Genomic DNA, 70,040 nt, shown 5'->3' with positions numbered 1-70,040 from the left:
TTGCTCTTCAAGAACTGAAGAAATCTCAGGAAATGGAATATGACTTGGCAGAGCAGAAGCTTTACGCTCAGAAAGACCGCATCCTCTGTCTGTACAGGCAACTTGATACTGAAAGGGCTCAGCTTGCAGATCCCATGCCCTTGTCTGATGATTCAAATTATGGCGCAATGCTCGCTAATGTTCTACGCCATGTGGACCAAATCAAGCGTGAGGAGGAGAAATTTAAGTCCATGCTGAAAGTTGCTGGTGGATTTGCGAAAGCACCACAAAGCGTCATCAAGGAGCTGTTCGGGTTACCTGCTGATAAGTAGTTCTAATATCAGACTTGCTTGGAACTTAGCTATCGGTAGTTTACCATAGAATCAAACTTGGCTGTGCTGTTGTAGCTGTTGTAGTTGTATGGGTTGTACATCCTACCAACGGGTTACCCATAAGTCTGGTTTGGACTTAACCAGTAAGTGCTGTGGATGCGCAGGTTTTCTATGGACCTGCTTGTATTAAAAGTCGTTAAATGTGACATTCTAAATGGACCGAATCTGAACCATATAATCTGCTGTGGATTCAGGCGATAATTATGTTAGACTTGTCTAACCTGTGTTTTGTTGACCATATAATTTATCGGTGCAGAAAATGACCAACTAGTGAATATTTGTAGTTTTGCTATACGTTGTGATCGGAGGTGGTCTAGCACTCAATGACACAGGATTTATACTGGTTCGGGCAGCGTGTCCTACGTCCAGTCGGGGTCGGTCGGTAACTTTATTCCTGAGTCCAGGTGCTCGAAGTCTGTAGTGCGGTTACAAACGAGAGAGAGAAAGATGGGGTGTACAAGAGGTTCGGTTGGCTCCGACCGGAAGGGTTGCAGTCGGAGTTTGGTGGTTCTACGGTTGTGGGGTGTTTATGTCAATCTGAGGAACTCTTGTCTTGAAGAAGTCCGTCCTCTTCGTAGGAGGGAGCGCATCCCCTTTTATAGATAAAGGGGATGGCTTTACAGGTGAGAGGGAGAGAGTATGGATGTTTCTAAGCCTTGTTGCCTACGCTGATGAAAACTGGATAATGGTTGACGCCCCCCTATACTGTCGATGTCGATGTAGAATGTCAGATGTGCACGGGAGGTCGAGCTATCTTCTTCAGGAAGGATGGACGCCGGTACTTGCAAATACTTCTTGATGCCTAGTGGCATGTGAGGAGTCACGTTATGTTCACCCGGTATGGCAAATCATGGAGCCCATACTGCGATCGATGTCCAGAGACACGCGGGGGAGGGCTTACCGTATGAGAGTTTTTAGCGGCCCCTACAATATATGTGTCAGGGTGGCTGCAGAGCACTGTTTTCGTGCAGAGTATGGTCCCTGGTACAGTGGTTTTGACTTGTGAGCCATGCCTTGCCTTTCTCCGCACGTCTTCTGATTCCTTTCGAACGGGGTGTCCCCGGTCGGACGGCTCCAGTCGGCTCTCAGTGCGCTGGTCGGAGAAGAGCAGTGAGCAGGGTTCCCACGAGCCCCGGTCGCGGGGTCGGAGTAGGAAGCAGCGTTTTGGGCCAGGCCTTCCGATTGGAGAGACTGCTTGGAGACGGCTGGTGCCTGAAGCGAGTGCTCCGGTCGGAGAGGTGGGCCGAAGAAGCTGACGAGCGGGCGTTTGTTCTTTTGGGTAGACCTTCCGGTCGGCGACCGGACTACCCTTCCGGCTCGCTGTGTTTTAGATTTTTGGGCCGGCCCATGAACTATATGTTGTTTTCCTAGGCCGGGCCCGGGCGTGGAAGCCGGTCCTCGAGGGACCCCGGGTTTATGAACCCGACAGGAGCCCCCGAGCCCCCAGGCGATTTGAGCCGAATCGTCCGAGGGATTTTTTGTCTTGCTGGCGGGTGCGCGCGAGCTCACCCGCGGGTGTAGCCCCCGAGCCCCCGGGTGGTTCAGGCGGAACCGGCTGGGGGGCTTCTTTGTGTTGTGTCTGTGGGTGCGCGTGTTTTATTTTTGAGACAGAATTTTGTTTAACCATGGTGTCGTTGTGCAGCCGAGGTGTTTTTAAGCACGGGGATTGGATTGAGGCAGAACTTACTGATCCCGGCGTCGGTGTGCGCCGAGGATCGAGCGAGGAAGTTTAGTTTGAGACAAACCCTGGCGTCGGTGCGCGCCGTGAACGGAGATAGCTTAGTTTTGGATGCAACCGAGTTTGATCTTTGGCGTCGGTGCGCGCCATGGGATCGGGTAAGGTGGAGTCACGAGTAGACCCAGGCGTCAGTGCTCGCCGTGGATCGAGAGACTTAGTTTTAGTTAGTGAAGCCGTTACGTGAGTTTAGAGTCGCGGTCCCAAGAGCCATAGCCGGATGTCGCCAATCCAGTCGACGCGAGTTCGGAGTCGCGGTCCCAAGAGACGTAGTCGGATGTCGCCGATCCAGTCGACGTGAGTTCAGAGTCGCGGTCCCAAGAGCCATAGCCGGATGTCGCCGATCCAGTCGACGTGAGTTCAGAGTCGCGGTCCCTTAGCATTTGAGCCCCCGAGCCTTGTCGGGCCTTCGTGGGGGTTGATGTGAGTCATTTTGCGCTACCCCATCCGGTTCCTCACAACCGGAGGGGCTGAGTTTCGTCGCCTGTCCCGATCGCTCGGGCTCGAAGACTAGCTCGGTGAGCTCGCTAACGGGTGTGATCGAGCGGAATCCGGGTCCGTCGTTCGTGACGGGATCGGCATAGCCCTCTTGTGGCATTCCACTACTCCTTTACCTGTAGCTCGATAGATGCCTAGGTCATTTCGGAGACCGACCCAGGTGGCCTAATGGCCTCCCCTCGATGGAGATTCTATGGGCTTGGCGAGAGGTTCAGGATCGAACAAAAAGGTTGAGATGACCCGGTTTGCCAGACCGGGCGAAGGCCGCACGGTGCTCATCTACGGTTTTCTCCCCTGACTCTGTTTGGTTGCTCATGTCGAATGAGGCAAGCCGTCGCTTCGTGGCGCAACACGGAGCGTTCTGGTGCATTTCACTGCACGTGCGATGCTTAGTTCTCGAGCCCCCGGGCGGTTCATGCCCTAACCGTCTGGGGGTTTCAGGCGTATGAGATGAATGCGCGTATGGATGTATGAATGGTTTGTAATGAAATAGAGGGGGTTTTGTTAACGTTTACCTTGACGACTAGAGTGATGGGGCTTGGAGGGCTTCAGTTGAAAATGTCCGACCGGGACCCGTGCTCGTCGTTTGAGATGGAGTCGGCATGGCCTGTATGAGGCATCCCTTTGCTCCTTACTTGTCGCCTGGTGTCCCTCCTGGGTGATTCGATCGACTCAGGGAGGTCTGGTGGTCTCTTCTGGCGGAGATTCCTCGCTCTCTCTTCCTTCTTCTTTCTCACCGAGAGTGCCTGTATGCTACGGCGGTTCCTAAGTGAGAGGAAGAGTAAGTGAGGGGGAGGACTTATGGATCCTTTTGCGAACCTAGAGCGTGATGTCGGATTGGAGGTGACGCTGGATCTGGTCTACGAGGCCTCCTTCGGGATGGAGCCGTGTGTAGACTTTCTGGTGGATCTTTATCGGGTGAGCCTCATCGGAGGGGAGGTTACTCACAACTATGCCGGTGGAGGGTTCCATGCCTGCAGCTGCTCAAGTTGGCCAGTTCATAAAGTTTGATGAGATTTCTTCCAGCCATGGCGACCTTACCTCGGTAGCGGTGCCCCCACTCAGGAGCTACCTTGACTACATAAAAAGGTCAGGAGCTCCATGTTCTTCTGCTAAGCATCTATAGGTGTGACGCCCTTGAGGTACCTGTTGCGTTTTGCCAAAGTTTTGAAGGAACGAAACCGAGCGATTTCTGGCGTTCAGGTGAAGTTGTCGAGTGGCCATAGTAGTTTTTGTAACAGTAGAAAATGTAATGGTTAAGTTCATGGGGGGGCCCTATGTAAAACGTTCGTGTGTGTTTTAATGACTGTAATCGGTTTTTGTTTTTGTGATGGAGTTGCTCCATTCAGAGAAGCTTGTTCCCTTTCGTTCCTTAGTTCTCCCTTAGCATAATTTTGTTTTAAATTTCTTTCTCTCTCATACCTACATGTTTGTTCCGTGGGCTGCAACTTCATGAGCCTGGGGCGTGGCCCGCGAGGCTCGGTCAGTCGTAGCCTTAGGAAAAGGTGGGGTGCGATCAGTCGGAATGTTCTAAAGCAAAGTTACATAAGGTAAATTAAAGGAACGAACCCTTTTGTTTGGGTAGGAATGAGTTTCTCCATATGAAAGTAAAGAGAAAAAGAGGCAATACTCAATATTTGTATATTTATGGAGCCCCCGAGCGACCTAGGTTGAAAGTGTTCGGGCGGAGGCGCTCTTACAGGAGCATGTGCTTTAACCGAAGGTGTTTAGACCAATTCTAAGGGGAAAAATGACGTAGCTATTTAATGTTCCAAGTGTTGTTGAGAACATTGCCATTGTTGTCCTCCAGTCAATAGGTGCCCGATCGGATTACTTCGGTTACCGTATAGGGACCTTCCCAGGGTGGAGAGAGCTTGTGTTTTTCCTTCGTCGATTGGGTCCTTCGGAGCAGGAGATCACCGACTTCAAGAATCCTTCCTCTGATCTTCCTTTCGTGGTACCTGCGGAGGGTTTGTTGATAGCGAGTGGAGCGAATGATGGTTGTCTCACGGGCCTCTTCGAGCAGGTCGACTACGTCTTGTCGAGCCACCGCGGCTCGGTCGCGGTCGAAAGCTTTTACTCTTGGTGCACCGTGGTCGAGGTCGGAGGGCAACACAGCTTCCGCTCCATAGGCCAGGAAGAAAGGTGTGAATCCCGTGGATCAGTTTGGGGTCATTCTTAGGCTCCAGAGGATCGCTGGGACCTCTGCAACCCACCGCCCAGCGTGTTTGTTGAGTCGGTCGAAAATGCGTGACTTGAGTCCTTAGAGGACCATGCCATTGGCGCGTTCGACCTGACCGTTAGTTCGTGGATGTCCGACCGAAGCCCAATCGATTCTGATGCCATATCCATTGCTGAAGTCTTGGAACTTCTTCCTGGTGAAGTTAGTCCCGTGGTCAGTGATAATACAATTAGGAACGCCGAATCGATAGATGATGTCGAGGAAGAATTTGACCGCCTCTTCTGAGCGGAGATTGGTGATGGGCTTGGCCTCTATCCATTTGGTAAACTTGTCGACTGCTACGAGTAGGTGAGTAAACCCACCTGGGACTTTTTTGAGGGGTCCTACCATGTCGAGGCCCCTGACCGTGAATGGTCAGGTGATTGGGATGGTTTGGAGCTCTTGCGCCGGTAAATGGGTTTGTCGAGCGTAGAACTGGCATCTTTTGCACCTACGGATGACCTCCTCTGCATCTCATAGCGCGGTGGGCCAGTAAAAACCTTGGCAAAAGTTTTTTTTGGCCAGGGACCTTGGGGCCGCATGATGCCCACAGATCCCGAAATAGACCTTGAGGAGGATCTGTTTTCCCCGGCTGGTGGGAACGCACTTCATGAGCACTCCTGACGAACTCCGTTTGTAGAGTTCGTTATCGAGCACGACGAAGGTCTTGGCGCATCGAGCGATTCATCAGGCTTCAGTTCTTTCAGGTGGGAGAACCTCCTTGAGGAGGTAGGCGAGTAGTGGTACTCACCAATCGGTTTGATCGAGTGCCAATACGGCGACGTCCGTGGGTGATGTCGTTATAGAGGTACTAGGATCAGAGCCCCTGAGCACCGGCTGGTTGTCGGGGTGTGTCTGGGTCGGATCTTCTAGGATGCGGGCGGACAGCTCATGGACGTCATTGATGAAGACTCCGCTCGGGGACAGATCCCGCCTGGCGACCAGTTTTACGAGAAAATCGGCGGCGTCGTTGTCCCTTCAAGGGACGTGATGCAGTTCGATTCCCTGGAATTTGTCCTTGAGCTTACGCACCTCTTGGTAGTATGCTATCATGAGGGGACTTTTGCAAGAGGAATCCTTCATGACCTGATCAACGACTAGTTTCGAGTCACCGCGAACGTAGAGTCGCGTAGCACCGAGCTCGATGGCGATGCGTAGTCCATTGATAAGGGCCTCGTATTCCACAGCATTGTTTGAAGCCAAAAAGTGGAGGCAGATGGCGTAGCGGAGCCTACTCCTGTTTGGGGAGATCAGAACCACTCTAGCCCCCGAGTCGGGCGCCATTACGGACCCATCGAAGTACATTATCCAGTACTCGTGGGAGACATCCTAGGCCGGTAGCTGGACCTCCGTCCATTCGGCGACAAAATCCATGAGAGCCTAAGACTTAATTGCGGTGCGAGGGGTATACCTGATGTCATGGCCCATGAGTTCAAGGGCCCACTTAGAGATTCATTCCGTGGCGTCACGGTTGCGGATGATGTCTCCGAGTGGGTATGAAGTGACGACTATGACTTCGTGGTCGGTGAAGTAGTGTAGGAGCTTCCTAGTGGCCATTAGCACAGTGTATAGGAGTTTCTGCACTTGGGGGTACCGGACCTTGGGGTCGGTAAGTACTTCTCCGATGAAGTACACGGGTCGCTGTACCTTGAGCTAGCGTCCCGGTTCCTCCCTTTCGATGACTAGGGCAGCACTCACCATATGGTTACTTGCCATGACATAAAGGAGAAGGGGTTCTCCTCGTTCGAGAGCGACGAGGATCGGGGTTGACGTCAGGGATGTTTTGAGGCTTTCGAGAGCCTGCTGGGCTTCCTTAGTCTAGACGAAGGTGTCTGTCTTTTTGAGGAGCTTATAAAGTGGTAGCCCCCGTTCACCGAGCCGGGAGATGAAGCGACTAAGGGTGGCCAGGCAGCCGGTGGCCTTTGTATGCCTTTTACATTGCATATGGGGCCCATGTTGGAGATGGCTGCGATCTTTTCGGGGTTGGCTTCGATGCCGCGCTTGGATATGATGTATCCAAGCAGCTTTCCCCTTGGAACCCCGAAAACACATTTTTCAGGATTTAGTTTGATGTTGAACCTTCGGAGGTTCGCGAACGTTGCGGCCAAGTTTGCAATCAGGTCGTAAGCTCGAGCCATTTTGACCACTATGTCATCAACATAGACGGTGATTGTTGGTTTCAACCGTTCAGCCTGGTCAGGCTGATTAGGCGAGTCAATTTGGTCGGCGAAGCATTGCTGCATGCACCTTTGGTAGGTGGCGCTAGCATTCTTCAGACCGAAAGGCATGGTCACGTAGCAGTACGAACCATATAGGGTGATAAACGAGGTTGCGAGCTGATCGGAATCTTTCATCGCGATCTGGTGATAGCCTGAGTAGGCATCCAGAAAGGAGATGATCTCATAACCCAAGGTGGAGTCAATTATCTGGTCTATGCGTGATAAAGGAAAGTGATCCTTCAGACATGCTTTATTAAGTCCGGTGTAATCGACGCACATTCTCCACTTCCCGGTCTTCTTTTTGACAAGGATGGGATTGGCGAGCCAGTCGGAGTGGAAAACCTCCCTAATGAATCCGGCTGCCAGGAGCTTGGCGATCTCTTCGCCTATGGCCCTGCGCCTCTCGTCATCGAAACGACGTAGGCGTTGCTTGGCGGGCCTTGAGCCCAGGATAAGGTGTAGCGCGTGCTCGGTGACTTCCCATGGTATCCCTGGCATGTCAGAAGGCTACCATGCGAAGACATCATGATTGTCGCACAGGAAGTCGATGAGCTCGCATTCCTATTGGGCTGGGAGCTAGGTCCCGATTCGCACCGTCTTGGCTGGGTCGGTGGGGTCAACACCCACCACCTTGGTTTCCTCGAGCAGGCGGAAGGCCATCGAGAAGGTTGGTTTGTTGCAGTCTAGGACTGCTGGGGTTGACGACTCCCCGAGCTACAGGGGCTCGGATGAGTTGACGACCATGGTGGCGAGCTCGTAGTGCTCGCGGTCGCACTCGAAGGCATGTGAGAAGGCGCTACTCACTGTGATGACGCCGTTTGGTCCCGGCATCTTCAGCTTGAGGTAGGTGTAGTTGGGGATCGCCATGAATCTTGCGTAGCATGGCCGCCCCAAGATGGCGTGGTAGGACCCCAGAAAGTCTACCACTTTGAAGGTGAGGACCTCCGAGCGGAAGTTGGCCTGGCTGCCGAACGTGACAGGCAGATTGATCTGTCCAAGCGGGTATGCCTGCGCTCCCGGGATTACCCCATGGAAGGGGGAGCCCACTAGGCGGAGCTCCGATCGGGGGATGCGCATGGCATCGAGGGTGTCGACGTACAGGATGTTGAGGCCGCTGCCCCCGTCCATTAGCACCTTGGTGAGGCGCTTCGTGTGGACGATGGGGTCAATGACGAGCGGGTAGCATCCCGGTCTCACGACGTAGGAGGGATGGTCCCTCTGATCAAAGGTGATCGGGGATTCCGACTAGCTGAGAAAGGAGAGGACGGCTGTTTCAGCGGCGCACGCCTCCCTGTAGCGTACCTTATGCTAGCATTTGGACCAGATGGTGTTGGACCCGCCGAAGATCATGATGCACTCCTTAGCTTCAGGGAAACTGTCCCCGTCCTTGCCTGTCGTACCACCCCTCTTGACTATCGGCTCCTTGCCGTCTCCCTCCTTTGGCATGCCGGCCTATCGGAGGAAACGTTTAAGGAGCTCGCACTCCTTGTAGAGGTGTTTGATGGGGTAGGCGTGATTGGGGGCATGGACCATCCATGAGTTTGTTGAAGTGGCCAGGCCATCCCTATTGGGGCTGCCTAGGTGTGCGATCAGCTGCGGCGATCAATGCGGTGTCGTCCGACCGACACCGATCCTTCCTGTTCTTCTTGCCCCTCTGAGTGGAGGGGCCTTCGTCTGGATCCGCACGCTTGGGCTTGCCTTTGTCCTGGCCTCCGCTGAAGACCGCTCCGACTGCCTCCTCACCAGAGGTGTGGTTGGTGGCGACGTCGAGCAGATCGTGGGTGGTGCGGGGTTTTAGGCAGCCAAGCTTATGGATCAGGGACTCACAGTTTGTCCCGGAGAGGAAAGCGTTGATGACGTCTACGTCGACAACATCAGGGAGGGAGTTACATCATTGGGAAAACCTATGGATGTAATCCCATAGGGATTCGCTGGGCTCCTGCTGGCAGCCCTTGAGGTCCCAGGAGTTTCCTGGGCGGACATACGTCCCCTAGAAATTCCCGACAAAGACCCTCTTGAGGTCTGCCCAGTCGTGGATGCTGTCGTGTGGAAGGAATTTGAGCCATGCCCAAACATGTTCCCCCACGCAAATGGGAAGATATTGGATGATGAAAAAGTCATCATCCACTCCTCTGGCTCGACAGGCGAGCCAGAAGTCTTCGAGCCAAATGCCTGAGTTTGTCTCCTCGGTGTATTTGGTGATGTTGGTGGGAGGCCAGAAACGCTGTGGGAACGGTGCTCTCCGGATGCGTCGGCTAAAGGCCCATGGCCCCGGGCCCTCAGGGCTAGGGCTCCGATCATCCGGCTGGCGACCGCTCCTGGGGCGTGTTTCACCGCTTCCCTCGATGGTTCGGCCAGGGTCCATGTCGCCTGCTGCCGTATGGCGGACGTCGTTGCCGTGTCGGGCCTGACGCCGGTTGCTAACGATGCTATGAGTATCTTCGTGCGGTCGGTGTGGAGCAGGCGCCTGGTCGGACCGTGGCGCGGCTGCCGCTCCCCGAGCCGAGCCTGCCGGCTGCGACGGCGAGCGAACGGATCGATCCGACTGGCGCGTCCCCGTCCCCCAGTGGGGAGAGAGGGCGCGGGTCAGAGTCACAATGTGGAGCTTTCCACCTGTTGGACGGCGGCGGCCTCTACTAGAACCCGGAGGTTCTGGTAGACTGCCCGCTCCTGAGGGTCGACGGGCTCGGGAACACCGCGGAGAAGCATTGCTGCAGCAGCGAATTTTGGCCAGCCCGGGTGAATTGTGGGACATTGTTCCCCTCGCTCATGATGTCGTGCTAAACCTGACGAGCGCGACCCCGGGCGCCACCCGCCGGGCCAGGCGCATGGGGCGCAACGTGCTGTACTGACGGCACCGGTGTATTTGGCGGCTGGTTCTACCATTGTTGCCGTAATTCCTCAGCGTGTGCTTGCGCAGACGCGAGGGCCCCCACACGTGGGTCTAGAGGGGTGTGAGTTTGCACAGACTCCACAGCCATCGGCGGTTGTCCCAGAGCGTCCGCCATAGCACACTCCCAGGACGGACAGTGGCGGGGCACCACGTCACCGATGCTGGAACCGTCGCTCTCGCCATCACCATCTGGGAGTTCGTGGGAAATGGCATGAACGCAGCCCGCCATTCCCACGAACTCGGACGTGAGGGGGGATGGTGCCAGCATCCTTCAAAGCCCCCGAGCGTATGCGTCCGCAGAGGACGCGAGGCCATAGGGGAACCGATCGTATAGCGTTTGTGGCGTGGGCGGTACATTCCCTCTGGGTGATTGGTGAGAGATAGTAAATAAAGAGCGAGTAGTAGTATGCATATTACTTACAATGGGGTTTGAGCAGAGAGTTTGCTTGGAATGAAGCGCAGATGCCGCGTCGTCGAAGTCGCGCGCCCCGGAGTCGATGGAGGACGTCCCTCCGACAGGTGCCGGGTCGCGAGTCCCCTCGCGGAGGTGGAGTACGCCGAGCCGGTCGGCGACGAAGTCCAGGCTCCCAAAGCGGAAGGCCTGGGATGGCTCGAAGATGGGTGGAACCCGCATCCCGGCGGACGAGAGTGTGGGGAACTCCAGCGAGCCGAAACGAATCGTATCTCCCGAGCCCGCCACGGCGGGGGCGACGGAAAAATGGGCCATCCGATGACCAAAAGAGTGTTGAACGTACATCGTCTTCCCCACGGACGGCGCCAACTGTCGGTGCAGAAAATGACCAACTAGTAAATATTTATAGTTTTGTTATACGTTGTGATCGGAGGTGGCCTAGCACTCAATGACATAGGATTTATACTAGTTTGGGCAGCGTGCCGTACGTCCAGTCGGGGTCGGTCGGTAACTTTATTCCTGAGCATAGGTGCTCGAAGTCTGTAGTGGGGTTACAAACGAGAGAGAGAAAGATGGGGTGTACAAGAGGTTCGGTTGGCTCCGATCGGAAGGGTTGTGGTCGGAGTTTGGTGGTTCTACGGTTGTGGGGTGTTTATGTCGATCTGAGGAACTCTGGTCTTGAAGAAGTCCGTCCTCTTCGTAGGAGGGAGCACATCCCCTTTTATAGATAAAGGGGATGGCTTTACAGGTGAGAGGGAGAGAGTATGGATGTTTCTAAGCCTTGTTGCCTACACTGATGAAAACTAGATAATGGTTGACGTCCCCGTATACTGTCGATGTCGCTGTAGAATGTCAGATGTGCACGGGAGGTCGAGCTATCTTCTTCAGGAAGGATGGACACCGGTACCTGCAAATACTTCTTGATGCCTAGTGGTATGTGAGGAGCCGCGCTATGTTCACCCGGTATGGCAAATCCTGGAGCCCATACTGTGATCGATGTCCAGAGACACGCGGTGGGGCTTACCATATGGGAGTTTTTAGTGGCCCCTACAATACTTTGTGTTAGGGTGACTGCAAAGCACTGTTTCGTGCAGGGTATGGTCCCTAGTACAGTGGTTTTGACTTGTGAGCCATGCCTTGTCTTTCTCCGCACATCTTCTGATTCCTTCCGAACGGGGTGCCTCCGGTCGAATGGCTCCAGTCGGCTCTCAGTGCGCCGGTCGGAGAAGAGCGGTGAGCAAGGTTCCCACGAGCCCCGGTCGCGGGGTCGGAGTCGTGGGGTCGGAGTAGGAAGCAGCGTTTTGGGCCAGGCCTTCCGATTGGAGAGACTGCTTGGAGACGGCTGGTGCCCGAAGCGAGTGCTCCGGTCGGAGAGGTGGGCCGAAGAAGCTGACGAGCGGGCGTTTGTTCTTTTGGGTAGACCTTTCGGTCGGCGACCAGACTACCCTTCTGGCCCGCTGTGTTTTAGATTTTTAGGCCGGCCCATGAACTATCTGTTGTTTTTCTAGGCCGGGTCCAGGCGTAAAAGTCGGTCCTCGAGGGACCCCGGGTTTATGAACCCGACATAATTTTTGTAAAATGTGCATTAACAGGTTGCTGCAATACTTCCTCAGAGCAAATGCCTGAGCTGGATACTTATGATTTAGGCTCTCTTCTAGAATGTATGAATTTTATAGGAATTATACAGGAATTTTATAGGAAAAACGTAGGAAACATGAAAAAAAAATCCCCCAATCCAAAGGAGCCTTAGTGATGTTCGGAATTGTTGGATTATGGAATGTGTGAATTGTTAATAGAAATTGTCAATAGAAACATTTTGGGTGTTAGCTTGAGCTAAAGGCAGCAGCTGTTGCTGCAGCTGCTCTTTTTTCCTCTATGCAAAAACGTAGGTGCAGCAGCAGAGCAGCTTGCTGCCGAACCACCCCACCAATTTCGATCGTGCAGTTTTTTGTGGTTGAGACGTCAGTGGAAACATCATGTTCGCTTGATGGTTTCAGCCAGCCCAAATCAGTTAGTCAACAGTATTTTTCTCTCACAATAAACCAGCACCGGCCAGCCCAAACCAGCTCAGAAACCGACCAGCGAATAGGCCGATTGTGATCGTGCAGTAACCCAGACGAATAGTTAACAAATTCGATTATTCCTGCTAACTGGTGGGACTGAAAAAGCTAGACGAATGGTTAACAAATTCGATTATTTCTGCTACCTGGGGACTCGACACAAGCTAGACACTTTGACAGGAACGATTTAATTCCTGAAGGACTAGGGAGAATCGCACAGGGGTGTTATTTGCTCTGCCAGAACTCTGGTTCAACACAGATGATAGGCGCACGAACAAAAACTTAACAGGAAATGATTCCATTCTGCAAGACGTGGAGGAAACCTAGACCCCCTGCACGAAACGCTGTTGTGCCATAACTTTGTGGCCCAAGAACATCTGATAATCACAAGATTTTGTTTATGATCCTAATAATAATAACAAGATTAAAATAATTCCAGCGACCGCCTACATTTCGCTGCAACCATGAAAAGGAACAAGTCATGATCAATCTCACAGGAAATGAGATGATCCTACTAGTGCTAGTTAGAAGCCATCCTAGAGAGCAATTTGATCTCCAGCCAGCCCGATTCAGGTCGGATTCGCCTGCGCACCACCGAAAAGCCGCCGCCTACCCTGCAGCCTGCGCCGCGCCATCGTCGAGCACCTGGACGCGATCAGCTCCGCGGCGGCCGGTAGCAGGCGTGTGCCCTCGAACAGCGCGCTCCTCTGGTACTCCAGCACCCACGTCTCCCGCTCCAGCCGCACCGCCGCCGCGCTCTGCCGCCGGTGGGCCCAGGAGTTGCTGTTGCTCGGCCGCACCGGCGGCCACACCCTCCCGTCGGACCACTGCACGCAAAAGAGACACGCAGGGGGGGGGGGGGGGGGGGGGGGGGGGAGTTCATCGAGCTGGTGGTGCTTAGTTACGGCAAAACAAGGGGGCAGGTTCTTGGCGGTTAGTTACCTCGGTGATCTCGCCGGAGAGGAGGGTGAGGTGCCGCGCCGAGAGCGCTCTTGGGAGGAGGCCGGAGGTGCGGAGAGGGCTCCCCCAGACGGTGACCTCCTCCGCCACGGATTTGTACATCGTGCAGCGCCAGTGGAACACCTGCTGATCATTCTGCACAGACAGATTGCAAAAAAAAAAACGTTGATGAATATCTGTACGACCTGCCCTAATCAAGAACGAATGAGGAAGGACAAGGAGGACAAGGAGGCTTTTACATGTATGTCATTAAAAAAAATTTGTAATCATACATAAGTCATTAAAAAAATTGACCGCACACAGATACCACTACTCTAAACTTCTTTGACTTACAAGCCATTCCGTTCGTGTTCTGTTTGTTTTTCGTCGTTTGATGTGGGACCGGCTAGTGAAATTATCCATATTACCCTTGGCGGTCCCACACCAAACAGCGAAGAACCCTAGGGAGAGAGAGCGCGGGGACGGCTCCGGCTCACGGCGACAGCGGCGCGCGGCGGACTAGGAGTGCCGGCGCCGGATCTGGCAGCGAGGCCGCCGGGGCACCTCCTTCCTCTCCCCGGGCACGTGGCCTCCTCCCTCCCGGCGGCGCACATGGCGGCCCTTGGAGGCGACGCGGACGGCCTCCTAGAGCCACCCGCCAGCCTCACGCCCCGCGCCCCCTGGAACGTGGCCCCCCGTCACTGGAGCGCCGCGGCCACCCTCTTAGAGCACATGCCGCCGAATCTGCCGACGAGGAACGGCGGCGCCCTGGCTCCCCTCTCCATGGCGACGAGCAGCGAGGCCACTAGGCCACCACAGCGACGAGCAGCGTTGATGGTGACGGGGCGCAACGAGGACGACTAGGAGCTCGGCAGCGCGGACGGTGACGGGATCCAGGCGGGTGAGGAGTAGCCAGGCGCCACCGAATCTGGCGACGTGGCGTGGCGGCGCCCCAACTCCCCTCTCCACACGACGACCAGCGAGGAAGGTGAGCCCGGCGTGCGAGCGGCGTAGCGCAACCCAGCCGCATAGCCTTACCTTGCGCCCGACGTCCCCGGCGCCGAGCTCGCCGCACAACGCATCCCTTGGCGGCCACTGCAGCGGCTGCAGCCTCTCTACCTTCGCACCCGCTACGGCGGGCGCCGCCGCTTCCTCCGGTGGGGTCGCAGCCGCATCGGTGGCCGCTGCGGACGCTAGGGTTCGGAGCTGGGGTGTGGGGACAGAGCCCGAGGTGGAGGTAGTGGAGAGCGGGAGGAGGCGGCGGAGGTGCAAGGCGGATGGCCTGGGCTTTAGACGAGAGAGGAGGGAGAAGGGCTAGGCGCGGAGGAGGGAGGAAGCCATTAGCAACCGGAGAAGATAGCAGATAGGGGAAGCGCAGTTTTGGACTTAACTCGACGAAGGGTAATATGGACAATTTCACTGGTCGGTCCCACATCAAACGGCGAAAAACAAATAGAACACGAACGGAATGGTTTATAAGGCAAAGAAGTTTAGAGCAGTGGCACCTGTATGCAGTCAATTTTTTTAATGGCTTGTGTAATTACAAACTTTTTTAATGTCATACATGTAAAAGCCTCGAGGAAAAGAACCGCAAGAATGGCGAACCTGGTGGAATCTCCAGACGGAGTCTCACGAGCTGCAATTGGCGACCCATTCACCGCCGATAAGCTGGCGGACCCTGCACTCCAAGATGAGCAGCTTATGTTCCAGGCGGCCAGGCGCGAGGCGCGCATCGGCCCCCACCTGCGCCACCCTGCGCCACGGCTTCCGGCGACAGCTTGGACCTGAACCCCCTGGTCGTGGCCTCTGGGATGAGCCCCGTGTCCACCCATAGCAGGAGCAAGAACCCAAGAACCATGGCCGCGTACAGCGGCTAGTCGTGCGACCAACCGCCGCCCCTCATCGTGGGGGCCCTAGCCGGCTCCCGCCTGGATTTGGCCTTGGACCGCATCGGCGGCGTCCACGGCGGCTCGATGGAATCCGACCCCCCCAGCGGTGCGGTCGTAGAATAAGAGTGCTAGTCTCTGGTCCCTGGAGGCGGTGGCAGTGGCGGCGAAGAACCTGCTCGCGGAGGCCACCTTGGGCGCGTGCACCAGGTCCTGCGTGGCGTCGATGCTAGCGAGGCATATCTCACAGGCACAGTTGGCGTCCTTGCGGCAGCTGGGGTAGTAGCAGTTGTCCCCCGCGCCCACGCTTGCCGCTCACTGCACGACGACGGACGGTGGCATCCCTGTGGAAGCAGAGGCGGAGGCGGAGGCGGAGGTAGAAGCAGACATGTTGGAGTTGGAGGAGCATGAGGAAGGCAGAGCCACGCGACACGGTGGGTGTCCCGCTGGCGGTGGCCGCTCTCCTGGGTGCCCCCGCCGCTGGATCCATCTCCCTCCTATCGTCCATGGGCTCGTCGGCTGCTGGTTGGTTGGCTTGTGGGGTGGGTTTCGTGGGTTGGGATCGGTGTTATACGGTGGCCCGACGAGTGGTTCGAAATTTGAAGCGGCGTGCCGACGCAACGGTTTCTGCGGAGCAACGGTCGACTCGGCTCGGTTTCTCATTTTTCTTATGCGTGGTGTGTCAGGCACGGTAGATCTGATCCGGGGCCAGAACTGGATGAACCCACATGTTGGATTGAATGGATCCAACGGGGCCGCCGACTTGAGCGAGCGACGCTAACGTGGCTCAGTAATTGAGCTGGGCGTTTGATCCACTTAGATCTTTATCGTGTACCAGCCCACACGCCCGCCCGCACATCTGTGTCAACTTCACGTGGGGGCCCATGTCGCTCTATTTGCCACCCATGCGCGTGCCCACATGGGGCCGTGTCTCGATCTGTTCTTATTTCCCACGCCTGCCGCTCGCGCCCCTCTAGCCTAGAAGCTGCAAAAGCAGGTGGCTAGGCAAGTAGGTCCAACTAGAATATTCAAACACTAGATCTACTTTTGTAACATCCAACTATAACATTCAAACACCAGATCTACTTTTGCAACATCCAGATGAAACCTTTACAACATACGTCTAAAACAGATGAAACATTTGGGACATATAGTTGAAACACCATTGCAACATATGCAACATATCGATCTACTTTTAAAATATTCAGATGCAACACTTTCAACATAAAAAAGAACACAGATGAAACACTTGAGACATGCGTCTAAAACACTTGCAACTTACGTGTACAGGACACAGATGAAACATTAGTATAGACGCTTGCAACATAAGTGTACAACCATTGCAACATCCCGATCTACTTTTACAACATCCGCATGAAAATAATTGAAACACTTGAAACATAGGTTTGCAACATGTTGAAAAAACATCTAGAAACACTTGAAACATAGCATCGCTGCCGGCCATGACCTACCTGGTGGTGAATTGCGGTAGATCGACGAGGAGGACAGGGAGCAGATGGATGCCGCCCTGGTGGAGGTGCTGTGGTGGTGAACTGTGAGGCCCAGCCGAGCAGGGGGCCAAGGAGGGCCACCACCTAGAGGGGCCCCACGAGGAGTGCCGTCTCCCAGGCCACCACCGATGCCATGGGCTACTCTTGCACCCTCGCCACCACCAACGACACGTACCCATCGAAGTCAGTCGCCCGGGCTACGACGGGTGGGGGGACAGACACGATAGTGTGTGTGGGTGGGGGAGGAGATGAGGCATGAGATGTAGGACAGAGCACAACCTTGGAATGGGGAGCTAGCGTCACAGGCGGGCAGGTGCATCGTGGGAGGGAGCGAGCAGCGGGGAAAGGTGGCGGCAGTGAGGCGGAGTGCGGGCATGGTGGTGATTCAAGAATGGGTGCGACCACGATGACTCGAGAGGAAGTGAGTGGAGAATTTTTTTATTGTTTTAGCAATGCGAGCGACCATGCCATTGATAATGGGTCGTTCGGGTGGGCGAGGCCCACCAGCGTGGGTATCCGGACGATTAGACGTCTTACCCACAACATTACTATTTGTTTTATGTTTACTAGATACATGCCCGTGCGTTGCACGGGGGTCACGATTTTTACTAAACCACAGTAATGGGATGTGAACACGTTAGCTCCAAGAACTTTATATTGGACACGAACACATAGATTCGGTCTTCATATCAAAATTGGATAGGACGCGAATGATTCGTACGGAAGCCGGAAAGGATGCGGACACGTGAGCTTTGAGTAGGGGATGATCATATCGGACATGGACGTGTGATCATGAACTTTTTTATCACCTGGTAGATGATGTTTAGACTTAGGTGTAGATAGAATAGAGCCTTTTTAGGTGTAGAATAGAGATACAGAAGACAAGAAGATAAGAGAAGAGATATTTAAAGAGCCAAAATTTCTTCTAATTTTTTCCGCCTTCCCCTAACTACTTGACAATCACTTTTCTTCCACCACTTATTTAGTTTGGATTTACAAAAACCATGTTAACATTACACCAGTAATGATCGCAACACGTGTGGAGACATATGGCTCACCACCTACAATTTCAACAATAGTTACATAGTCATATATTTAAGTTTGATCAATCAAAACTCTCGGCGAAAAAAACATGAGACACTCACTAAACACTTCGAGTATTTTTTATTTTTCTGATCTCCACTTTAGAACTTTAAACTAGCACAATCAAGAATTAAGAATAAAAAATTCTCTCAGTACGGATGATTATTTTTTTCTAGAATACGTAAAAGATTTGTGTATCATTGTAATTAAGAAGAAAAGTTCAACCATACAAATGACACGCTACTAACGAGCACCCTAGGAGATCGTACAGTCGTAGGCTGGACTGTCCTAGCAAACAGATTAAAGCTTTGATATTACATAAATGATTTACAACAGAGCTAAGAGCAGCGCTACCACCTACGAAGTCGGGCATCTCTGTTGCTAGGTGCGTGACCATCCACCCACATCCGAGAAGAGCGCTCTTCTGCCAGTCCTGCTGTTGGTCGCTGGGAACAGCTTGTCCAGAGCTGCAACGTAGCTCGACGTCAAGTTCCCTGCAAAAAAGGCGTCGCATGTTTGCTTGGACACGGATGAAACTGGCGCCACCGGTGGCATGATGCCCATCCTCTTCATGAGGAGTACCTCGCCCCGCTTGGCGGTCGGTATGTGTGCTAGCAACTGAGCAGCAATCCGCCAGCTCCTGAGTGGCAGTGATTGCTTTGTGGTTGCCGCCTTCTGCCTTGGTGGACTAGCGATTAAAGGCGACTTCCGCTTAAGCTGCACCTCCTAAACGAACCGTGTGATACGCCGAGCATCATCGCCTGACATGGGCATCGTGTCGCTGGGAGTGGGTGTGCCCACCATGTCTGCAATGCCGGTTTGTCCCATCCATGGTGGCGTGAGCTGTGGCAGCCCTTGCAGCGACAACATAGGTGATCCCGACACCCGCTGAGCAATCGCTGGAGAACGGGTGTCCACCATTGATGACTCAACCTCTAGAGGGGCAGCCACCTGAGTAGGCTGCACCCAGGCATTGGTGCTCCTGCTAGTTGACTCACGATGAGCAAGGCATCGAGATCCTCTAGCATTGGGTCTACCCACATGGGAGGCCCCACGCTCATGCACATCTCCAACACCAGCAGGTCTGGCTCGAGAGAGCAGTGCGCAGCAACGGACATGGTTGCATTGTTGGTAGGCGCGTCCAACGCGTTACCGTGCTCGCTCTATGCTCCAACAGTGGCCGAGGTGAAGGTTGGCGCTGCCTAGGCCGCCCCTACCATCGTCGGCACCAGCGACCGCATCTGGCAGAAATAGCGTTGTCCATCTCGACACCACTAGAGCCTCACGAGCCACCGTGGTTCGCCGGCCGAACGGAGGAGTTGCGGGCGCCACGAACAACATGTTATGGCTGATGACCCCGGGCACCTATGTCGCGCGAGCTCCTAGAGCCCATGCGCCGTGGCTACTTGTAATCATGCGCAACGCATCAAAGTCCCTTGCACCGCAGACATCGCTGAGGCAGCTTGCATGTAACACCCTCGGTGTTACACCGTTAATCATCTACTAAAATATGTCATGAGCATCATACTTGTGTGTTAATGCATGTGGTGAAGTGAGTAGATAATGCATTGCAACTAAAACGATCAATGAAAATGCGAAATGAAAGTTGCTCCATGATTCGTACAGTTAACAAGTAGGGATGTAAACTAATTTTTATTGAACAAAAATACTATAGAACATGTGTGTGATACTTAAATAAAGTTGGAAGTGAAAACTTTGTAGATGATAATGAAATACTTGCTATTGAATAAGAATATTGCTAAGTAATATTTTTAGTAGCTTAGAAATGCAATATGAAATTAAGATTAGCTCAAACGCTTAGAAAATTTCTAAGTCTGTAGACAGCTAGACGCTGCTATGTTTAGCAATTTATTTGGAGAGATTGGATTAAGGAGTGGTGTAGTGCTATGATTCGATTTAGTAGTTCCATATGCCATCTTGAGTGTAGTGAAGCCGGTTTAGGTTTAGGAGCAACGGTTTGGTCGTGATCAACGTTTTAAAATTCGTGCACATCATAGCTTTGTGATGTTTGGCGCGCGTGCGCATGGTCACCACACATGGTTGACCCGCGTCGCTGTGTGGTTGTGTCGAGCATGCGTGTGGCCATGCACCGGCTAGCCATGGCTGCTGTGGCCTCACCACGGCTTGGCCGCTCTGGCCACACCGCTAGGCCACCGGTCCGCTCTACGCTCGACCGCCCCTGCCACCGTAGCTACCGCAGGTGCTGTTGCTGCCTCCACGCTTGCGTCACGACGATGCCATTGCCACCACCATCACCTCACCATGATGTGCGCCTACAGCTACGCTGTGTTGCTAGCCCGCCTTGACGCTGCGCGCGCATGGCTGTGTTCCCGTCGCCTTGCCACTGATGGCACTACGGCACGTGGGCCACGCCGGTCGTGAGCGTGCGTGTCTGTCGGCTAGTGCCTAGACGCGGGCTACACCGGTCACGCCAACCGTGTCCCGCCAAGGCATGCCCTTGCCGAGTCGCTGGCTACCCCTCCCCCACCGCTCCCTCACTCTTTCTCTTTATTCTCGTCTCCCTATCGTCGTCGAATCGCAACGGCGCCACAGCTACAAGGGGTCACCTCTCATCAATCCCTCTTGTCTACGCCTCCGCCCTAATGTCCCCTCTCTAGCTGTCCCCACCCTGCTTTGATTGCAGCTCAGCCAAGCCTCCATTTTGGAGCTTCGCCCCGCCACCACGCCGTTAAGACCCATCACCACCCGCGCCATGGCCAGCCTCCACCACTTCACCCCGCGCAAATTCCTCTACACCACTAGGTCACCTTGGCTCTATCTCTTGCATGCGCATGCTAGTGGGAGCGCTACCGCCTCCCCACCATCGCTGACATGGCCATGTCCGTCGTGGCTCATCGCCATGCTCATCACGCGCATGCGGCCAGCCCTGCTCAGGTAGTCGCCGACCGAACCACCACTTTGGTCAGATTCGCGGTGTGCCCCTGGTGCTTATCCCCTATCTCTACCATCCTGTTAGTGTTGTAGCTTGTCGGGATGACCACGACACCATCGTGGGCGACCGCACACGGTGGCAGCTCGCTCTAGTGTGCCCTGTTACTCCGTATCGCTGCTTAGGGTAGGTGTTAGGGTCGTAGATGGGGTTCGGCTCGTTAGTTGGGTTAGTGCAAGCCTCGAGTGGCCAGCGTACCGCCTAGTGCCACCGTCTACCGTGCCGGCGAGCAAAGGGCGTCTTGGGACCTCTCCGGTGCGAAGGTAAAAATATACGAGGGCTCCGTTGCAAAGTTGCTGTCTATAGAAATAGTATGTGTAGTGTTCACACTATTGTCTGATAATGCGAGGGCGTTTTTGCAAGAGTGCCAGCGCGCGTAGGGTAGGCCGCCTTCACGCGTGGGCAGCGTTGGGTCGAAATCGGTTACTTTTTCGTGGAAAATAGAAATAGCTTTTCATTTTAATTCTGAGCTGAACTTTGGTAATTAATATAAAATAATGTAGATATCCAAAAAATTGTGAAACTAATTGTTAGGTTCCCAAAAACATTATCTACCTGTTAGTATAGTTAGTTCATACATATCTATGTGGTTGCTAAGGAGCATTAAAATAGTTGAGATGCTTAGTATTACTTCGATTAATAATTGTAGGAATTTTTGTGGTAGACTGGTGATAGCAAAAACCCTGGAATTTTTATAGTAGCTTCATTGTATTATTATGTGCTCACTACAATTTTTGTAGCCCTAGAATAGACTACTTAATATGGTAGCTAAATACCCATTAAGGCTAAAGGAATAATGGCATGATATTGGTTTATAAAAGTTAAGCACTCGTAGGGTGAGGTTGAAATCTATTTGGTAGAGATAATGATTAGCTTAGTATCTTACTCATTAGAGCTAGCTTAGTAGCTTAGTATGTGTATTCTTATTTTAAGAGTTGTTGTTGCTGAAATACTAAGTGTTGCATCATCATTGCATGCATGTAGAGAATGAGTTGGTGGAGTTCATGACCGTCGGAGAGCAGGAATACGAGAAGTATGAGGAGGAGGTTCTCGTATAGGAGGAAGCCCCATAACCACTGACGACTGACATAGCTGATGGTTCACCTACCCATGGCAAGCCCCGGTGCATAACCCTTATTTTGAATAATCACTGGATAAATATATGTGATGTTTATTTAGGTTATAGGATTTATATTGAAACTACATGCATAGATAAACCTACCTATGAGTCCTATGAGCATAGGTCGAGTTGCTACTATGCTTAGGCTATCGGTAGCATGAGTAACCTACTGTTACTCACAATAGGTGATTATTACTATTATTCCCATGATAAAATGGTGAAAGAAAATGGAGACTGGGTAGGAATATGGTACGGGTATTGGTGGGTGTAATAGGTTGTATCCTCTGGTCAATAGGGCATAGCTTGGTTACACTGTTTTCCCTATCCATGTCGGTTAAGGATTATCCATTGCTGTGGATGGTAGTCAGGTCACAGATTTATTATCCTGAGCACATACTTGCTTATGAGAGCGGGAAGGCTCGTTGCTCTCTTATCATGGGTTCTGGCTCTTTCTAGACCGACTGATTGGAGGTGGAGATGGTGGAGGTCTAAGCACCACACTGAGTCCGAGACTCAGGAGTGGGGGCTTAGAGTCCAAGTTTGGACGGGGACCTAGACCCCTTAATAGGAGAGTGGTGGGTTGGTCTTGCTTGTGCCTAGGGTACAAGCGGAGCGTGTGTTTCTGGGTACCTAGCTGGGATACATTTGTTTGTGAATCGCCATGTGATACGGTACGACTTGGCAATGGTCGAGCACTATAGTAAGAACTAGAAGATGAAAGGGGATGAATGGATCTGATTGCTCAACTCTTGCTTGAAAGTAGAATGGGTGCTTACATAGAATGGTTAGCTAATGAACTAATCATGACTGCTAATAAAACACATACATAAGGATTCACTACTAGTAATGCTTTTCGCAAAAAGGAAAACCCAGCAAACCATACAACTTATCATATCCTTTAGAGTCAAGAAATTATTCCTACTAGTTGGGTAAGTCTTGCGAGTACATTGTGTACTCAGGGTTTATTTATCCCTGTTGTAGGTGTAGCTTGAGGAGTTGCTGTTGTGTGGAGGATTCTTCTAGTGGGCACAGACAAATCTTGTATCTTATCATTAGATGTTTTATTTCAATTTTATTGTTTAAATTCTGCACTCTAAACTTGGTATTGTAATAATGTATTTATGAGAACTCTTGTTGTATGAAATGGACTAAGTATTATAAACTCATTCTCATTATTGGATTTTGGATGAAAAACGTGGATTCTTCAAGTTCTCACTTGGGGTGCGCTCGACAGAACCGCCTGGTGTAGCTTACTTTCGGGGTGCTTAGTATCTAGTGAAAGACAAGTGCCTTCGAAGGTGTGTTATTTCAGGAGGTTCTACCACAGGTGGTATCAGAGCCAATAATGAGTTATAAGTTTCATAACTCTTTTTAAAACCTAAAATTTGACCAACAAAAGTTTTACGAAAAGTAGGATGCATCATGAGAAGAGAATCTTGCTTAAACTAAACTCCCTCCACATGTATAATTGGATTAGTGAATTGATAGGATAACCTAAAAGAATGCTTTAATAAAAGTCTTATCATTTCTCTAAGTCTCTTGTTCCTAATCTGGAGGGTTGTCCCTAATGGTTGGTTCTTATATGTTTATAGATGAACCTAAGGTCTAGACTGGGGAGTACTAGTGCTGGGGCAGACTAGGGTGATAACAGTCGTGGTGAGGACAATGGCAACACCAATGGTGATAGCCACGAGACCCCACTTCTGGCTCCTCCGCCACCACCACCTCTGATGACCCATGCGGAGATGCTGGTTGCTCGGCGCGAGTCAGCCCATGCCTTGGAGATGCTTGCCTAGGTTATTGGTGGCTTCGCCCGTGGAGGCCCCGATGGCAATGACAGGAACGGGGGTGGTACTCATGCTTCCATGGGGCCCTATTCCTACCAGGACTTCTTGAAGACACACCTGCCCACATTCACACCAACTACTGATCCTTTGGATGCGGAGCATTGGCTTCGTATTCAGGAGCAGAAGTTTCAGCTGCTCACTGTGACTGAAGAGTAGAAGGTGCACTTTGCCGCACAATAGCTTCTAGGGTCTGCCAGTGCGTGGTGGGATACTTTCAATGCCATGCAGCCAGCGGACCACCGTGTGACTTGGCAAGAGTTTACCACTACTTTCCGTGAGTACTATATTCCCGCTGGTTTGCTAAACAGGAAGTTGACTAAGGTCCTGGATCTTAAGCAAGGGAGTATGACTGTGATAGATTATGTGAACAAGTTCAACCATCTTGCATAGTATGCTAGGACCCATGTAGACACTGATAAGAAGAAGAGGGACCGTTTCTATCGTGGCCTCTCTTGCATCTTGCAAATGGAGCTGTACACTAGGGGATATCAGATTTTTGGTGCTTTGATGAATGCAACCATTGCTATGGAGGGACTTCAGCGTGATTCTTAGGCAGAGTGGAAGCGCAAGTGGGTGATCACTAGATCTTCTAGTCACCCACAAGCTCAGAAGGTGCAGGTTATCAGGAGGATGTCCTATCACTCTCTGGGTGGACAGCTGTCCTGTTAGTCTCAGCAGGCTTACCAGGCACCTCCCACCCAGTATCATGCACCTACTCAGTAGGAGCAATAGTAGCCTCAGGGACAACAGGTTCTGCCTCATTAGGGATAGGGGAACAAGTCTTCTCAGCCTTCAGCCAACTCCAATCTAGTCAAGAGGATGATTATCAAGAAGAAGGTGCCCGTAAGCTGCTCTAGACAAGTCCAATTCACTGAGGCTAAGGAAATTTTGTAGAATGAACTTGTGATGGCTGGTATGTTTACCATTGATTCCCACCCAACATATGTGTTGTTTGATTTTGGTGCATCACATTCATTCATGAGCATGGGGTTTGCATAGAGGCAAAATATCTCTTATAGCTATTCCTATTGCCTATAGAATTAGTACTCTAGGTGCGTAGTTGTGCGTTAATACTCAGACGGACACAGTTAGATTAGTGCTAGCTAGTCACACTTACCGCCTCCAGTTCATGATGTTGCTTGGGCAAAGCATTGATGCAATTCTAGGCATGAAATGGCTGTGAGTTTATGGGGTAGTCTTGAACCTTAAGCAAAGAGTTGTTGAGTTACAACTTCCTTTTTCCAAGGATATGATGTCTCTCTGAAAGGACTTAGGATGCCACCTAGAGGGGGGTGAATAGGCGTTTCTAAAAATTAACACCTTTAAATGCGGAAACAATTAGAAAATGGAGTTTCCAAAATGGAAACTCCAAATTAAGAGTAATACCACCCCTCATAGGTTAGCCACAGAGTAAACAATGTATAAAGAATATATCTAGAAGCTACAACCCTACAACACAAAGTTAGAACAGAGATCAAATAATATTTAGCACTGAGCTCTAATACCGGACGTGTCCAGTATACACGATTTCTGCAGAGCAGCCCCAAACTTGCTCCTTTCGATTTCTATCTTCTAGCCAAACTGCAGGTGCCTACTAGAGATGTCAATGTACACAGAGAACCTACACAAGAGCTGGAGCAACACAAATATCAAAACAAATATGAATTGAGACACGATATTTGTTTTACCAAAGTTTGGACTCGTTCAAGTCCTACTCTCAGTTGAGGGGGCTGCGGGTGATCCAGCGAAGGTCAGCCCTAGAGGGTACCACGAAGGTCACTCTAGCCAGAGTCTTTTCTAACTCCTTTACCTCCTTCCACTAGTTGATTCCGAGGCAGCGGAATCGACCGTTATAAACTTTCTGAGGCACACCATAATCTCTCGGGTGCTCTCCGGCGATGCCTAACCGTCTAGGACCGAAGAGTCTAAGAGTAACAAATGCAAATCATGAGATTGACAATATGCACAAGTGCTCAAGTGGTTGGATAGCTCTCTTTTTGAATTTCTCTCAACCCACTAATTGATTTGGCAATTTGGATCACACACTCACTAAGAGAGGGTTTGGGAGAGTTGGCAAGGCTAAAAAACATGTATGTGTATCAGCAGAATCAGTAGCCTACACAGGTGGAGGCTTGGGGGTATTTATACCCCCATGAAAAAACTAGCCATTTTATAGCTGTTGCCATACCGGACATGTTCGGTATGACTTACACTATGCCAATGGTAACTGAGTTACAGTAACATTGTGAGGCATTAGAACTCTCGATGAATACTGGAACTTTCGACCATCGGAACTCTCGACTTATGTCGGAACTACCGACCCTCAACACATTTGAAAACTAAGGTAACTGAGTTAAAGTATGTGAGGTGTCGGAACTCCCGACTCATGCTAGAACTTCCGACCGTCGGAACTCCTGACTCACATCGGAACTCCCGACCCTCAAGGCATTTGAAAACTAGTCGTTGGATTCTGGCCGTCCACGTCCGGTATGCAACCACCATAGTGAACTCTCCAATTCAGTTAAGCACGAGACGTCAGAACTCCTGACCATTGTTGGAACTCTCGACCGTCGAAACTTCTGACTTATGTTGGAACTCCCGACGAACCAACCCGAGATCAATAATATTATCATTGCTGGGCAAATACCGGACACGTCCGGTATTGCCAGACCAGCAAAAATCAGTTAGCTCTTTTGTCTCTCAAACACTCTAAAAACTCACATGGGTTGGCTTGAGCACTTATGAAACATTATCTATCAACATGATGCATCCCTCTTAATAGTACGGTATTCCTATTAACTCAAATTTAAAAGTATAACAAATTTAAACCTTTTGAGTTGATCTCTTTCAACCGAAGCCGTGTATTCCACTCTTTATCAAGTGAGGGTGCCAACATGTTAATATTGATCTTTTCACTTGAGCATAGCCATCTTGAGCATGTGACTTGATTCCATTCATCAAATTTGAATAATCCCAGATATATCAAGTCACTTCCATCAAACACTCTAATAGTGATTTGATCCTCCACATAGACATGACCATCATAGCTTGATTAGTATCTCAACTAAATGCAAGTACTTCCTTCTTCACCCTAGCTAGGTTCTTCGGCCACCAAGCCATCGCTTGCCATTCACCCTTGCTTAGTACCTCGAAGCCTTTCCTTGCTATCTTCACCATCTCAAGCCATCAAGTCACATCTTATGTTCAATCATCCATTCATTTGTATTGTTATATTTTTCATTTCAATTTAGCAAGCTTCAAACATGAGACCATTCCATATGCAATCCCTTATGTCTCATTAATTAATTCTTACGAGCTTGCTTTCACATAGTACATGAAGATCCCACAATAAATAAGACTTTATATGAATTCCATTTGCATTGTTATCTTGTGCTTGAACTAGATTGTTTATACAACAACACATCATTTTGGCTTTTATTAAGTACCTATGAGATAATCTATTACCTGTCCACATTTAGCAAATAGGTTAGACCTTTAATTACATTGCCATTCAATCATCCAAACCCCACTAAAGGGCTAGATGTACTTTCACTCTCCTTATGCCCTCAGATCCAGCCTTACCAGTTGTTGCTCATGTTGAAGCTTCTCTTGATCTTGCTTATATTCCTGTGGTTTGTGAGTTTCTAGATGTCTTTCCTAAAGATCTACCTGGGTTGCCACCGGATAGGGATGTGGAGTTTACTATTGAGTTAGAACTTAGCACTGCTCCTATTTCACGGCATCCCTACCGCATGGCTCCTAAAGAACTAGCAGAAATGAAAAAGCAGTTAGAGGAATTATTGGAGAACGGCTTTATCCATCCTAGCTCTTCACCATGGGGTTGCCCACCTATTTTTGTGAAGAAGAAGGACGGTACTCTACGGATGTGTGTGGATTACCGCCCTCTCAATGCGGTAACCATTAAGAACGTGTATCATTTACCTCGTATTGATACTTTGTTCGATCAGTTGGCTAGTGCAAAGGTGTTTTCAAAGATTGATCTTCATTCTAGGTATCATCAAATTAAAATCTAGCCACAAGATATACCAAAAATAACTTTCTCTACTAGGTATGGGCTGTATGAATACCTAGTCATGTCCTTTAGTCTCACCAATGCTCCTACATTCTTCATGTATCTCATGAATTCAGTCTTTATACCGAAGTTGGATAAGTTTATAGTGGTGTTCATTGATGATATTTTGATATACTCTAAGAACAAAGAAGAGCATGCACAACATCTTCGGATAGTACTGACTCGATTAAGGGAACACAAGCTGTATGCCAAAATCAGCAAGTGCGAGTTTTGGTTAGATCGAGTGCAGTTTTTGGGACATGTTCTGACACCTGAGGGTATCTCTGTGGACTTAAGCAAGGTGCAAGATGTGTTAAATTAGAAGTCTCCAAAGTTAGTGCATCAGATCCGTCAGTTCCTTGGTCTTGCTGGTTATTATCGGCGCTTCATTCCTAACTTCTCCAAAATAGCCCAACCAATGACCAAGTTGCTCTAGAAAAGATATCAAGTTTGTATGGAGCCCTCCGGCCCTCCCCTTCGCTCGCGACGGCGGTGAAGAGCAGCGAGGCCTCCCTCTGTCGCCTCCTCCTCCGCGCGGCCAGCGCGTCCGCGTCACGAGTCGGCGCCTCCTCCTCCGCGCCGCCCGCACGCATCGGCGGCCCCGCTATTCTTCTTCCCCAGCTCCGAGCACCTTGCAGCGAAGGCATCGATCGTCGGCATCCCCTTCGCCCTTCCCGCCGGCCACCGCAGCGACAACATCGAGCGTCGGCGTGCGGCGTCCCCTTCCACCTCTCTCTATTTTTTAAGGCCTAGAACGAGCCCGCTATACTATTGGGCCCGTGCTCAACGGGCTAGCACGGCCCGTAAATCGACCCACGTGCCGTGCCTGGGTCGGCGAGCAGGCACGGTGTACTGTGGAGGCACGGCCCGGCGGCACGCCGGGCCATACAGGCCCATGCCCTATCGGGCCGTGCCTAGCACAGGCCCGTGCCGTGCCGGGCCGTGCCGGCCCGTTGCTCAACTTTAGATGAGATTGAGATGCATGGCTGGCTATTTACTCACTCTCGCAACTATTCTCATGTTCTCACGTAGCTTAAGTACTACTATTCGGCCTATTCGGCAGGCTAGGCTGGTTCGTTGTTGTTTGTTCGTGAAGAAATAATGCTAGCTGGTTTGTGTAAAAGAAAAATACTGTTTTAACAAAAATATACGATCGTAAAGCACTAGCCGAACAGGCTGATTGTACGTAGCAGATGAGAGTCGTGTTGGAAAGTAAGGCATTTTCATATTTATTTTAATCCATAAAAATAACGCAATAAAAAAGAGAGTGAAGTCATGAATAAAAAGATAGAAACAATTCATGACAAATGTTAACAGGATGATAAGACAAATTATAGAGCCGAAACATATGTGAAACATTGTTTTACATAGCTGAAGCATCACAGACATGATCGTTTTACATAGTTGAAGCATCACAGATATGATCACAAATATAAAAGATGTGTTCTCAAATATTAAGATCATGATGATCACAAAATTAAAAGGAACCAGAAAACCAGTACTAGCATAATCATCCAAATCAACCAAACAGAGCATGTTGAATATGAAAGCAGTATTGCCTAGGAACATCATGATATTGATAATGAAACTCAGAAGAGGATGAAGAAGATTATACCCTGCGGCGGAGCCGCTCGCACCAGGAAAAGCCATGGTGGTGCTTTGCTGTTGTAGTCGTCCCGCTCGATGCAGTGCAGAAAAGGACGCCGTGAAGAGGCACCGCTATAGGTTCACCAGCGAGTAGTCGTGCCACCACCGACACTCCCCAAAAACGTAATCGCCCGTCTTCACCCGAGCAGGTGAAGCCCACGACGGAGACGCGTTCCGGAGGCCTACTCTTCCATCTCTGGTGCTCGCCGGAGGTGGAACGGGAAGAACTTGCGCTGCTGGAAGGTGGTGTACTTCGCCAAGAGACCTTAACCGAGAGGGGAGGATTTGTTTTATAGGCAGAGGCCAGAAGATGAGAAGTCGACGGCACCGAGGGGTCACATCTCCCTTCCTGCGGTGGGAGAGACGGAGACGAAGAGCCAGAAGTCACGGGAGTTAACCTCCAATCAATTCGTCACAGGAAACGGAAACGGGAGTTAACCTCCAATCAATTCGTCACAGGAAACGGAAACGGAGTTTCAAAAATAAAGGTCTCGCTCGCCCGTCCGCTCGCTCGCCGCCGCCCGCCCGCCCGCCCGCCCGCCCGCCTCGCCACGTCCACGTCCACGCCCACGCGCACGGGCACGGGCTCGGGCCGGGCCGGGCGGCGGCGGCGGCGGCGCGCGCGCGCGCGCGTGTGGCATCCAGGTGATTCACTTTTACTTCTCAAATAGATCGATCAATGATCAAGTATTTAAGTAGAGTCGCCTCTCGATTAAATTCCCATATGGTATAAAACAATTAATGTACATGTACGGACCATAGAGTTTAATAGAGATATTAAATAAATGGGCCAAGCCCATAATATCTAACAATCCCCACCAAACTCTAGGGTACGCAGTTTGAAGTTCTCAGAACCACATTCCTTTTATATACCAGTATTTCGATGGAGACTGTTAAGTTGAACATCCATCTAGAAAGCTAGCTACACTCATCCACAACTAAACAATGGACAGAACCTTGAATTGACAGTTTTGTGCGAGATGAGTTTCACATAGCCTCTTAACTGATACTAGGCTGCCAAGTACCTTCCCTCTGTTTTGAAGCATATAAGTCACACTTCGAGGCCTTTTCATGAGCATCTAGAGATTACCCACATCTCATAGATTGTGACTAGCAATCGAGCTCATATAGGTGTGTTCCTTATAGGATGTTCTATAGGACAACATCCCCGCTATACCAAGCCGCTCGGATCACATTAAGAACTTAATCATCCTGCCTAACAGTATTGGAGAGACGGTGCATCTCCAACGAACTGAGCTATAATCTAAGGGGTCTCTCCCTCAGTCAATCAACAGCTTGTTTCGCCATCCTAATTCACGGGATCTCCGATCACATAGGATAGGTTACCACTGTTGATGGCTCTATGTGGGTCTCAAACCCAGTTCCCTCGACGCACCTTCTATCACATTGCGTGATAGACCCTTAGTGAATTGATCTGCCAGATTATTTGATGTATGGACATAGTTCAATGCAATTACTCCGGAGTTTCTCAGTTTTCTGACAGTCTTCAAATGTCTCTTCACATGCTTTGTGGACTTCATGTTATCCTTAGAACTGTTTACCTTAGTGATCACAGTTTGATTATCACAGTTCATAGAAATTGCTGGGATTGGTTTCTCAACAATCGGCAAATCCATCAGGAGATCACGAAGCCACTCTGCCTCAGCACTAGCGGTATCCAATGCGGTCAGTTCTGCTTCCATTGTAGACTTCGTTAAGATAGTCTGCTTGCAAGACTTCCAAGAAACAGCACCACCTCCAAGTAGAAACACGTATCCACTCGTGGCATACAGCTGATCCGCATCAGAAATCCAATTAGCATCACAATAACCCTCTAGTACCCTCGGATACCCGGAAAAATGAATGCTGTAACTCATTGTCCCTTTCAAATAGCGCAGCACTCTCTCAAGAGCATTCCAGTGAGTATCTCCCGGATTTGACACAAACCGGCTCAGTTTGCTTACAGCGAACGAGATATCAGGCCTGGTTGCGCTAGCTAGGTACATAAGAGAACCAATTATCTGTGAATATCTCAATTGGTCTCTTGCAATTCTGTGATTCTTCCTCAAATGAATACTTGGATCGTACGGAGTAGGAGCAGGCGTACACTCATTGTACCCAAATCGGTTCAAGACCTTTTCCACATAGTGAGACTGCATAAGAGTTACCCCACCATTTTCTTCCTCCCTTGAAAGCTTAATGTTGAGAATAACATCAGCCTCTCCCAAGTCTTTCATCTCAAAGTTACTCGACAAAAAATCTTTTACTTCTTTAATCACATTTAGATTGTTGCCAAATATTAATATATCATCCACATATAGGCATAGTATCACACCATCACCACCACCAAACCGATAATATACACATTTATCAGCTTCATTCACAACAAAGCCGGCTGATGTTAAAGTTTTATCAAACTTCTCATGCCACTGCTTGGGGGCTTGCTTTAGGCCGTACAGGGACTTCAATAACTTACAAACTTTACCCTCTTGACCATTTGCAATAAACCCATCAGGCTGATCCATGTAGATCTCTTCCTCAAGCTCTCCATTTAGGAAGGCTGTCTTAACGTCCATCTGATGAATGAGAAGACCATGTGAGGCAGCCAGGGATAGCAATACACGAATGGTCGTCAATCGAGCAACAGGTGAGTAAGTATCAAAGTAATCTTCACCTTCCTTCTGTGTATAACCCTTAGCAACAAGCCTAGCCTTGTACTTCTCAATTGTACCATCAGGCCTCAGCTTCTTTTTAAACACCCATTTGCAGCCCACAGGTTTGCAACCAAATGGACGGTCAACCACTTCCCACGTCCCATTGGACATAATGGAGTCCATCTCACTTTGCACTGCCTCCTTCCACATGTCGGAATCAGGAGAGGAGTATGCCTCAGAAACAGTTGTGGGAGTGTCATCCACGAGATATATAATAAAGTCTTCTCCAAAGGATTTTGCAACTCTTTGCCTCTTACTCCTTCAAGTGACAGTATTATCATCCTCCTCAGGATTTTGCTCAAGCTCATAGGTGTTATCATCAGCGTGTATATTCAATTCATGAAGTTCAGGAGCAGGATCATGACTAGACATGCTAGATGCACCTATTTTCATTGGAAATTCATTCTCAAAAAACGTGGCATCTCTAGACTCCATGACCATTCCAACAGCCATATCAGGAGCACTAGAATTTATTATTAAAAAACGATAGCCCACACTATGAATGGCATAGCCTAGGAAAACACAATCTACAGTTTTTGGTCCAAGCTTTCGCTTTTTGTTTATTGGCACGTTCACTTTGGCCAAACAACCCCAAACGCGAAGATAAGAAATATTTAATCTCTTTTTCTCCCATTCCTCAAATGGAGTGATTTCTTTGTTCTTTGTGGGCACTCTATTTAGGACATGATTCGCAGTTAAAATTGCCTCACCCCACCATTCCTTAGATAAACCAGCTGTCTCCAACATGGCATTCACCAAGTCAGTTAGAGTGCGGTTCTTTCTCTCAGCAATCCCATTGGATTGTGGTGAGTATGGAGGTGTCCTCTCATGAATTATACCGTGCTCCGCGCAAAACTCAGAAAATTCATTAGAGAAATATTCTCCCCCGCGATCGGACCGCAACCGTTTGATATGTTTTTCAAGTTGATTCTCAGCCTCAGCTTTAAAGGTTTTAAAATAATGTAATGCCTCATCTTTTGTTTTAATTAGGTACACATAGCAATATCGAGTGCAATCATCTATGAACGTTATGAAGTATCTATTGCCACCTTTTGTCAAAATTCCATTCATTTCACAAATATCGGAATGGATGAGTTCAAGTGGTGCCAACTCTCTCGCCGCAACTGCCTTGTGAGGCTTGCGAGGTTGTTTTGCCTCAACGCATGTATGATATTTGGAGCTTTTGGCAACGTCAAATTTAGGAATTAAATTCAAACCAGCTAAGCGGGACATGCAACCAAGATTAACATGACATAATCGAGAATGCCAAACATTCATCTCAACATTAACGTTATTAACGACATTATTCACTGCAAGAGGTAAAGTATCAACCAAAGACAAGCGGAACAAGCCTCCGCTCTCATAGCCTTTTCCAACAAAGGTTCCATACTTTGACATAACGTATTTATTCGACTCAAACACAAGTTTAAAACCTTCTCGACATAGCAGAGAGCCACTAATAAGATTTTTCCTTATTGAGGGGACATGATGCACGTTCTTCAGTTGCACGGTCTTCCCCGAAGTAAGCTTCAGATCCACCGTACCAACACCATGAACACCAGCACGCGCGCCATTCCCCATCAGCAAGGCTCCACTCCTCCCGACCTGATAAAAAGAAAACAAGGATTTATCAGCACACACATGTATATTTGCACCTGTATCAACCCACCAATCAGGTGAGGAACAAACTGTAAATGCAGATAAATTACCATACCCAGCAGCGTCTGCATCAGTCTCAATGGTGTTGACTGTCTTCGCCTTTGGTGGGGGCTTCCACTTAGCCTCAGGACACTCTCTAGAAAAGTGCCCAGTGTTCCCATAAGTGAAGCAGTTCATCTTTGCCTTGTCTAGTCCCATCTTCTTATTATTACCTTTCTTGAAGAAGGTAGTGGATTTCTGCTTAAGCTCCTGCTGGGGCTTCTTCTTTTGTGGCTTAGGACGAAACTTTTGCACCACATGTGCACTAGTAGTCGCCTCACCATTCCCGCCCTTGCTCTTTCCCTTAACATCCTTTGCTCTTGCCTTGTCCTCAACATCAAGAGTGCCAACAAGTTCAGCAATGCTAAACTGCTGCCTCTTGTGTTTCAAGGTAGTAGCAAAATCAGTCCAGGAAGGTGGCAGCTTAGCAATAATGCACCCTGCCACGAACCTGTCAGGGAGAGGACAGCCGTACAGCTCCAATTCCTTCACCAGTCCCTGTATCTCATGAGCCTGTTCGACTACAGGACGGTTATCAACCATCTTGTAGTCATGGAACTGCTCCATGATGTACAGCTCAGAACCGGCGTCGGAAAGACCGTACTGGGCCTCAAGGGCTTCCCACACAGCTCTGCCAGTCGGGAGTGATATGTAGGCATCAACCAGAGAATCATTGATGATGCTCAACAGTGCAGCCTTGCACATGGTCTCAGCATGTCCCCAAGCCTGTTCATCCTCATCGGATCTCACAGTAGCAGGCTGCTCATTGAGCACATGACCATAGCGCATGGCCGACAACCACAGAAGGGCTTTCTCACGCCACCTCTTGTAGTGAGTGCCCTCAAACGGCGTAGGCTTTAGCATGCCCGCAAAGCCAACAGATGAAAATGGCCTGAAATTACGTTTTTGGATTGTTGGAAAGTAAGGCATTTTCATATTTATTTTAATCCATAAAAATAACGCAATAAAAAAGAGAGTGAAGTCATGAATAAAAAGATAGAAACAATTCATGACAAATGTTAACAGGATGATAAGACAAATTATAGAGCCGAAACATATGTGAAACATTGTTTTACATAGCTGAAGCATCACAGACATGATCGTTTTACATAGTTGAAGCATCACAGATATGATCACAAATATAAAAGATGTGTTCTCAAATATTAAGATCATGATGATCACAAAATTAAAAGGAACCAGAAAACCAGTACTAGCATAATCATCCAAATCAACCAAACAGAGCATGTTGAATATGAAAGCAGTATTGCCTAGGAACATCATGATATTGATAATGAAACTCAGAAGAGGATGAAGAAGATTATACCCTGCGGCGGAGCCGCTCGCACCAGGAAAAGCCATGGTGGTGCTTTGCTGTTGTAGTCGTCCCGCTCGATGCAGTGCAGAAAAGGACGCCGTGAAGAGGCACCGCTACAGGTTCACCAGCGAGTAGTCGTGCCACCACCGACACTCCCCAAAAACGTAATCGCCCGTCTTCACCCGAGCAGGTGAAGCCCACGACGGAGACGCGTTCCGGAGGCCTACTCTTCCATCTCTGGTGCTCGCCGGAGGTGGAACGGGAAGAACTTGCGCTGCTGGAAGGTGGTGTACTTCGCCAAGAGACCTTAACCGAGAGGGGAGGATTTGTTTTATAGGCAGAGGCCAGAAGACGAGAAGTCGACGGCACCGAGGGGTCACATCTCCCTTCCTGCGGCGGGAGAGACGGAGACGAAGAGCCAGAAGTCACGGGAGTTAACCTCCAATCAATTCGTCACAGGAAACGGAAACGGAGTTTCAAAAATAAAGGCCTCGTCCACTCGCTCGCCGCCGCCTCGCCTCTAGCACATGTTACTGTAGCACATGTTACTGTAGCACCACGTTGTCAAATCATGGACTAATTAGGCTTAAAAGATTCGTCTCGTAAATTAGTCGCAAACTGTGCAATTAGTTTCGTAATTAGTCTATATTTAATACTCCTTGTATGTGTCTAAATATTCGATGAGACAGCGACTAAAGTTTAGGAGGAGAAACCAAACATCCCCTTAGGCCTTGTTCATACGGAATCGATTACTGGCCTCGCTGTTTCTTCGTTATTTTGTATATGTCCGGAACCATTCCCGGTCAAGAAGGACCGGAAATGTCGTAACCGAACGGACCCTTAGTCTTTTGATCGCGTCATTAAGATTCATTGTCCTCACACGCATGGTTATCGTACATGATGGCACTTTGTCAAAGCCGACCTCTAGCTAATAGCTTTTGGTCAAACAGTCAAAGTATGACGGAATTTTGTGGTCGCTGCCCTTGTTCGCAGGAAAAGGCCCGGGCCAGCTTCTGGGTGCTGAAATGTTCTCCCATGCGTGCCCTTGCTTGCTTGCTTGTCCAAAAGGGCATTTGGCGGTGGAATCTAGCTCATCAAACGTTCTACAAACTTTTGAAAAAGTTTGGCCGACATATCTTCAATTGGAATTGATCAAGCATGCATGCATGCAAATTAAAAGTCTGCTGCAGCAGCAATGAAGCATCATCGCCGGCCGGCTATACACCTGCTGTGCTGAGCTATCAGTATGTACTTCAGTAGTATGGCCTACAAATGCTATACCGTGTAGCTGGCAATGGCTCCTAGCGCTGCAAGGGAGGACAGCAGCACAGACAGCCCATGGAACATGGATCAGATCAGGTCGTCACGACTCAGGGCTCGTAGATGCGGCTAAGGTCCGATGCCCTGAAACGATGAGCATCGGACCGGCCGGCCGGCCGGCGATGGCGAGATGCGGCCACGGGCACCATTTGTCGTCTGACACTTGGCAGCTGATAATGCTATAGTATAGACAGACACAGTGCTGGTTGGTCGCAACAGTTCACCAAACCCGCTTTTATCCTTGTACTGTTGTTGTATTGTACACGACCTCCACCGTGCCCCTGTCTTCCCGTATAGGCCGGGCTAGTTGCTCGATTCAGTGTATCGGTCTAGAGACAGAAGAGAGTTATATACCGAGATAGAATCGATGGACTCATCACTCGTCTCACCGAACCCGCGACATGATCCTGCAGTGGGCGATGTCCACTCCACTCTCCAGTGACGCTGTGGGCAGCAATCGATATTCTACGAGAGGAAGAGGAGGAGAGGGACACCGTATCGGCTTCGCGTCGGATGTATATCGATCAGGTGACTTTTTTTAGATAATGATATCGATCAGGTGACATGGCGTTACATCCATATCCATGGACGCGGTGCTCATACGCTTAGCCCATCCTTGAAGCTAGCTAGCGACCGGCATCATCGCCCCTAGCGTCGTCGCCTCGTCGGGTCGGGTCCCGTCGCCGATCGGGGGCACGGCCAAGTCCAGGTGCCGGAGGATCACTCACTCACTGTGACAGCTGACAGATGCTTGGCCGAGCGGCTGCAAGAGAGCCCCCGCACCACCCGAACGGTCGTGCCTGTCTCGTGCATTCTCTCGTCTCACGTACTACGCCCGGTAATTGGCAGCATCTGCAGCTGTTGATGATCTCCGCCTGTCTCTGGCACGTCACCGCCGCCGGGCGTTCTGTCAGGATGCATTGGCTCTGAATGAATACGGCGCACAATGGCCCTGGCTGGACGTGACCAGCCGACAGAACTCTGCGATGAGCCGAGGCTGCCTAGTACACGCAGCGCGCCAACAACTTGTCCCTTGTCCGGTCCCTCACTCCCTCGTCGTGAAAGCACCTCACACATGGATGGATGGCCGTGGCCCGTGGGAAACGCCTTCCCCAGTGGATATCTCGTGTCCTGTTGTCACGTACTCGCGTCCTATGATCTGTCGGCTTGCACTGCACAGTGCAGGAACTTGTGTGCTGTGTCTACGTGTACATGCTCCGTTCCAAATTATAATTCGTTTGACTTTTTTTGACTTTAAATTTGACCACTCGTCTTATTCAAAAAATTTATGCAAACATAGTCCAATTTAAGTCATTCTTGAAAAAATTTTGTTAATAAAGCAAGCCACGACAAAAGAAGTGATATTTTGGCATAATTTTTTGAATAAGACGAGTGATCAAACTTGAGATAAAAAAATCAAGTGAACTATAGTTTGGAACGGATTTAGTATATCGGTTCGGATAGGTTTTAGTTAGGATGTAAGATTGCGGTTGTGGTTTCCGCAGAAGAGTGACAGCCAAATAACACCGAATTTTATCTGCAAAAGTTACATTCAGGTCATCGTGACCCTCTTCTCCGAAGTTTTGCAACTGAAAACATTGCAACAAATCTTATCAAAATAAATTCTCTAAAGTGTGGATTTCGTACTCAAAATACGCAGGACACGGTCTTGCCACCCAGGCGAGGTTATCTTCATCTAGACTCAGCTTCCCATGCTCTCACCCTTTGCATGGCAATCACTGTCCAGTTAGATCTTCCATGCTAGCTGCAACCTGGGAGCATTTTGATCTCCTTCATGTAAACTGTTCTTGATTTTATTAATACATCGCTAGTTATTTAAAAAAAAAAGAAACTCATGGCAACACATGAGATAATTAACCATGTCGAAACGCAAATGCAATTTTCCATATATAGAAATTTAAACTAAAGGTTCAACGTAGATTAAAAATTCAAGTCTTCCATTACATGCTAGTCAGTCACATAGCCCAACAGAAAGGCCACTGTCTGTTAGCTGCTCTAATCTTCTTCCTGGTCCTGACCTCCTGGGAAGGCTAGCTAGAAGGCGGCTTTTCTTTTTGTTCTCAAAACCGGCAACTCTTCGGCAACAGATAATAACGAAATCAAACACTCAACAAACATGATAACAAAAATACTTGATAGTTAAGCCTAGCTGCTTGTATCTTACTTTCCTGTTTTTACTATTCACTGTCTAAGTGTTTTCGGGTGGCTTAGCACCCAAGTTTGATATCTGCTTTATGCAGCAGAATATGCTAGATTAGGTAAGAGTAGGAAAAGCCTCTTTGCTATATAAGCAGTGGCAAACCATCTTGTATTCCAAGTCTTGCAATTTCTGTTTCAATCCAAGCGGCCTAGCGGCCAAGCTGCCCTCTGGGCTTACCCCAAATCTGAGACCCATTTTGTGTATGTCTGGGCAACAATACTAAATGGTGCTATCTAATACCCCGTTCTAGATATACGGACTTGGTAGCGCACCTCAGTCCTAAAACTCAATAATAAAACTGCAACAGAAAGACTTTAGATAGCCAAAGCATGCTCACTTCTGCCCATCAACAAAAACAACCATGCAGAAATATGTCCAAGAAAAAAAGCTTTACTAAGGCATACAATACTCAATTTTGATGTGAGGGCAGCCAGCTAAGTTTCACTGTGAAGTCCGTACAATATCTGTTGAATCTAGTATACAAACTTGATAACAATCAATTTAGAAAATAAGCACTAACTCTTCTGGATTTCTCAACAACAGGAAGAATCTCAATGTAACATGTATCTCTGAATGATGTCAAAATGAAAATCTTTACACCGTACTGCAAAACTTGAGTTTCATATCATATATATATATACAATCAAAAGGGACCAGTAGCACACTACGATCCCAGTCCCAGAAAAATAAACAAGACAGATGGACTCCTTTGAAAAGTTTGTTGTCCGATGAAAGAAATTCTAATATACTCCTAGTTCTCATAATAGGCACCAGCCATGCAGTGCAATTCTGACAATGTCCGGCCAATCAGCTTGCAAACACATAACAGAGACAGCATGCTAGCAGAAGAAACCAAATTGTAAAAGATACTTGAAACAACAGGGACGTTGGACAGAAGGATCAACCAATTACATGAGCAGCAACTGTGACATCATCAATAGTTTAATCTTAGTTGTTGACTGTGGCTTCATTGAAATGCATGTGCATATAGAAGTTCATATATGGCTGAAACAAAACTAGTCTTTTCGAAAATACTAATCAGCTTCAGCACTTGTTGCCAAACAAATCTGTGATAGAAGTGTAGTAAAATTGATCTGACAGCGCTTGAATCTGTTTAAGATACCACACAAAACAAATAGATACCGTGAGGTGGCATCACGCGAAAGCCCCACAGGCCTGGCCCTGGGGCAGGGCGAGCGGTGCAGGCGCCCTGGGCCCTAAATGCTAAGGGGCCCACCAGTATGCGCTATGTATATATACATGTATGTATTACTATATATGTATAGCAGCTTAGGTTTTGACCAATGTTTTCAAGTCGTCTAGTCAACTCTGGTCGCCATGGGACCGACCCGACGATTAGTCACGATTAGTCGTCGACCAGAACGACTAGTCGAGTCTGGTCTGGGCAGTAGGCACACCTACCATCATTGGAGGAAGAGCTCATCTTCGTGAGCTAGGGGGGAGCAAAGGCGCAAAGCCAGGGACGAGCTTCACCAAGAGGCGTGCTGGCTGGGGAAGAGAAGCAGAGAAGAGAGAAAGAGCAGAGCAGCAGCAGCCGTCACGCACAGGAGCAAAGAAGAGAGAAAGACCAGAGCAGCAGCAGCCGTCACGCACAGGAGAGGAGAAGAGAGAGAGAGCAGAGCAACAACAGCTGTCACGCACCGGAGAGAATGAGAGATGGGAACCCTATAGACTTAGCCTCCTGTATATATATTACAGATCCTAGTGGGCCAAATTGGCAGCCCAACTACTCACCTGGAAGCCCAGTCAGGCAAGCCCAAAGAAGGCAGTGCCCAGCCTGGTCGTGCAGCCCCCTGGTCGGACGACTAATCGTGATTAGTCGTCGACTAGTCAGGCGACCAGGTTTCTAGTTGAGCTAATCGAGTCGAAGTCTCTAATCGAGGTCATGGTACCGACCAGACCGACTAATCGCGATTAATCGGACGACTTGAAAACATTGGTTTTGACAAAAAAGTAAACGGGTGGCAGAAGCAAACCACTTGTCTGCTAGCGTTCATGATGCTGATGCTGTCTCACCATTCACTGGCATTTAGGCCAAGGCGCCGCCCGCCCGCACAAGGACGATTGCAATTCTCTTTGTACGCAGCGATGACTTTACTCTTCTTCGTTTTTCTCATGCGACTAGCCAAGATGCCGCGACAGATACTGTCGGTGCGAAAAGTGACCAACAAGTAAATATTTATAGTTTTACCGTGCGTTGTGATCGGATGTGGCCTACAACTCAATGACACAAAGTATATACTGGTTCAGGCAACGTGCCCTACGTCCAGTTCCAGTTGGTCGGTGACTTTATTTCTGAGCCTAGGTGCTCGAAGTTTGTTGTGGGGTTACAAACGAGTGGGAATAGAAAGGGAGGTGTTAAAGGTCCGGTCGGGCTCTGAACCGAAGGGCCAAGAGTGACGGGAGCTCCAACGTGCGCTAAATATTTGAAACGTATGCTCTGTGTAGCTTTAGAGTTCTGGAGCTGTAGAGCTGTTCTAGTGCTCAGAATGTCTAAGCTAAGCAGAGAGAGAGAGAGAGTCGGAATCACCCTCCCCTGCTGGGAGAGAGCGCATCCCCTTTTATAGGTGAAGGGGATGGCCTTACAAGTGTGTGTGCACGTATGCTACTCAATCTTGTTGCCCACGCTGTCGGGTACAAGACGGTCGTTGGCGCCCACAATACTGTTTATGTCAGACGCATGTGGCAGGCTTTACCGTGTTCGCCTCGTATGGTAGATGACGGCACCCACAACACTGTAAGGCAAATGTCGGCGTCCACAACACTATTTGAGTTCTGACATGCCTGGAAGGTATTGTCCTGCAGGTATGCAGGGTACGGTCCTCGGTATTGTGGTTGACTTGAACGCCTTGCCTTATCTGTTCTGCCTGATTCTTGGGTCCTCACCTAGCGGGCGTCCCCGGTCGGTCGTTCCCAGTCGGTTCCGACCGCGTCGGTCGGAGAAGAGCTGTAAGCAGAGGTTTGGCGTATTCCCGGTCGGAAAAGAGGGTCGAAGTCGGAAGCGAGCGTCGTCCCCTCCTTGGCCAGGCCTTTCGGTCGGAGAATGGATCGCTTTTCCGGCCTGTTGTTAGGTAACTGGGCCGGCCCAGCAGTCGCGCGTTGTTGTAATGTCATCTGCTGGGCCGAGCTTTTGCTGGGAAGCGAGCCCATCGGGGACCCTGGGTTTATGAACTCGACAGGAGCCCCCGAGCCCTTTTGAGATTTCTGCGAAGTCGTGAAGGGACTTTTTATACTCGTTGTACGTGAGCAACGGATGGGTGTAAGATCATGAGTCGCCGTTGGGCGCGACGTAGCGCGGACCCAGGCGTCGGACCGACGAACCAGCATGCTGATCAGCGGCCGTACAGGGAGTAGGCAGCATAGTGACCATGCGTCCGTCACTGTGGGTCAATGCGAGTCCCCTGGAATGACATGTCACGGAGACGGGTCGTGCTGAGACGTGACCGCTCCCTGCACTATGCCAGGAGTTTGACCTGGGGTTGTACTTTTTGGCCCGTAGTGGTTGGCGGCGGCGTGAGCTTCCGTTAGGAACCATGTCCGAGGGATCGGGCGAAGCGGAGCCAGCCCTTAGACGTCGGGCGAGGCGGAGCCCGCCCTCAGACGTCGGCCGAGGCGAAGCCTACCCTCGGGGGTCAGCCGAAGCGGAGCCGAGCAAGAGGTGTGGCCTTGGTGGTCCTAGAAATCGCCTGGGGGATTTTTTGACTTGCCAGCGGGTGCGCGTGAGCGCACCCGGTGGGTGTAGCACCCGAGCCCCCGGGCGATTCGGATAGAATCGCCTAGGAGATCTTTCGACTTGCCAATGGGTGCGCGCGAGCGCACCGAGTGGGTGTAACCCCCGAGTGAGATCCGACCCCCTGCCGTTGCTGGGGTCAGGTGTCACTAAAGATCGAGGGGATGATAGTGAGATTAGTAGGAAAAAACGTCTCCTGTTTTCGCACGTCTCCCCTTTCTAGGTTCTGAGCCATCGTTTTCGGGAGCGTGGACCCAGGCGTCGGGCGCCAACCCAAACATTGGACGCGGCCTAGGGGTCGGGCGCGACGGAGCGCGGGCCCAAGTGCTGGGCGTGGCCAAGGGGTTGGTCTAGTTTCGTGCGTTACCCCATCCGCGGTTTCCGCAACCGAAGGGGCTGAGCTAACGTCGCTTGCCTCGATGGCTCGAGTGACGCGTTTGGTGAGCTCTCTAACGGGTGTGTCCGAGTGAAATCCGGATCTGTCGTTCGTAACGAGGTCGGCATAGCCCTCATGTGGCATTCCACTACTCCTCAACCCGTCTCCCGGCAGATGCCTGAGCCGTTCCGGAGACCGACTCAGGTGGCCTGCGAGCCTCCTCTCGATGGAGATTCTGTGGGCATGGCTCGAGGTTAGGATCGAACGAGAAGGTCGAAATGACCCTGTCTGCTTCTGAGCAGATCGGGCGAGGGTCGCTGGGGCTCATCTGCGTTTTCTCCCCTGGCTCTGTTTGACGCGAGGCGGCCTCGAGCCCTTCGTGGGCCGGCCTTCGAACCCCGGCCGATCGTCGCTCATGTCGAATGAGGCGACTACCGCTTCGTGACGCAACACGAAGCGTTATGATATATCAATTGCATATGCAATGCTTTTGATGTTTGGGATGAATGAATGATTGTATGGATGAATGCGTGAATGCGTGTATGAGAAAGGATGAATGAATGATCATGCATTAGAGAATAAAGTAAGAAGGTTTGGTAAAGTTACCTTGATGGCTTGAGTGACAGGTTTAAGGAGCTCTTATCGGATATGTCCAAATGGGATCCGTGTCCGTCATTCGTGACGGAGTCGGCATAGCCCGCATGGGGCATCCCACTGCTCATTACCTGTCTCCCGGCAGTCGCCTGAGCCGTCCGATCGACTTAGGTAGCCCGTTGGTCTATCCTTGACGGAGATCCTGTTGGTGGGCCCTTCCAAACCCTGCCTGGGAAGGCGGAGGGTCGTTTGTGTGCGGTTGCGCCTTGTTTCCTGCGTCCGGGTTGTGATAGTGGTGGGCCCTACCCAGGCCACGTCCCGTTTTAACCAGGCGACGTTTCATTGGGCAGGGCGCGTCCCATCAGTTAGGACGCGTCCCACAGCATGCCTATTCGCATTAAATAGGGGGAAGAGAGAGGGTTTTCTTCCCATTTCTTCATCTTTCTCCAACTGCCGCCTCTCCTCCTTCCTTTTCGCCAAGCCCGTTCGTGCGCCGCGGCGGTTTCTAGGAGAGAGGGTAAAGCGAGGGAAAGGAGAACTCACAGATTCGTTCGTGAATCCGAGGCGCGATGTCGAACTGGAGGCCATCCAACGTGGACGAGGAGGTGCTGGCCGTCTTCGTCGAGAAGGGGTTGCTCCCGCCGAAGGAGGTGGCGCATTGGAGGGCTCCTGCGCCAGGGGAAGCTGTTCCGCGACCACGGGCCGACGAGGTTGTCTCTTTCCTCGCCTTCCACGAGCGCGGGCTTGGATATCCTGTGCACTGGTTCTTGCGCGGGCTCCTCAACGAGTGGGGCCTGGAGCTGCAGCACCTCAATCCGACTGGGGTGTTGCACATCGCCGGTTTCGTCACCGTCTGCGAGGCCTTCCTCGGGATGGAGCCGCACATGGACCTCTTCCGGCGGATCTTCACCGGGCGAGCCTTGTCTGAGGGGAAGCCGCCCAGAACCGCCCCGGTTGGGGGTTTCGCCTTGCAGAAGAAGCCAGAGCCGTCGACCTCCTACCCCACGTACTCTCCCTGCGACTCCAATCGGGGGTGGCATGACGAGTGGTTCTACATCAGGAACCCAACGGAGGCACCATTCCCGCCGTTCACCGGAAGAAGGCCGGAGAGGAGGGAAAGTTGGTCGTGGGGTCCCTCCAGTCGGCATAACAAGCTGGAGGTCATTACTGCCAGAGATACCTTCTTTGATGGGCCACAGCAAACCGTATGTCGATAGACGCACGCAGCACACCCCATCGCCAGATCACCCACTGCGCCGGCCATCACTGCCAGAGATTGTACTGTACTGTAATTTATTGTTAGTTTTAGTTACTAATTGTTCAGTTCCTACAAATTTCAGCACTATCACGCAAGAAAGTTGTCTCAAGTGAGATTAAATGGTTTGACCTACAAAATTAACTGCAACACAATAAGAGAATAAGTCCAAATTTGTGCTCCATTGATGCAGCTGCCAATCAGTGCAAAGAACAGAAAACATACTCGTATTTTGAAGTCCCTGTCAGCAGTAGCAATGAACCGCCCATCTGATGAAAACTTCTGCAATCCCAAGCAAATGATAAAGCATGGATATACATGACATGAAAGGAGCAACAAATAAAACTGAAGTGTAGCAGACTTTGTGGGTTTGCCAATAGACACATTCACTACTAAAATAAATGTAGGACGTACAAATCCATAGCACAGGTAATATAGAATTTAGAACTTGTTCAGACCATGCTAGTGATGATACTGCAATAGTGACCAAGAATTGATGAAGAACAAATGGGTCTATCTGATTGAACACAAACCGTCCAATTCCCCTGTGTGGAATGATTTGTTAAAGTGAAACACATTTACTTAAAAGGGAGAATCTTGAGGTTGGGTAATGTTAAGAACATTGACTTTTGGCATGATGTGTGGTGTGGACCTCTATCCCTGAAGGATAGGTTTCCTAATCTTTATAACATATGCTTTGATCAGGTCTGTTCAGTACACACCATGTGCAATAAAAAATGGAGATTGTGTTTCAGGAGATGGCTTTCTGAGGATTTACAGAATCAGCTCAGAGATCTCTGTAATATGTTATTCAGATATAAAACGAATGACAAACCTGATGGAGTGATTTGGAAGCTTGAAAAGTCTGGCTTGTTCTCTGTAAGATCGGTTTACAAGCATATGTTCAGGATCAGTGAAGATGTTGACAGTAAACAACTTTGGAAAGCTAAAATCCCGCTTAAAGTCAAGATTTTCATGTGGTTAACTCTACAGAATGCTATTCTGACCAAAGATAACCTGCTTAAAAGGAAATGGAAGGGGAGTCCTGCTTGTGCCTTTTGCCAAGAGGAAGAATCTGTTAAACACCTATTCTTTGAGTGTCCTGTAATCAAATATGTTTCGAGCATTTTGGCATAGATTTTTGGGGTAAAAGTGAGGCCAATCTCTCTCTCTCAATTTTGGATTTGGATTAACTGGAGTCTGCCAAGAGGCAGGCAGGTTCATTTTGTTGGCCTTGCTGCTATCTGCTGGACAGTTTGGAAGACACGTAATAATGTGTGCTTTGAAGGGAAGCGAATTAAGTCGCCCACCGAAATCATATGTCTGATTGGCTCTACATTAACATATTGGACAGGTCTTCAAAAGGATGCTATCTCGGCACAGCTGGAGCAAGGTGCAGAAGTTCTCGAGAAGGTGGCACTGCACTTCCATCAGAAAGAACAAAGGCATGGAGGAGACAACAGGATGACCATCGTATGAAAAAGGAGCAAGCTGGTCATAACGTTGGGATGTTACTTCTGGTTTTTTGCATTCAGCCTGTGAGCTGTTTAAATGCAATCTGGGCATGTAATAATCTGTGAAAGGTTGCGCAGGAGTTCGACGCTTCTTCTGGCGATTGAACGCTTAGTGTAGCAGAGTAACGCGTTTCTGGGTAGTACTTATGGTTGCGCCATTTGGATGAACCCTCTGTGTTCATGCCAAGTTGGCTTTTTGTGGTGTGTTCTGGTTGCGTTTTCAGTTTCAAACTCTGTAATTTCGTTGCTGGTTAGTAATGAAATTCGGCATTTTTGCCGTGGTGGAAAAGTGACCAAGAATTGACACAGGTTTGTTATCAACTGAAACCTGCTCTGCACTATCTTCCCGCAAAGTGACTAACCAAACAACACCAAATTTTATCTGCAAAAGTTACTTACAGGTCATTTTTGCTGATAGCAACTGCACTGACCCTCTTCTCGGAAGTTCTGTAATTGAAAACATTGCAACAAATTCTTATTCAAATTCCATTCTAAAAAGTGCGAAATTCATGGACAGAACTATGTAATGAATATGCTTTTCAGTTAAATAATGTTTGCAATGGAATTATTGCAATGGAACAGAGTCCAAGAATACAGATACTGCAAACTTAAAGCCCATTGTTTTGGTGCCAATTTTGTTGTTCGCAATGAGAACAGAAGAGCAGAGTGCGGCTTACATAGTCTGGATGCAACGCCACAAATCAGTCTTCCAAACCTTCACAAGTCTGTCATCACCAGCGGATGCAAACAAAGCTCCACTCACACTGAAGCAAATACCTCTTATAGTATCTGAATGAGAACGGTGACCACAATCATCTGACAATGAAACCGAATGACCAGCCCTGGAGGAACAGAGTAAAATTCCATCAACTGAAATGCAAAGAAAAGGTGCTCCACTTCTCACTGGAACATGTGAATTCAGGATTCAACGATATAAAACTAATAAGCACCCAGGACCTGATAATTTCATCAGTAACAATTTACACAACCTGACTCACGACTTCCATTGTTTTCTTAAAGAAAAAAATTCCATTCCTCTCCGCACGAAACTAAGTTATAAGAGAATACAACTAACAATAAGCAGATAGATTCAAACTCCGCCGCGCCGCTCACCTCGGGCTCTTCAGCCGCCGTGTCCTCCATTGCAGCGGCAGCGGCAGCCGCAACGGAGGAGGCGGGGAGGGATTCAACCATTCAGCGACTAGGGCCACGGCCAGTTCGCTCGTGGGGCCCAGAGACCAGTGTCATGACTCACGAAGGAGTTGCAGGCTTGCAGCCGAAGGGGAAACGTGCTGGCTGGTTCTGATGAACAGTGCCAGTCCAGCCCCAGCCAGCCAGCCCAGCGATCACGCTGAAAGGCCTACTTGGTTTGTTGGTCTTGGCCTCTTGGGCCTCCACGATGAACGGAAGGCCGAGATCCTACTAGAACTGTCGAACCGCACAATCCCACGGAAGGTCGAGATGAACGGAGCACCTCGATGAACGCCTCAGATTCACCACCCCACACCTATAAAGTATCCACCCTCCTCTCTCGCCTCTCTCCCCGCCGCCACCACGCGCTCGCCTTTGCATCCTCTGTCTCCCTTCCTCCATAGCAGGAACGCACCAGGCGACCGCATCTCCAAGATGGTACGCTTCCTGATCGAGCTGCGTGTTTGTATTTCTCGCTTCCTGATCCGGCCGCGCGGTTGTATTTCTCGCTTCCTCATCCGGACGCGTGTTTGTATTTCTTTTTCATTTCGGTTTCGTTGATTGCCCTTCGATCTAATGCTGTTCTTGGTGCATTCTTGGAAATCGGATTCTTGGAAATCGGAGCAGGTGCTGCAGAACGACATCGACCTGCTCAATCCGCCGGCAGAGCTTGAGAAGTTGAAGCACAAGAAGAAGCGCCTCGTCCAGTCTCCCAACTCTTTCTTCATGGTATACCTGTTCATTTATGACCTTTTCTCATTCTGCGTGATAGGGTGCTGCAAATCATGGCCCTATGCCGAGAAAATAAATTTATACCCTAAAGTGACCCAAGTTTTGCCAAAAGAAAAAAAGAAGAACCTAACTGATTGATTTAATTTGGAAGAGGGTACCATAAGTTCGATTTAGTGACTACTACAGAAAAAAAAATTACTTCCAACAAAGTAACAATAAAACTTAACTGCTCGATGTGGGTGTAACAATTATACTTGTACATGAAGTTAAGTTAGATGCTACAGAAATGAAAATGAATTTTAATGTTATGAAATGAAAATGAATTTAAAGTTATCTATTGTATTAATTGGTTATGGTTTACTAATATGTTCTTAATACTTCTTCAATTCATCAAAAATTGACATGGCTACATGGTAATTAGTGCAAAATTACACAAATTATACTATCCTAACTTTATCTTAATCTTATCATGAAACTTTTTATTGGATATGTCTGCCTAATATACAATGATTCTCAGCAGTATGTACACAATTTTATAAAGTAGATTAAAACTAGTTGATAGAATTAATGGGGCCCTGTGCAAGCGTACAACTTGCACTCACAAAAGGATGGTCCTGGCCCCTAGTGGAAATCATCTCTGATATATAGGAGACGTGTCTGCTCTTGTGCCATCTGATTGGAACCGATTCTAATCATGTTTTTTTTCTCCCTTGTGTGCAGGATGTCAAGTGCCAGGGCTGTTTCAGCATGTAAGTGTTCTTGAGCCTTGCCTTTTTTTTTGTCTTCGGTTACCACAATTGCAATACGCCGTATCATTCCAGCAGGTTGCCCATTTATTTGCTTTATTGCTGCAATTTTGCAAGTGTAGCTGTTTTGATTGTATTGTGTATGGTACTATGGTGCATGATTGATTCCACTGAGTTCTAATTTACATGTGACCACTAAGCTTGACAGCAATTATCTCTATGGTTCTATAGCTTTTGGGATTTCAGCATGCTGACCAAATTGAAATGTTTGCTGTAATCTTATTCAATATTTGTGATTGCAGAACCACTGTGTTCAGCCACTCCCAGACTGTGGTTGTGTGCCCTGGCTGCCAAACTGTTCTCTGCCAACCTACTGGTGGGAAGGCTAGGCTCACCGAGGGGTGTTCCTTCCGCCGCAAGGGTGACTAGGTCCTGCTGGTGCTTAAGAGAAGAGAGAATTTTGCTGTTTTGCAACCTTTCCATGATATGTACTCGATGAGGATTTTGTTATTATGACTGTTTAGCATGCCCTGGTGATGCTTATGTAAAAGATCACTTTGTGTGAGCTTAGTGGCATCTACTAAGGTGCCCGTTGGTTTAGCGAAGGGAGTGTCAGTGGTAATGAAATTCAGTTGCTAGCGTTCGCCCTGTTCGTTTGGGCTTGTTTGGCTGATAAGTCATAGCTGAAAGTACTGTTGGCTGATTTGGTGTGAGAGAAAAATACTATTTGTTGGCTGAAAAAGTATGGCTTTTAAGCCAAACAAGCCCAAGCAAACAGGGCTGTTATTTGTTGTGTTTTAAAAGTGTCATTTGTTTGGTTACATTTGGGTAGAGATGGCAACCGGTCCTAATCCTCGAGGATCCCTGGGTTAGGGGATGGGGCGGGCCTGATTTAGAGCAATTCCAAAAAAGTTTTTTTATTTCCTTATTCAGAATAGAGATTTTGTGGAAAAAAAAATCCTTCGACATCGATAGGGTCACCGCCCCTACCCCCACTCTCTCCCTCGTCTTCTTGGTTCCCCCACTCTCTCCCGTCTTCTTGGTTAATTCTTTCCTAATGGCGCCTAGGGTTTCACTTGTCTACGAGTTCACCATCCTTAGAGGTGGATCTCATGATCTTGTCTTCTTCCCCTGTCTTCGATATATGTAGAGATGCTCTTAATCCCCACGGGAAGAAAATAGTCCTCGTCGGTTTTTCTAAAGATAGGGAATACGTCTCACTATCTCAAATTGGTTGTGCACCTTTCACGCATCCCTCGACATCGATAGGGTCACCGCCCCTACCCCCGCGGTCTCCTTCGCGTCTTCTTGGTTAATTCTTTCCCAATGGCGGCTAGGGTTTCACTTGTCTACGAGTTCACCATCCTCAGAGGTGGATCTCATGATCTTGTCTTCTTCCCTTGCCTTCGATATATGTAGAGATGCTCTTAATCCCCATGGGAAGAAAATAGTCCTCGTCGGTTTTCCTAGGGATGGGGAATCATTTCTCGTTCCCATCCCCACGTACTCGCCCCATGAAGCACGCACACTCTTATGGCACCTAATATGGCCGTATATTATTTTACGAATTACATCTTCATACCAATCTATTATTTTCATTTATACCCAACATTTCTCGTCCCCATCCCCACGTACTCGCCCCATGAAGCACACACACTCTTGATTAGTTAATATTTTTTATTATGATGAGTTGATGGCCTTATTAATCTATTGGTCTATCGATGGTTTCGTGAGAAGTTTACTCAGGGACGAGGATGGAGAACCTAACTCCCGACAAAGTACCTTGGTAATGGTTTCCATTTAACAACTCCTAGTAACAAGCACCTGTTGTGTCTACCTCGACATGGCAAGATCGATCTACAATTTCGTCTGCTCGCATTTCACTCCGGATTTCAACCTTAGAGCAGCATCGTCAGTCCCGTTTGGTAGAGTTCGAGTAGCTTCGGCTCTTCCGTGTATTGTAGCGATGAGCCGTTTTTATCTTTCCTCTTAAAATGAACTAATGTCGATGAAGCCATTATTTTTTGGCTTTGTCGCCAACTATAGCAAGCAGCCGTAGCAATTTAGAGTTGTGCCAAACGAGATCCGGATAGATGGTTTATGCTTGACTACAGATTTAAGATGTGGCAATTTCATTCACCGTCTTATTGTATATTGGGAAAACCTGACAAAAATTCTAGATTGCCTTTTGAATATTAGGAAAACCTAAAAAATCTAGATTGCTTTTTTGGCAAATCCGGTAGCTTTAGATGCCATTCTATTGCACTGCTACTCTGCTAGGAAGGTTGGAATCGAGTGTGAAAGGATCAAAGGTGGAGAGAGGGAGGGCCGAGGGGGCTGAATAAAAATTTAACTTCACAGTAGATCAGTCACCAGTCACCGGAAATTACGGTCCCCTGATCGGAACTTCGTGTCTGGACTTTGGACCCTAATTTTCGGTCATGTACTGATAAACCATGACTGAAAGTACTGTTGGCTGATTTATTATAAAAGAAAAATATTGTTTGTTGACTGAAAAAATATGACTTATAAGCCAAGTAAACGAGGCGAATATTCATCAATATAATACTGAATGAAATTAAGTAAACGAGGCGAATATTCATCAATATAATACTGAATGAAATTACATCATCTTAACGTCTTAAGGCCTTTGGTTCACAGAAACATAGCACATCTTAACGTCTTGAAGGCTTTTGGTTCACAGGAATAAATAAAGTATAAGAATAGTGTTGGAAATTTCAATTCGACTGCTGTTTTGGTAAAAAAAAAAAACTAAAGGAAATTGAGCAACCACTCAAACCTCCTGATAAAAATGCAAGGTCTTTTCTATCGACTATAGAAATGACCGTGAACTGCTACAGATCAATCTGACGCTGAGTCAACGTTGCCTTCAGCTAGAGACCGTACTCCCGTCATTTGGGTACCAGCTTAGTCAGCTGTTATACCCAAGGCAACTAGACAAATGACACTTTCAGTTAAACCCCAACAAATAACGCCAGCAACTGTTTTCACTACCGTTGCCAATCCCTTACCAAAACCAAACAGCACCTTAGATGTCACTAAGATCAAGCAAAGTGCACGTGTACAAAAGCATTGCCAGGGCATACTAAACAACCATAATAATTAACAAAATCCTCGAGTACATATCCTGGGAAGGTAGTAAAACAGCAAATTTCTCTCTTCTCCCATTAAGACTTAAGGGAGCAGGATCTAATCGCCCTTGCGACGGAAGGAGCACCCCTCGGTGAGCCTGGCCTTCCCACCAGTAGGTTGGCAGAGAACAGTTTGGCAGCCTGGGCACACAACCACAGTCTGGGAGTGGCTGAACACAGTGGTTCTGCAATCACAAAAACTTAGTAAGATACAGCAACCATTTGATTTGTTCAGCATGATGATATCCCAAAAGCTATACAACCGTAATAACCTTCACCAAGGATAACATTTTAAAGATCAAAGAAAATTGCAGTAAAGCTTTGTGGTCAGACGTATTATAGTAGTTGCGACCCAACTTGTTTACTGTCAAGTAGAACCCCAGGCAAATAGAGCATGTTAAAGTCTTATTAGAATGCTAATGATACATCCTTAGTACTGCTAGGTGTGTGATCTCTCAACTCTATGGAACATCAGCTGAGTGAAATAACTTTGGCCAAAATGCAGTTTGTGCACCATTTGAAAGATCAAACAAATCAAACACCCAGCCATCACAACTCATGTAAGTCCTACTCAGGAATAAATCAAGAGATATCACTATCAATTGCAATTATTGTAACAAATGACAAATGAGGCGCTCAGAGATTTGTATCAATCAAGCTAGAAACTAACAAAAATAGGTAGTTTGCACAAAGATCAGTTTCAGTATCATTCATAATTTTTTTCTTCGCATGAATACTGGCATTAGGGATGCAACCAGGCTAGCCATGAACCTGCATATAGGCTTAATTTTTAGGGTTGCTAGTGGTCCCACTAGCATCCCTAAACGTTGCTTCACACACCCCTGTTAATAAATACAACCTTACATCAAGTTGTTCCACATAATCAAGGATTCTGGAACCACAAGATTTTCAATGACTGAACCAAGAATTTTCACAGTTTAACTAGCTAAGTAGTAATAGCAACCTTACTAGTAAACAGAGCAAGCTAAACTGTTAATGAAGACCAGCAACACAAGATTAGCAGATCACATCAGCAATCAGCAATGGATAAATGGAATGACACAGCGTCAATATCATTTGTAATTGTAGTAACCAAAGACAAAAAGAAAGGAGCAAGGATCAAGAACACTTACATGCTGAAACAGCCCTGGCACTTGACATCCTGCACACAAGGGAGAAGAAAAGCGAAAAAAACATGATTAGAGTCAGTCACCAATCAGGCACGTGAACAGACACGACTAATATATTAATATTAATAATATAATTAATATCAATAATATAAGTTGATAGATATAACTTTAAAATTCATTTTCATTTCTGTTTTCACATTTTAGCTCTATTTAACTTATTTGATGAATTATGTATATCCTGTTGCATCTAGCTCAACTTCATGTATGTTACATGGCAAACAAGAGCAGTTAAGCTGTCTTGTTTCTTTGTTGGAAGTAATTTTTTATGTAGTTATTGATACTAAATCCAATTTCTGGTACTCTCTTCCTAACCAAATCAACCTATTTGGTTTTGGGTTTTTTTTCTTCCAAAACTAGATCCAAATGATGCATTCGATGGGTCTCTTTAGGGCATGAGTCGCAATACACCATCACGCAGAATTTTTTTTGATGGAACCATCACGCAGAATTAGAAACGCGGGATTAGAAACGCAAAATTAGAAAAGGGCATGAACAGGTATACCATGAAGAAGGAGTTGGGGGACTGGACGAGGCGCTTCTTCTTGTGCTTTAGCTTCTCAAGCTCTGCCGGCGGGTTGAGCAAGTCGATGTCGTTCTGCAGCACCTGCTCCGATTTCCAAGAAAGCATGCGTAATATCATTAGATCGAAGGGCAACCAACAAAACCGAAATGAATAAGCGGATTGGATCAGGGAGCGTACCATCTTGGAGATGCGGTCGCCTTGGGCGTTCCTGGCCTGCGCCTGCTATGGAGGAAGGGAGACAGAGAGAGCAAAGGCGAGCGCGTGGTGGCGGCGGGGAGGAAGACGAGAGCGGAGGGTGGGATACTTTATATAGGTGTGGCCGTTGGGTGGCGAATCTGAGGCGTTCATCAAGGTGCTGCGTTCATCTCGGCCTTCCGTGAGATTGGGCCGTCCGACAGAGATAGTGTTCGTGGAGGCCCAAGACCAACAAACCAAAGGCCTTTGCAGTTTGGGCTGCAAGCCCGCAAGCTATCCGGGCTCTTCTTCGTGACACCGTTCTCTGGGCCCCACGTGCGAACTGCCTGTAAACCCTAATCCCTGAATCCCTCCCCGCCTCCGTCTCGCGCTCGATTCGAATCCGATCTCCCTATCTTGCGGCCGCTGCTCCCGCCTCCCGCTGCAAGCCTGCAATGGAGGACACAGCGGTCGAAGAGCCCGAGGTGAGCGGCGCCGCGGAGTTCTCGCCGGCGCTCGTCGCCGCCCACCCACACGGCAACTCCGTCGCCGTCGCCATTGGGCCCGAGCTCCGCGCGTTCGATCTCAGGTTTCGAAATCAGAATACCCTCTTCCCTTCCATCGCCGCCTCCTAATTAAACATGGACATCTTATGCAGAAAGTGCCCGTGTTTGATCACACGATTGGTAGATTTTGACGGAGGCTGTAGTGAACTGAATCTATCTGCTTATCGTTAGTTGTATATTCTCTTATAACTTAGTTTCGTGTGGAGAGGAATGGAAAATTTTCCTTTAAGAAAACAATTTGGAATTCTTGTGAGTCAGGTTGTGTAAATTGTTACTGTCCTGGGTGCTTAGCTTTATATTGCTGAATCCTGAATTCACATGTTCCAGTGAGAAGTGGAGCGCCTTTTCTCTGCATCTCACTTGGTGGAATGTGCAAGTAAATATTTACTCTGTCTCTGTTCCTCCAGAGCTGGTCTGCCAGTTTCATTGTCAGATGATTGTGGTGGCCGTTCTCATTCAGACGCTATAAGAGCTATTTGTTTCAGTGTGAGTGGAGCTTTGTTTGCATCCGCTGGTGACGACAAACTTGTGAAGGTTTGGAAGACTGATTCGTGGCGTTGCATCCGGACTATGTAAGCCACACTCTGCTCATTTGCTCTCATTGCGAATAACAAAATTGGCACCAAAACAATGGGCTTTAAGTTTGCAGTATCTGTATTCTTGGACTCTGTTCCATTGCAATAATTCTGTTTTTGCAATTGACGTTATTTAACTGAAAAGACATATTCATTATATAGTTCTGTCCATGAATTTCACACTTTTGAGAATGTAATTTGATTAAGAATTTGTTGCAATGTTTTCAATTGCAGAGCTTCAGAGAAGAGGGTCAGTGCAGTTGCTATTAGCAACGATGACCTGTATGTAACTTTTGCAGATAAATTTGGTGTTGTTTGGTTAGTCACTTTGCGGGAAGATAGTGCAGAGCCGGTTTCAGTTGATAACAAACCTGTGTCAATTCTTGGTCACTATTGCAGTATCATCACTAGCATGGTATGAACAATTTCTAAATTCTATATTACCTGTGCTATGGTTTTGTACGTCCTACATTTATTTAGTAGTGAATGTGTAATCTATTGGCAAACCCAAAAAGTCTGCTACAGTTCAGTTTTATTTGTTGCTCCTTTCATGTCATGCATAACCATGCTTTATCATTTGCTTGGGATTGCAGAAGTTTTCGCCAGATGGACGGTTCATTGCTACTGCTGACAGGGACTTCAAAATACGAGTATGTCTTCTGTTCTTTGCACTGATTGGCGGCTGTATCAATGGAGCATAAATTTGGATTATTCTCTTGTTGTGTTGCAATTAATTTTGTAGGTCACATTATTCCCAAAGAATCCTCTAAAAGGGGCCCATGAAATACAGAGCTTTTGCCTTGGGCATACAGAGTATGTTTGGTGTACAATGCCATTGTTTGTAGTTTTTATTCTGTTTTTAGGTTCTTTTAATATATATAACAATTTGGGTTTATTGGTTATGTTCTGATCATAGGAGTTTCAGAGCTTATTCTATGATTGATAATTGGTCGTGACTCTTCTTGCAGCTTTGTGTCATGCATCACCTTCACTAGCATATCTGAAAACCAGAGCTTTCTTATATCAGGAGGAGGTGATTCAACTGTGGGTACATAGTCTTTTAAGTGTATTGACATGTACCTTTTTCTCTAGAATCTTCTCCTAACATTGTTTCATCTATTAAGGTTCGCCTGTGGGACTATGTAAATGGATGTCTCCTTGATACATTTCAAGTCAGAGATAAGGTAGCAATGTAGCATCTTGAAGATATCTCTTTGCATCTTTTGTTAAAAGACTAATATACAATTTTTCTGTCTCAGTTTTCAACATTTTCCAAATTATTTTGGTATATATTACAGTTCTTAGAACTACTTGCAGATGGGAGAACTCTTAGGACCAAATGAAACAGATGATAGCAGTCTAGCCATTGCAGATATATGTCCGAGTAATGATGGCTCATTGGTTGCTGTAGCTATTCAAAGGTAAGCTTGATTTGTGGGGCAATATATCTCCAAGAAAGTGATAGTATTTATTGTGTTCTAACATGGTCTTTTTCACTCTGCAGTTTCAGTGGTGTAATGCTTTTAGCATGTGATCTAGTAGGAAAGAAGTTATCTTTCCTAAAGGTATGCCTATTTCGTAGACAATTTGGTGGCCTGAGATAACTTGCACACCTAAGGTCTTGTTTATAAACAAGTGTTACCATTAATTTATTTTTTTGGGGTCAGTGCTGATGGCCAGTACTTTCTAGGACCAGAAAGTTTTTCCATGCTAGGTTTAACCTGGTTTTATTGAATTGGTTTACTAACCAAGAAGCCTATCATGTAGCTTATGCTGTTTATACCATTATAACAATTTGTCTGGTATGCAAATACGTCAGTCTTACTAGCTAGTAGCCTGTCTTACTTAATATGATAACTAATCATAAAACTGAGATGAACATTTGAATATTTGTGGGGCTCAATCGTGGTAAGTCTTTCATGCCTCAGTTGTTCAACAACATTTACTCTACCCCCGCTGATGAGCTGATACACATGATCTAATTGCAGGTGATTATGATGGAAAAGAGCTATATTCCTACTAGCTTAGCATCCAGCTTGTCCTCAGAGCTCCTATGGACTGTCATGGGTGCAGCAAACATGCCCAACCAGGCTTCCTCCCATTTATTAACCCGTTTAAGGATCATACCCTGTTTCCAAAAGGATAGATTATCTTCTTCTGATGCCGGTCCTGCAACCCTTGAAGACGGCGATGTACCACACGGTGAGAAGCTCCTTTTGGCACTGCAAGGAAGCCTTGACGTTACAAAGCAAGAGGAGGTGTTAGCTTCAGTGCTGGCTGCGCTGAAGGTTTCAGTGCATAAGATGCTGGTGAAGAAGCACTACTCGGAAGAAAGGAGGGAGCAGAGGAAAAGAGGTAGGAACGACAAGAAGATCAAGAACTAGCTCAGCATGCGGTTTCAAGTTTCCACATGACCGTAGAACGGTTCCTTGTTTACTTGCTGTACCATTCCTAGTTTGAGGGAAAAAAAAAACACAGAATACTAGTACTGTAGTATCAACAGCCGTAAGAGTAATAAATTTGCCAGCATTTTTCTTAGTCCAAGCATATTATAACAGTAATTCATGCTAATTACTCCAGTAAAATTGCTGCATCTTTGCGTCTCCTTGTCCTCACGTGTTGTGATCCGTGGTTTGAACGTTACAACCAAGGGAATAATTGTACGAATTATTACGTGATCCCAGGAGATCGTTCCTGCAAGGAATCAAATTGCGGCTGATTGAAAACTGCGCCGAGTGACTGATTGCCTCTGTTTGTCGCGATCTCAGCAGACTGATGCCCCCCGGAATGAGCCAATGGGGAGCACGGAGATTATTCCGGCTCCGTTGTCGTCTCTTTCCCGAGTCGTGTCGGTCGCCGACGTGACGCTGGTGAGGACAAGGGTTTCTGTTTTCCTTTTTGGGGCAATTATATATTTGACGGAAACAAATCAGTTTTTTTTATTTAACACTAAAAATTTTGAACTTTCTTATTTAACATCGAGTTAATTTTTTTTTTTCTATAAATAGCACTACCATCCATTTAATGCATCTATCCGTTAGCTGACTGAGTTGACCCTGTCATGTTTCTTTCCGAAGTACCAAAATGCCCCTCTGTACTCGCTCGTGGCTGGCGGCTCGTCTCCTGCCCAGGAGCTCGCGGAGGCGCGGCGGTACAAGATCTACGCGGAGGGGTTCACATGGTCGGTCAGCCTCAAGTACATCCTGTCGTGCAGATCCATGGCGCTGCTGATCGAGCCGCGGTACCAGGACTTCTTCAGTCGGGGCCTGGAGTGCCGGGTGAACTACTGTCCGGTGACGGAGATGGGCATGTGCGAGTCCATCAGGGACGCCGTCGACTAGGGCAACGCCAACCCCGGCGAGGCCGAGCGCGTCGGCCGGCGCGGCCAGCGGCTCGTGCAGGGCCTCCGCATGCACGACGTCTACGACTACATGCTGCACCTTCTCACCGAGTACGCAAGCCTCATGGACTTCCGCCCTGTGGCGCCGCCGTCACCTGACGCGCACGAGGCATGCGAGGTGTCGCTGCTCTGCCTCCCCGACGACAAGCAGCGCAGGTTCCTCGAGGCGTCCAGGGCAGATCTCGCAGCGCGGGGGGCACGGCGGGGCGGTCTCGCCGGCTGACGCTAGTGCCAGGCCGCGACACGGAGGACGCGACGGGGCGAGCTCCGCGATGGCTGCGCAGCGTGCGTCTCGACGAGGAGGACATCATCGAGCAGCTTCTCTGTCCAGAGATGACGCGATGGCGCTGGAGCTCGACGCGACGCTGCTCATGTGGCTCCGGGCGTGGGACGAGCGGTGGCTGTGCTGCTACTTGCCCGCATGGCCATGTGGCCGCCGCCGCAGGCGGCTCGCCAGCTCGCCCGCTCCACGCCGTCCGCGTGCTCCGTGCGCCGCCCAGTTCGCCTGCTTCGCGCCGACCGCTGTCCTCGGCGCGTCGCCCAGGCCACGAGCTCCGTGCGTCGCAAATGGCGAGCAGCAGCAGCAACACGTCGGGCGAGCTCCGCACCGGCCGTCGATGGCGAGCAGTAGCAGCAGCAGCCCGTCGGGAGAGCAGCAGCACGTCGGGCAAGCTCCGCGAAGACCGCGTGCTCCGCGCACCGTGCGCCCAGGTCGCTAGCTCCCCGACTGCGTGCTCCACGCGCCGCAAGTACTATAGTAACTTTCGGCTGCCATGATTTCCCTATTTAGCACCATGGACTTTTTGATGTAGACAAGGCCCGATCTTTCGAAAGGTATGATAGCGTCGTTTGGTGGATATCTTCTGAAAGTCATATTCCGACTTGGACACCCTCGCTGATCTCCTTGGTCTCCATATGGTTCTCCAAGCATGGTCATATGTATGGAGGTCATGTCCTCATCATCCTTCCTTTCTTGACGAAAAGCCGTCATCGGTGTCGATTTTGCTTGAAGTCGATCCTGCACAACATGAGGACAAACGAGGTTTCCAAAATAATAGGAATGGACAATGTTGTGAGAAAGAATATGACCACATGTTCAAGTTTTAGCATGTCTTGTCCTACAGACATGCAGTCTGCTCGATTAAAATACACACGATCTTTGTCAATACTATCCTACAAATGATTAGTACTAACAAGAAATATATGCTCCCTTTCTTTGGATTCCACTTGTGTTCGAAAAGCAAAACTAGAGAAATATGGCATAACAACAGTGCTGATTTTACTGTCCTCTAGTTGATCATTAATTTGTACAACAAAAGGAGAATTCGGATTAGTATAAATATAAACTCGTTGTATCAAATATTGCCCTTGGTTGTTATATTTACCAAAAACATAATATGTATGTCTAGAGAACTATGGCAAATCAGCATATGCATAAAGTTTCTTCTCTAAAGAACTAAGATTACACGGAACATCAAATTTAATGTAACCCAAAGTATTTTAAAAAAAACAAAAATTTCAATTTATCAACTTCACTAGCATTATGAATAACAAGTCTATTTTCAGCACAAGTGCTCAATTTCAGCACACATATATCATGATCATTCTTCAATGATTGCATAGGTATAACATAAATATTATCATGCAAGTCATCTTCATCACAAGAAACATCAAGCAAATCATCTTATGACAAAGATAAATCAAGCGAAGGCTCCACTAAAATTTGCTCTATCATAGCATGATTGGTGAAAAAATTTAGCACATCAAGAGAACTCTCATCTTCCGTGAGTTTAGCATCGTGGCCATTACCTTTGCTCTCATGTTCAGCAGGCGTAATAGTTGATGGTTCTGAATTTTCACATGAGGCTGTGAGCATCTCCTTTTCTATCACGTCATCCTCGCTATTTTGTACATTGTCCTGCAAAAGGTTAGGCATAGCAGGAGGAATAACAAGAGATCGATCTAGTTGATGCACCTCATCATTTGAATTAATTACAAGAGATGGATTAACAAATTTTTCTCTCATAAGATATTTCATATCATTTCAAGTTTGAGGTTTATCAAAAGGATCTAAAGACTCCCACCAAGATAAAGCAGAATGTCGTAAAACACTAGCTGCATTTTTTACCTTCCTCCTTGGACACATAAAGCGAGTAGCAAATATATTATCGGTGGCAATTTCCCACTCCATGTACTTATTAGCATCTATACCATCATAAGTCGGTGGATACGAACAACCTGTCATTGTTAGAAGACAGCAAAATACAACACAAAAGTATTATCCCTATCAACTACTTAGGTTATGGACAAGGAAAAAAACAAGGCACTCAACTCTCAAGCGTCTTACCACGGTCTTACAAGTGTTCTTACCAAAGCAACAGACGGTGTAATCGGTCGGTGATTGTGATACCGTTGTAGCTTAAGTGTAACAGTTGCAAGGCGAACCTGTACTTGGTTAGAAGAAAGTGGAGCTTGGACAGGCACAATATAGTAGCAAGGAATAGCAATAATTTAATTCAGAAATTGTAAGATTGAAAAGTAGTCCCAAGCTAGTCTATGTCACTGGCCCAAATTGGTCCTGAACCTAGTTCAAGCAAGCAATACAATACAACTCAGTACAAGGACTCAAAAGGATGCAAGCACTTCTGAACTTTTTTTTCACTTTCTTTTTCTTTACTTCTTTATTTTTTTTCTCTCTTTTTTTAGGTGCGGCTTTTTCCTTCTTTTGGTTTTTGCACCTCTTTGCCTTTTTCTTTGTTTTATGTTTTTTTATCTCACAAAAGTGCCGCACATAAGAGATTAGACTTTAGATATTTCCATCGTGGAAGAAAAATACTTAGCCGAGGAAGCCGTAGAAGGAATTGCTAGACAAAACAAACTCAATCACGCAACCCACTCCGTGACTATTTCAGATCCAAAGAAAAACTGGAGATTAATCTGATGCAAGCCACACTAGGAAACAAGACTTGACACTAGATCAAGAACAAGATCAGAACACAACGAACACTAAGACGCGGCGAGGGACGACAGTTCAATAAAGCAAACTAAAATTAAAAAAAATTGCAAAGGCACAGCGGGGCTATTGGACTAGAGAATATGTGATGATGTATATTTTTTTGGCTTTTTGTGGACTATAGGTAATGCAAAAATAGTAACAATCTAAAGGAAAAAACAAAGTTATACCTAACGGGCAACAAGGGCTCTGATACCACTTGATGTAGACAAGGCCCGATCTTCCGAAAGGTATGATAGCGTCGATTGGTGGAGACTCGATGTTCACGATCTAGGCTTCAAACCAAGATTGATTCGGACCTCTGCAATCGTTACACCACTGCTCCATTGGTTATCAACCACGTGAACGCGATTGACCTCGCCGAGAAGGATTTCCTGCAAGCGAATCGAGAACACAAGCAAGAACGAGATGAATGCAATCTGAAATTGCAAATAAATTTAAGGCTTATGATAATGAGAAAGAGTTTAAGTCTTTATTCGAAAAGACTAATCACCACGGGCGAACAAGATCAAGAATTAGAGCCTAGGTTCACAGCAAGCGGCTTTGGCGGCGATAGTTGCAGCGAAACAACGTCTATTTCTCGAGGAAATCAAGAACTAAACAAAACCCAAACCCTAAGGGGAGCGACAACTGCTATTTATAGAGTCTTGGGCGTCATCCCCCTGGACGTGCCCCTAATGGGCCCAAACACGATACACGGTCAAACGAACCAAAAGACGGTGTCGCAGCACCTGGCAGATTTTGGACGCTGACTTGTTTCGATGATTTCCATTGATTCCGAAGGTCTTTTGATGTGAAACCAATTGGGTTGGCTTCCTTATCCAATTAGCTTTCCATCTATATGTGGATCATCGAAAACGGAGTCCAGATGCATCCTGGGTGACTAATTTATGGCAGACTGGTACTGGAAACCCGAGACAGACTCGAACTTGAGTTGCTTTGGGCCTCTACCTCGGGGACTCGAACCGAATTAGCCTCGGACCTTCTTCTTGACTTGGACACCCTCGCTGATCTCCTTGGTCTCCATATGGTTCTCCAAGCATGGTCATATGTATGGAGGTCATGTCCTCATCATCTTTTGCTATAATCAAGGGCATTTATGTTATTTTATTAGGCACTTGACACCGTTACTGGTCTAAATGGACGGTAGTGCCATTTATGAAAAAAAATTCAACTCGATGCTAGATAAGAAAGTTCAAATTTTCTAGTGCCAAATATGAAAACCGATTTATTTTAGTGCCGAATACATAATTCTCTATTCTTTTTGCCTTTACGAAAGCTTCTAGTGACTGTGTCTGATGGTCTCGCCGAGCTGGAACGAACGGCCACCGCACATGCAATGTTTGTTGTGGCAACTGGAATAAGATATTAGTAGGTAGTGTGTACATGCAGTTGCTATGGAACAACTAAACTTTTGTACTAAAAACACATAAATCGCACTAATAAAATAACAATACTATAAAATTAAATACCAACGTTAAAATTACAGTTAATCCAAAAAATAAAGTTTGTGAAATTAACAGTCACGGAGAGCGCGACGTCACAGGCTTACAAACTCTACTTTATAGACCTTTACATGATGCGCCTAAGATAATGTTTTATATCGGCAGGAAGAAAACTCTGATATCCATTTCTTTTGTGTGCCAATAAATCCATGAATAAGTTCTGTCGCATCTCCATACTATCCTATACACAGGCTCAAGTATATATGTCAATATTAGTGCCTATCGCATGGGTAATATTGCATCTCTTGAAAAATCTTCACAAAAACTTAAAACCAAGTGTTATACTCACCGTATAAATATGTGTGGCTTTTGGTCTATTCCTACGCAGACATATACTGTAGAATAAGATATCCACTTAAGTGTCTATGGCAAGATTCACGATCAGCGATATATAGAAATAGTTAAATCGTAGATATTATTATTGTAAGCTATAGTGACTCTGCGTTAGTTATCCCATCTATGTAAGGATCATCCCTGCATTCTAAAAGCTTCTGGTGTTCATATCAGGATGTAGTTCTTTTTGCGTGGCAGGTGAAGTTGGTGGGGGAGTAGGGGCAGAGCAGGCCAGAGCATGGTAGATTCCAGAGTTCCCATTGGTCGCCCACTCGCTCTCGTCTTGCCTACCCTTTTTTCTCGCTTCATTTTCACACACACAAAAAACAGTATAGTTCTTTTTAAAAAAAATCACAAACAATTCAGCTATTTCTCCGCTAATAAAAATATATGTTTCTCTACTAATAAAAACAATTCAAATACATGATAATAATACAACAACGATGACCAAACAAGCCTATGTTATTCGTATGCTCAAGGCTACATGCATCACGCATGGTTAAACCCGAGTCAATACTAAATAATGCCTCTAGAAAGTCATGACAAAGCAGTGGCGCTTTTGTAACACCTCTGGTGTTTTGACCTAGCACTAAAACTTGACATGTCATCACATGCATTGCAAAGCAATCATAAAGTAGAAAAATTTGAATGCATTCACTAAATAAGCTTTATTTCAAAAGTTGTTATTTTATGTGATGTAATGTGATCCAAAACTCTAAATAAAGATCATGACCACAAGTGTCAAATTTTATGTGATCATGTGAGACCATGTGTCAATTGTCTCAAATAACCCTAATGGGCCATGTTACTGGTCAAAAATCAAAGTTAAGTAAGAAGGAAAACAAATCAAATTTGAATTCAAATTCAAACCATGAAAGTCCTTTTGCCCCTTCTATCTATTTCAAAATCCATTTGGAATTTGGGGGTGTGACAAAAAGCAAAGTTGAAGCTTATTTTATAAGGATCAACTTTGGTATTCAAAGTTTTTAAAGTTTACATATAAAATTTGGAGTAATTTTGAAATGATTCAAATGCTCAAATGCACCCCAAATTCAAATTTCAAAATGGAGGTAGAATTTGAAAATGTTCATTTAAGCAAAGTTGTAGAACTTTTGATTTTGAACAACTTTTATTTTTGGAGATTTTTGAGTTGTTATACAAATTTGGGAGTAATTTGAATTTTAAAACGGATGGCAATTCTGTAATTCTGGTGAACAATGCACGACCACCGCCCCACCGCCGGCATCCTTTCTCTGGTCTTCCAAACGCTCCCGTGGCTGCCCTCGGCTTCACGCTGGCATGGGATGCTCACTGCGTGTCGTCCCCTCGCTCTCTTGGCCGCGCTATAAAGCTCCGACGCTGTCATTAGCTTTCTTTTCTGTCCTCTGTTTCCCGACGCCGTCGCCTCAGCTCCGACGAGCTCCCCTCGCCTCCTCAGTGTAAGCCAGTCTCAGCAAAGCAGTGTTCCAGCTCCGTCTCCTCCTTGCGAACCCATCCCACCAACTGTGGTTGTCTGAGTCCACCGAGAACCGCCGCTAGCGACCCTTCTTCCTCGCGGCCGGTGACCTCACCCGAAGTTCCGTTTCACCGCGGCCAGCATCATCCATCACCGGAACTCCATCACCGACGAAGTCTGCTCTGCCGTAACCGCTGTCACCATCGACCCGCGTCACCGTAGCTTCTCCGGTCTCGTTCTTTGCTTCAACACGTTCGGGGTGAGCTGCTGATCCTTTCTAAGCCTTTTGTTTGATCTCTACCGACCTTGTTTCGCCGGCGTAGCGCTGCCAAGCCACCACGTCTGCCATGGCCGGTGTAGTGCCCGGTTCTGGCCGCGTAGGGTCTCGGTTATGCCACCAATCAATGTGCCTTGTTTTAGGGATCACCATGGTGCCTTTGCCTTCGCCGTTAGACTCACCGTCGGTGAGTTAGCGTCGATCAGCGTCGTCGTCGCCGCGGTCAAAGCCAAAGGTTAGGGATGACAAGTGGGTCCCGTATGTCAGCGACTGTGTAGTTCAAATGGAATTTTTCTATTTTCAGAAATGGATGAATAGTGTCTGTTTTTGTTTTTTTATGTAGATTTATTTAGAGCTCCAAAAATTATGAAAATTTTTGTGTGACCTCTCTGTGATGAATATTATTTAGGAAAATATGAAATATTGATTTATAGTACTTTTTGAATGTGATAAAAATTGCTCAATTAATTGATAAATGTAATTTCCATGTTTTTGTAGGCCACTATATAATTCCAAAAATTATGAAATTTGTTTTGGTACACTAATTTGTCATGAGGAAGCTTACATAAAATTTTGAGGTCATTTGGAACAAGTTCATTTTGAGTTTAATTCCAAATTTAATTCAAAAATGGATAAAAGCAAACCCTAAGTGTTAGGTTAGAGTTTGATTTTTATTTTGGTCATGTTTTGTGACCAGTAGGGTTTCAAGGTCAATTTGGTCAAGTCACTTGTGTAGTCCTTGATGGTAGAATTGCAAGTTGGTTTTATTGGCTTGCAACTATACCGTGAAGGAAAGTTGTATTCAAGGTGTTATTATATTTCATGCACCATGAAAGCATCATGTTTACATTATCATCATGTTAAAGCATATGTTATTATTTCATGTAGAATCTAAGAGTGAACCGATCCTAGTTGAGCAAGTTGTGGAAGAATCCCCGGTTATCTCGGGATTCGATATTTGTGGTACTGATCCGGAACCCGAGATCGTCAACGAAGGCAAGCCACGGTTTATGCATTAAACCATTACCTTGTTTACTTTGAAAAGTTTACCCTATGTTACCTATTGCATTAAGTTGAATTATTCAAATTTTACCTACTTGATGCATTGCCTACCTTGTTAATTGTTTACCATCCTTGAAGATGATTTCATTTACAAAGGCGTAGAATGCTTAGTATGCTTTATGATAGGCTTTCAAAGTAAAAGTTTTGATACAATCAAAGATGGCATACTGGCCAAAGAAAGAAAGAAGATAGAATGAACTAGAGACTAGTTGGGTGACTTATCTTGAATGTTGGGTAATGTTGCCGACTATGTCACTTAAAGGCCACTCATTGTGGATCTTCTGAACAAGACACTTTGTAGTACTGGTCACATACTCCGGTAAGCCTACTTCAGCTAATCCAATACTAAGACGAATGCCCATGCACTGGGAGTGGAGAGATGGCGGGAGTAGCGTGTACCCTCATGGCTGGAATGTGGTTGGATTGGAGGTGTGCTGTGCTCTTGGGTGGCGTGGAGATGGCTTAGTATAGGAGGATCCGGTAGCGAGATTGATATATGCAAGATTAAGTTCTACATATGTCGTGTGATAAGGAATCCCCAGCTGGGACTTGAATCGATTCGAATTGCCAGTGCTCCGCGGATATGGAGACTCGTTTCATTACAGAAGCAATGCAGGACTGGTGAATTACTAAAATTTGAGAAAAGGAATGGAATGAAAAGGATTGGAACATGGAATATGAACACTTAGTTGAGATAATGAACTAAGAAGACTTAGGGGTATAACTTGAAAATAGGATCAAGAATAGTAAGCTTTTGGCAAAGAACTTTTGAATCTTGCTACATCCTTACATTGCCCCAACACCTGCATCTCTAAAGTCTTTCACCCCCTTTTACGTCGGGTTAGTCTTGTTGAGTACTTTTGTACTCAGGGTTTGTTAACCCTTGTTGTAGGTGAGTCGCATGCGCAGGCTTGTTTTGGTACCTGCTGCATGTCTACGTTTGAAGTTGATGACGATGAGGAATGATGAATGGCCTTTGGATAAGGAACTAGTTTGTATGAAAAATAATGTTAATGTAATATTATCCTGCTACTATGGTTGTATGACACTTATGGTTTTGTAAGTTTGAAACAACTGGTTTGTAAACTATGTTATCGTAAGACTTTCGCTATATTTTACTCTGATGTATATATTTGAATAAACTATTGTAATCTGCAATGTCTGTGATTAGGGATCCTGTTTGGAAAAGATTCGTGGATGATTCGGGTTTCCCGAGGACACTCGACAGACCTGTTAAGTTGTTGGGAACTTGTGTATGCTATCAGAGGTCTGTTGAGACAACGATAGGTGCGCGTGGGCCCGATTTCTTAGGAGGTTCTGCCACAGCTTTCAGAGAGCTCCAAAAAACCCAGGGGCAACATTGGCGGCATTGCTTCTTCCTGGGCGTCAACCATTTCTAGGATCTTTCTTACGGTTGCCTGCAACTTTTTGTGGCCACCTTCTAGTGTGGACTGGCCAACTATTCCGTTTAGTTGGATGGCCTCGTTTTCAAGACCCATGTTTGATGACTTTATTTTTTACTATGCTTTCGCTGATGTTACTACATTGGTAAAGGACACCGGATTCCTTGAGGCCACGGATGATAGCCTGCAAAGATTGGGCATAAAATGTAGTAGCAATAAGAAACAACTTCCACGAGCTGAAAGCCTACAAAATTGAGATCTGGACTAACCATGGGCGCATATATACGTGTTAAGACACCCTTCCTCAAAAGTTTCTAATTGGTGTCTTTATCAGTCCATGCAACATGTTCCTAGTACCTAAACAAAGGTAGTCAGACCAATGTGATCTCTCTTAATTCAGACAGGATAGGGAGGAATGGTTGGTGCTTGGTACACAGAAGGCTAAGGGTGTTACCAGTTCTTCATCTCCTCTTCAGTCACTGTTGATGCAATTATAAAGGCCTACCATGATAGAGTACAAGGGAGGATTCATTAGCTCTCCCAAGTTAGTTATCCAGTTAGCTACCTATGCACAATGATACCTAATAAGAGTCATAGTAGTTTCTTTTCTTTCTTTTTTGGTAAAAAGACAGTGATATGGTTCTCTGGCATGGCTGGCTATACATTGTACAATGGAGAATGGACCATGGGAAACATTTATGTGATTAGTATAAGGCACACGAATAAGGTACAATATTGTGCTTGTGCAATGCCCCATCACCCTTGTATCTGATTCAGACATAACTACATCCACTCATCCACTTTGAGTTAAAAAAGATATTACATGCATATATTATATAAACTGAGATTGTTTCCACCCACGACAAGTTTCCACAAGCATTTCTATAGTATAATAAATCATCTAGCCATTTTTCTCCCCATCTCATTCTTTATATCATATCACTTAAATGAAATAAATGTATTATTTCAATGTTTCAGCTAGGAAACAGTTATGATGTTGATAAGGTGGCATGTACCCAACTACCCATAGGACAACAATAGATGATATGCAGATAAAGCAAAGGGAAGAAAAGATAGCTCACCAAATGGTCAAATTCCAAGATAAAACATCGCCTTCACATCTTCTTTAGTTGGCTTGCAACCACACCTATCCCTCCTTGAGGTTAAGTCTGAGAACTTTGTGTAGGTGTAATGTAGAGCCTCCTCCAATTTGATTTCACTACAAAAGAAATATATAACTAAACTATAGGGGACCAGTGACGCCTAAGAGGGGGGTGAATTAGGCAACTTAAAACTCTAACTCTAAACTATGGCCTCTTTTTCTAACCCTAGCAAAACATATGCAAAAGATAAACTATCTAAATGTGCAACTATGGTTTTGCTAGTGTATTGCTATCTCTATCGTAAAACGAGTAATGTAATTAATGTAAATGTGGAAGCTAAAGAGCAAGGTAGAGATATGCAAACTCTCATCGATGACTCTGGTATTTTTACCAAGGTATCGAGAAGAGCATAAGCTTCCCCCTAGTCCTCGTTGGAGCCCCTCACAAGGAATCCCTCGCAAGGGCCAAGCTCTCAGGTCGGGTAACTCTATGGATAGCCTCAGGCCTTCCCTACGTGCAAGTGGGTCTCCTGACTGTGCCTTCCGGCAAGGCTCTCTTAGATGCTCCCCGCTATCTTCACTATCAAGCTTCCGGCCAAAACACAGTGGGCCTTGTTCCCTCCTGTACACGGTGGTGGCCATGCCACAAACGCGGTTGGTGTGATCTTGTAAGACTACAAGCCCCTCTGATGTACAACAATAGGTGTGCGTAAGCATTGAGTGGTAAGAGGTATGCAAACCTCACTAAACACTATGCCTAAACCTAGAGCAAGCGCATAAGCGGTGGTCTAATCAACCTAAGCACTTTGCAAAGTACCTACGCTAATCACCTAATGAATCACTAACCACTATGCAAGTGGAGATCACTAAAATGGTGTATCAACACCCTTGATGTGTTTCCTTAGCTCCACCCTTCTCATTTGGCCGGTTGGGGATTGTATTCTGCTTTTCTGCTACTGATCGGATGCTCAGGTCATCCTGATCGAACGCGTTCCAGTCGTCCCGACTGTTAGAGCCATGATCAACTGATCAAACGCTGGCCAGCGTCTGGTCACCTACCACTAGACAGCGTTCGGTCATAGTTTTGCCACTCTAGAACCTCTCTGTACTCGACCGGACTCTATTGTCCTACGTCCGGTCGATTTGCTCATTTAGCGTCCGGTCGCTGCTGCTGCCGAGCCTCTTGATCGGAGCGTTCGATCACTGTGCTACCAGCGTCCGGTCTAGCGTCCTGATCACTTTCTGTGAGCTCATTTCTTCGTGATCTTGCATCCGGCTTGGTTCCTATCTTCATGCTTGGACTTTGCTTGATATGTTGGGTTTTCCCTTGTGCTTCTAAGGTCTTGCTTAAGGTGTTGATCATCGGATCATCACGTCGCCTTCGTCCAAGCCACGTC

General features: G+C 47.5%; 5 protein-coding genes and 2 pseudogenes across 6 annotated transcripts in view; 3 read left to right on the top strand and 4 right to left on the bottom strand.

The window, feature by feature from the left end:
- The window catches only part of LOC136461661 (uncharacterized), an 11,550-nt gene extending 10,978 nt beyond the window's left edge, over positions 1-572 (top strand). The window contains exon 8 of the mRNA XM_066460986.1: positions 1-572. This exon is cut by the window's left edge and continues 198 nt beyond it. Within this exon, the coding sequence (XP_066317083.1) occupies positions 1-311 (311 nt within the window). The 3' untranslated portion in view covers positions 312-572.
- Positions 573-12,790: 12,218 nt separating this feature from the next.
- LOC136476460 (uncharacterized) lies at positions 12,791-15,742 on the bottom strand (annotated as a pseudogene).
- Positions 15,743-39,306: 23,564 nt separating this feature from the next.
- On the bottom strand, positions 39,307-47,862 carry LOC136453421 (uncharacterized). The gene is made up of 6 exons (XM_066453998.1): positions 47,850-47,862; positions 47,357-47,444; positions 46,921-47,085; positions 46,643-46,690; positions 44,955-45,011; positions 39,307-39,676 (listed from the first exon to the last, which is right to left on the bottom strand). The coding sequence occupies exons 1-6, from the start codon at positions 47,860-47,862 to the stop codon at positions 39,505-39,507; spliced, it is 543 nt and encodes a 180-aa protein (XP_066310095.1). The 3' UTR covers positions 39,307-39,504.
- LOC136476456 (small ribosomal subunit protein eS27) lies at positions 47,730-49,615 on the top strand. The gene is made up of 4 exons (XM_066474299.1): positions 47,730-47,872; positions 48,062-48,163; positions 48,887-48,915; positions 49,215-49,615. The coding sequence occupies exons 1-4, from the start codon at positions 47,870-47,872 to the stop codon at positions 49,339-49,341; spliced, it is 261 nt and encodes an 86-aa protein (XP_066330396.1). The 5' UTR covers positions 47,730-47,869; the 3' UTR covers positions 49,342-49,615.
- A 2,325-nt stretch (positions 49,616-51,940) lies between these two features.
- Positions 51,941-54,083, bottom strand: LOC136476451 (small ribosomal subunit protein eS27). The gene is made up of 4 exons (XM_066474283.1): positions 53,955-54,083; positions 53,757-53,858; positions 53,198-53,226; positions 51,941-52,249 (listed from the first exon to the last, which is right to left on the bottom strand). Exons 1-4 carry the CDS (start codon positions 53,955-53,957, stop codon positions 52,123-52,125), a joined length of 261 nt encoding a protein of 86 aa, XP_066330380.1. The 5' UTR covers positions 53,958-54,083; the 3' UTR covers positions 51,941-52,122.
- A 223-nt stretch (positions 54,084-54,306) lies between these two features.
- LOC136476438 (uncharacterized) lies at positions 54,307-57,653 on the top strand. 2 transcript variants are annotated; one of them, XM_066474272.1, is made up of 10 exons: positions 54,307-54,540; positions 55,003-55,089; positions 55,327-55,507; positions 55,686-55,742; positions 55,835-55,905; positions 56,061-56,136; positions 56,217-56,276; positions 56,410-56,513; positions 56,597-56,657; positions 57,081-57,653. In XM_066474272.1, exons 1-10 carry the CDS (start codon positions 54,407-54,409, stop codon positions 57,474-57,476), a joined length of 1,227 nt encoding a protein of 408 aa, XP_066330369.1. In that variant the 5' UTR covers positions 54,307-54,406; the 3' UTR covers positions 57,477-57,653. The 2 variants fall into 2 exon arrangements, with proteins under 2 accessions (XP_066330369.1, XP_066330361.1); XM_066474264.1 differs by having other exon boundaries at positions 54,925-55,089.
- Positions 57,654-67,445: 9,792 nt separating this feature from the next.
- LOC136453412 (glycosyltransferase-like KOBITO 1) overlaps positions 67,446-70,040 on the bottom strand; it is an 8,541-nt pseudogene continuing 5,946 nt past the window's right edge.

Source organism: Miscanthus floridulus, chromosome 1 (assembly GCF_019320115.1).
Source record: "Miscanthus floridulus cultivar M001 chromosome 1, ASM1932011v1, whole genome shotgun sequence".
Lineage (NCBI taxonomy): Eukaryota > Viridiplantae > Streptophyta > Magnoliopsida > Poales > Poaceae > Miscanthus > Miscanthus floridulus.
Note: the sequence above shows the minus strand (reverse complement) of the source record. Positions and strands in the feature narration are given on the sequence as shown.

Excerpts from the sequence above, each read along its gene's own strand:
- LOC136476438 (XM_066474264.1), top strand. The coding sequence starts at position 54,407 with ATGGAGGACACAGCGGTCGAAGAGCCCGAGGTGAGCGGCGCCGCGGAG. Across the intron at positions 55,508-55,685 it reads GCAGTATCATCACTAGCATG|AAGTTTTCGCCAGATGGACG; the intron begins GTATGAACAATT and ends TTGGGATTGCAG. Across the intron at positions 55,743-55,834 it reads ACAGGGACTTCAAAATACGA|GTCACATTATTCCCAAAGAA; the intron begins GTATGTCTTCTG and ends TTAATTTTGTAG.
- LOC136476451 (XM_066474283.1), bottom strand. Across the intron at positions 53,227-53,756 it reads CCCCCAACTCCTTCTTCATG|GATGTCAAGTGCCAGGGCTG; the intron begins GTATACCTGTTC and ends CCTTGTGTGCAG. Across the intron at positions 52,250-53,197 it reads TGCCAGGGCTGTTTCAGCAT|AACCACTGTGTTCAGCCACT; the intron begins GTAAGTGTTCTT and ends TTGTGATTGCAG.
- LOC136453421 (XM_066453998.1), bottom strand. Across the intron at positions 47,086-47,356 it reads CGGCGGCTGAAGAGCCCGAG|GGCTGGTCATTCGGTTTCAT; the intron begins GTGAGCGGCGCG and ends CTGTTCCTCCAG. Across the intron at positions 45,012-46,642 it reads GCTATCAGCAAAAATGACCT|AAGTTTTCATCAGATGGGCG; the intron begins GTAAGTAACTTT and ends TTGGGATTGCAG.
- LOC136476456 (XM_066474299.1), top strand. Across the intron at positions 48,164-48,886 it reads CTCCCAACTCTTTCTTCATG|GATGTCAAGTGCCAGGGCTG; the intron begins GTATACCTGTTC and ends CCTTGTGTGCAG. Across the intron at positions 48,916-49,214 it reads TGCCAGGGCTGTTTCAGCAT|AACCACTGTGTTCAGCCACT; the intron begins GTAAGTGTTCTT and ends TTGTGATTGCAG.